General features: G+C 46.2%; 4 protein-coding genes and 1 non-coding gene across 5 annotated transcripts; 3 read left to right on the plus strand and 2 right to left on the minus strand.

Moving 5' to 3' along the window:
* The first annotated feature begins 10,629 nt into the window (after positions 1–10,629).
* On the plus strand, positions 10,630–12,175 carry LOC103180504 (claudin-4-like). The gene has a single exon (XM_007896399.2). The coding sequence runs from the start codon at positions 10,771–10,773 to the stop codon at positions 11,401–11,403; it is 633 nt and encodes a 210-aa protein (XP_007894590.1). The 5' UTR covers positions 10,630–10,770; the 3' UTR covers positions 11,404–12,175.
* Positions 12,176–15,482: 3,307 nt separating this feature from the next.
* On the minus strand, positions 15,483–23,972 carry LOC103180502 (claudin-4-like). The gene is made up of 2 exons (XM_007896397.2): positions 23,295–23,972; positions 15,483–17,200 (listed from the first exon to the last, which is right to left on the minus strand). The coding sequence occupies exons 1-2, from the start codon at positions 23,775–23,777 to the stop codon at positions 16,565–16,567; spliced, it is 1,119 nt and encodes a 372-aa protein (XP_007894588.2). The 5' UTR covers positions 23,778–23,972; the 3' UTR covers positions 15,483–16,564.
* A 6,275-nt stretch (positions 23,973–30,247) lies between these two features.
* On the plus strand, positions 30,248–30,321 carry trnae-uuc. The gene has a single exon. It is a non-coding gene; the product is annotated as a tRNA-Glu (tRNA).
* Positions 30,322–42,930: 12,609 nt separating this feature from the next.
* Positions 42,931–44,390, minus strand: LOC103180501. Its single transcript, XM_007896396.2, has 2 exons — positions 44,296–44,390; positions 42,931–43,528 (listed from the first exon to the last, which is right to left on the minus strand). The coding sequence occupies exons 1-2, from the start codon at positions 44,325–44,327 to the stop codon at positions 43,075–43,077; spliced, it is 486 nt and encodes a 161-aa protein (XP_007894587.1). The 5' UTR covers positions 44,328–44,390; the 3' UTR covers positions 42,931–43,074.
* A 3,325-nt stretch (positions 44,391–47,715) lies between these two features.
* Positions 47,716–49,475, plus strand: LOC103180500 (claudin-4-like). Its single transcript, NM_001293155.1, is given in 1 exon segment — positions 47,716–49,475. A coding segment is annotated over 1 exon segment (651 nt). The 5' UTR covers positions 47,716–47,835; the 3' UTR covers positions 48,487–49,475.
* The last annotated feature ends 15,455 nt before the right edge of the window (positions 49,476–64,930 follow it).

Raw genomic sequence — 64,930 nt, forward strand, 5'->3', positions numbered from 1 at the left:
TCTCAGAACTAGAGTGTTTACGGCATTGCTATATAAAGAGTTAACTCCTTTCATTAATGCACTGGAACCATCATAACCATCGAGGTCCAATATTCCTCTGCTGGCTGGCCTGTCATCAGCAGTGCCCTGGAATACTGCGGCCCTGCCTGGCTCAGAAACCAGACGACTGAGACTGACACAAGGAATTGATTCGATTCCGACATTCCATTGCCAAACACGTCACTTTGGAGGCATCTCAGCTGCCTAAAACAAGTAGGATCAAATTTTATAACTATTTAACAGCTCACACTGTTATCTGGGGAAGAATATTGGACTTCAATGTTTATGATGGTCCCAGTGCATTTATGAAAGGAATTAACTCTGGCCCCCACTCAAATTTCCCCTTCTCCAGGCCTCCTTCCCCCACGCTTCTCATTTAACTTGAGCCTTGATCTGAATTAGTCGTGTGAAGTAGTGTATGAGCAAAGAAGATAGCAATAGTAATTTATATTGAACAACAACAAATTACATTTGTATAGCGCCTTTTACGTCAGGAGGATGTCCCATATAGTCAGTGATCCGCACTTGAGCTGGTGGTTGGGATCTTGAAAAAGGGATGGGAGTGGCCGAGGGGAAGGGACTCTGGGATGGAGTTCCAAAGGTTGAGGGAAGGATAACTCTTCCAGAATGAGACCTATGCAATCAGTATCAAATCTATTCGAAGCAACAATTTCCATATAAGTGAATGGAGCTCGCATGAAACACACCTGTGGCCTGCATCATTGGAGGCACTCCAGTTACAGATGTAATATTGCCCACACAATTTCCCTCAACATAACTCTGAGTAGATCTCAATGGTTTTTAATTTTAAAAGCATTTATTTCTTGTAGAATGCTGCAACATAAATTAGTCCTGGTCTAGGACATTCCTTTACTATGCTATGGAAACTTTTACGATGATAACATTCCATCTAGATCGTCAACTCTCAATAGTGGACAGTGTTTTTTTCTCTATCTTGCAATACATTTTTCAGTTCTGTGAAATGTTTTCACAATAATATGCAAAGCCAATGTAGAGATTTAAATATTACCACATGTCCTGCAATGCATGCCATTAGCATCTGTTTGCCATCTGTCTGTAAAATGCAGAAAAAAGACATTCTTCCTCATTCATTCAAGCGTCACATATAAATAAAATATTATCATCCCTTGGGATGGAAAATCACCTGTAGTCACTGCCACTTCAAGAAAGTCACAGCTTAAGTGGCCAGCTGACCTTTCTGCACCTCATAGGTTGCATATTTGTGTTCTCTTTTATAGCAGTTAAGATCACCAGACATCATACACAGTGTCAGAGCACACCTCCAGTTCTGTGAGAGAAGATGGCCTGCCCAGATCCTTGAGGCAATGGCAGAGAAGAGCAATGAGGATGATCCCTGGTGGTAGAGAAGTAAGCTACGAGCAATAATTACACAAGCTCTTCTGCTTTGAGAGAAATGACAGAGTGGATCTTACAGAAGTCCCTCATCTGGGGCTGACACTCCAGTGCAGGACTGCAGCGAGGGCTGCATTTTCAAATGTGTTACTGTTTGGATGAAACATTAGTTAAATTGAGCTCCACTTGTTCTACAGGTTGGTGTTAAAGATCAGTGATATTATTCAAAAAGACAAGGGAGTCCTGGACAACAATCCTGCAGATCAATTAATCATTCACTTTTTGGCTGTTTATGAGTCTTGTTGTGCACACATTGGTTCCCACGTTTGACTACAAAAATACAAAGTCACCACAGTTGACAGCAGTTATATTTGTAACAATACTCCAGTGTTACATTTATAATTATGATAACAACATTGGAGTCATCAGCATCAAGGGCTTCTGCTTTTCCTAATTAGTAGAAATTTGATCCCAATAGTTCGTCCAATACTCAATTTGATACTCGCCTTTTTTTAATTAAGTTTTTCTCTTCATTTATATGTGGGACAATTTTTTCTCCTCTGATTTTCTTCTATCTCCTCCTCCTCTGCTGGAGGCATTTGACTTTGTTTTCTTCCACTGGGATGCTCACTCATGCAGCCACTGGGATCTCATCCAGATAAGCTTGTACAAGGCTGGACTAATAGTGTTGTCATGGAACAATGCAATTTCCTCAAGTATTTGAATGCTCTGATTGAGACACTAAAACTATCTTCATCTGATGAGATACTACAATTCTGGGTGCATCTCTCTCACTCACACACTGTGGTGCAATTCCGGCAATTTCTTGTTTGGTTTCTAATTTCCAGCATTTCCATATTCGTTCTGTATCTTTACTTGATTAAAAGCTTTCTTATCAAGCAATGGTATGAAGGTAAACAGCCAAAAGCAACCAAGTTAAGCTGAGGGTGACTGGTATTTGCTGGCTGGATGCTCTGCTGCTGCTCACCACTGCGTGTTATCATCATGTTGGGGGCATTTTCATGCAAGGAACCTTGACAGAGTTGGTTACTATTTACGTAATAAGCAGAGCAACGAATAAAGCAGAGTACCTTACTAAATTCAGCATGGGAAATATCCGTTTGGGACATTGACAGCATGTCTTCTGAAGTGGTGGTGGCTACTTAAGCTTGTGTCTTATTATCCAAAGTTTAATATACTCAGAAAGAATTGTTATGCCATTCAGCATGTGAAAACATTGAGAAAACCACTACTGCTTCAATCAATTATCCCAAATAGCATCTTTCTGTACAAGTAGACGGTGACCCACTGTGATGCAGATTGAAGAGGTTTGTAACATGAGGGCAAGGACAATGGATTAGTCAAACCAAACAGCTCTATGTATTTCGACATGTCTGAGTTGGTATCTTTCAACTGTGTTAATAAATTGCTAAACCAGGACCATGAAGACTCTTAAATAGCTATCAATAGATAAATGTACACATGATATGACACTAAGACCATATGGACCACAAAGCTCCAAGTCTGAGTCTGTGCTGATTTAGTTGATATTATGATTATTATTAATATTATTATCATCTCAGCTGTGCTGGCATCAGTTTTCCCAGGTTATGATAAAAATACTCTTCGTTTGATAATAATAATAACAATAGTTGTATTTGATATAACGCCCTATCATGTCATTGAGACGTCTCAAAGCACTTCTCAGAATATATTGTAAAGTGGATTGACTGTGTATTTTATTTACATGGGCATCACCCACTGCTGAGCGGTGATAATAAGAGAAGACATGGGAGACTTGGAGCATGGACTGACAATGTGACTTGGACAAGCCCAGGGCACCAACAGAACAATGAGACACAGTTGGTTGGGCAGGAGATGACACCTGACACTCTCAGCTTTGCTAACTCTATTTGGGCTGAGTTTGCTACCAATCCCGAGACAAAGGTAGGAGACCTGTGCACCTGGCTCGTACTTCACAAGAGCAAAGGCTCTACAGCTAAGGACTTGCTGCTCAGTTCTCAGCCCTCCACTTGGGGGATGGTCTGACCATCACTATTTCAACCTAACTCATACTTTGAGCACTGAACTCCCCTTCCGTAATGCAATGTAAAGACAGCACCTATTCCGCTCTCCCTCCCCCACATCATTGTGCAGCACAAAAGAAACCAGTCGCACAGGTCTGCCCGTCCCCACATTCCACCAGGAGCCACAGACAGAATTTACATTTAAATAGAGCCCTTCACATAAAGTCTCCCAGTTCTTTACAAAGGGGGAGGGGCGCGGGTGCAGAGCCAGAGGGGGAAGGAGGGCGAGGGGGGGGAAGGAGGGCAAGGGAGGGAGGAGGGCGAGCGAGGGTGGGATGGGGGCGGGGGGAGTACGGTGAGCGGACGGGGGGTTGGAGGTGACCTTAGGCACTGGCGAGGAGGAAGGTTTCAAGGTGAGATAAATAAAGAAGGGATGAGACAGAAGGACTGAGGGAGGGAATTCCAGATGATAGGGGCATAGAATGTCCCAAAGCATTTTACAACTATGGATTGGGAGCCTTAAACTGAGAGGGAGATGGAGTAGGAGGAAACTTGCCAAATGAGCAGTGCAAGAGCTGAGTCTTTAGTTGGGTTTTAAGAGCTGAAATGGAGTAGTGAGGCTGAAGAGAGTTCCAAAGGGTGGTTTGGACTCAGTGCTGCAACCCCAGTTGTTTAACACAAAAGCTGTTGAGCATGTTTCCCTTCTTTATAATTATTGGTTGAGAATTGGTTCAAACAAAAACTGATTTCAGGTACCCTGAGGCTGATACTTAGTAGGGCACAGGTGGCAATTTGCAATCATTCTAACCCCCACCCCCTTCCTGCGCACACCCGTAGTAATAGCACACAGCCCTGCGCACACACGCATCCATAAACAACTCCCCCCACAGTAACAATCACACTCCACACAGAAACAGTGCACAACTAACCTCAATAGTAAGCCCCCACCTCTACCCAGTAACCTTGCAGACACACAGTGAGAGAGTGTTCCATTGCAGTAACAGGTGTACAATTCACACACTCAATCCCTCACCCCCGAACACATCATACACACACAGTTCTTACATGTACAAAGTTCTCCCAAGTACTGTAACCCCCTTGTTTCGGTGCTATATCAAGTGCAAGGATTATTATTTAATTATTTTCTGTGTTTCAGGCAGCCAGGTGAGTTTGAAGGAGGCAAACAGCACATGGAAATAGGGAAATGGTTGAGCTGAGGGTGCCTGGGGACATCAAAGGCAATGTGGGGCCAAGTCACTGTGAAAGTCAAGTCAGCCTCTTGCACCACCATTGAGGAAAGGGAAGGCACCCAGCAAAATAAGCGGCTGATTGTTCCTCTCCACATTATTCTCGAATATGTGGATAATAATCCCTGAGGGTGAAGCCACAGTGACAGAGAGCTGCACACCCTATGAACTGCGCCAACAAAAGATTTAAATAAATACAGAATTACAACTCCGTGCGGATCTGTTACTACCTGAAGTTTACAGGGAGGTTAATGATTGACTATAACCATTCACTTCTCTCTTTCTGTGTTTCAAATGGCGACTGACCTGTTGCAGATTTCCAGCATTCCTGCTTTTATTACACATTTCTAATTTGTACAATCTCTTTTCTTTCTACTCAAAAACAAATTTGCCTCTTGTGTCCCCAACCCAGGTACTGGAGGGAGGATTGTGGACCGACGATGGGACGGGGGACGTAGGGGGGAAATGCTAAAATTACAGGTTAATATTAAGTCCTTACATTTGATACCATGACAATAATGTCTCAAAACACTTCAAAGCAATTGATGTCAATTGTAGTGATAACTACAACAACTTGCATTTATATAGCACCCTTCACACGGGGCAGTGTCTTGGAGCACTTCGCATCGGAGCCCAATGCTGAGCTGAGGGGAGGGAGGAGGTGACAGTAAGCACAATTAAAGAAGATCTTCAGTCATACAAGTATAATTCAGACTATATTGTAGGCAAGAAGTCTGTACGTGGCTTGAACCCACAATCTACTGACAAAAAGACGACTTGTTAAAAGACGACTGAGCCCTGGACAAGAAAAGGGAAGAAAATTGATGAAAAAATTGTAGGTGTTTGTTTCATGATATTACATTTTGTCAGATCCATCTTGTTGCTCAAGTAAGCCCCTGAACAGTTAAAAGCGACCTGGAGAGTTTGGGTCCTTTGTTTGCTGGTTGAAAGGCAGAAGGACTTGTACAGCCACATTCCTCGCTTTAAGTGATGCATGCTGCTGCCTAGTGAGTGAGTGTGAGTGAGTGAGTGAGTGTTCAATTAAGACATATGCTTTCATATTTTAAGAATGAATTTTTTATACATTCATTCTTTTTGCTTACATGTTTATTACCAATCTCTCACTTCACCCTTCAGTGATCCAGAGAGTCCAGTTTAATTTGTAACTTTAGTGAGTAAAATGTTTTGATCTTGCCTCCATTTTCTACCCTCTTCTCTGGAACAGAGTGGGAGCATTCTGCCTTTATTATAGCAAACAAAGGCCTCCTTCTCCTGCTGTACAGTTTGATGAAGGCCATGCCCTCTCTCTGGCAACTGGCCAGTTAAAAAAATGTCAAGTGTTTTTTGCAGTCAAGTACAGCAGCCATTTTGCACAAAGCAAGACAGAGCAAATTTTTCACATCTCATTCTTTGTTTTGATCAATCAGGTATATGATACCAGTGAAAACCCATCACCATCCAAGCTTCAAAGTATCCAGAGAAGATTGAGAGTTTCATTTACACATGTCAACTACTTTCCTTGGTTTCTTTGTGAAATTTCTTTGGTGGGAACGGAATGCGTAATCTCTCTCTGAAGGAACGAGTCCTGCTTACTTAATTCCAGAGAGCATCAGATGCAAGTTAGTGAGAGCAAAGGCTTGGGGACCCCAGTGTCTTCAAATGATGACATCTCCAATAATGTAGCATTCTCCCAGTACTGCACTGGAGTTTCAGCCTGGCCAGAGAACCAAGTTCAAGATTGTCATCCTCACCTTTAAAGCCCTCCAAGGTCTTGCTCCTCCCGACCTCTGTCACCTACTAAAACTTTATCAACCTGTCCGCTCCCTCCACTTGGCGAGCACTGGCCCCCGCCCCAGCTGCTCCACCAGCAGTTGAGCCTTCAGCCTTTCCCATTAAGGCTTTGGGTAACAGGAGCTGAGTCGGATGACTCCCTGCCCCCAGTGACTGGTCTGCCCTGCCAAGTTCTGCCAATGAGCCAGGCTGGCTGTGCTGCCACCAGCAGTGCCTGGAGTACTCTGGTCCTGCCTGGCTCAGGAACCGGACTAAAGACCATCATAGAGGGCTGGTTTGATTCCAATATTCCATAGGCAATCATGTCACCTTGGAGCCAGTTCAGTTCCAAGGAGACCCCACTTAAACCGGGTAGAGAGCAACATTGGTTGCAGATTGAGGTGAGGGCATAAGTCGGCATGTTCTTACTGGAACAAAAAGTGTGAATCGTGTCACCTTGGCTCATATCAGGACTTGAACTCACAAATATGAAGCTGACACTCCAATGCAGTCCTGGGGGGTGTTGCATTCTGGGAGATAAAGTCCTTTGGGTGAGACGTTAAACTGAGGTCCTGTCTGACTGTTCAGGTGGACATTACAGATCCCCTGGTACTGTTTGAAAAGAAGGGAGTTTCTCCTGGTGTCCTGGCCAACAATCCCCCCAATAAAATTGGTCACTTACTCCATGACTGTTGGTGAGACATTGCCGTGCACAATTATGCTGCCACGTTTACCTACAAATACACAGTCACTCCATTTCACAGCAAATCCTGTGAAGCGCATTGAGACATCCTTCTAAAGTGATAAGCTGTTATGCCAAATGCAAGGATTATAAAGTGGAAGCAGAAATGGAGTGGTATATACGTGGAAACTTACCATACAATGTGGATAATGTCACCAAGGGGGAAGCAAATAGACCAGAAAAAGGAGAGGATAAAGAATACAGAGCCCTATGTGATGCTACCCATCGTGAGGGGTGCTATATAAATGCAAGTTGTTGTTGTAGTTGTTGTGGCACCCCTCAGGTGATTGTGCAGGAAGGGGAATAGAAGCCATTTATGGAGCTATTGGGGAGTTGCTGGGACAGGTAAGAAAGGTAGAGGAGGGGACAGAGACAAGATCCAATATAATTTAGAATTCTCCTTCCCAAGGAATGTAAAGTCTGCACCTTGCTCAGGGTCCCCTTCCCCCACAAGTTCTGCAACACAAAAGAAACTAGTCACACAGGTTTGCCCTTCCCCACATTCCACCTACGGGAGCTACAGACAGAGATAAAAAGAACTGTGAATTCTGCACATCTGAACTGAAAACACAAGCTAACCTAAGAGGTAGAGCAGTTTTTAACGCCTAAATAAAAATGATTTTCGGGGAAAAAAAATTGTTTTGGGTTTTTGCCCTAAGAGATGGTACAGGTTCGACCCCCAATCATCCTTCCTCCCCCGCATCCAGTCCCTTACCAGCACCGCCTTTTTCCACCTCCGTCGCATCGCCCGTCTGTGCCAATAGCTCCCCCCAAAAGCCGCTGAAACTCTGGTCTATGCCTTTGTCACCGCTCGGCTGGACTACTCCAACGCCCTCCTCACCAGTCTTCCATCCACTACCATCCATAAAATCCAACTCATTCAGAACTCTGCCGCCCGCATTCTCACCCACACAAAACTCCGCTCCCCGATCACCCTAGTGCCTTCAGCCACTATGCCCCGAGGCTCTGGAACTGCCTTCCTCAATCCCTTCGCCTCTCTCCCTCCCTTCCCATTTTCAGGTCTCTGCTGGAGACCTTTCTTTTCGACCGCGCCTTTGGTCACCTTTCCCCCACCCCTTCCCCTCCCCCGGGCTCGGTCCAGGGATCCCAAACTGTAAAGCACTCAGAGACGCCGTCTGGCGTGGAGGGCGCTATATAAATCCAAGTTGTTGTTGTTGTTGTTACAGACTTAATAATAATAATAAACTATAATCCTGAGATTTGGTATAGCGCCTTTCACAAGTTTTGTAGGCAGGTGCGGCCACCAATTTGAGCACAGCAGTGTCCCACAAACCACCATGGAGTGAGTGACCAATTTGCTTTGGAGGATTGTTGGTTGAGACACCAGGAGAAACTCCCTTCTCTTTTTGAATAGCGCCGTGGGATCTTTAACGTCCACCTGAACAGGCCGACGAGGTCTCCGTTTAGAATTTCATCCAAATCACCTCCGTCAATCCAGCATACCTCCAGCACTGATTTGGAGCGTCACCATAGAATATATGAATTCCAAGACCCTTCACCTTACTTCCACATCTTCAGATCGCGTCTGAAGATCTTCCTTTCCTCATTGACCGTGCATACGGTCACCTCCCCCTCCCCCTGGCTCAGCGTCGTGCTCCATCACTATCAAGCGCTCTGGGACGCAACCCTGCGTAAAGGACGCTATATAAATGCAAATTGTTGTTGAACCCAGAACATTTTGGCTCAGAGGAACAAGTCCTACTGACTGAACCAAGCTGGCACATGGGCCCAATGGCCTCCTCCTGTACTGTAACATTCTGATTTTTATTTTAATTTACATTTTGCACAGTCCTGCCAGTTGACAGATTGCGTGCTCACAGATGACTTTGTGCTGGTGTGTTGACCTCAGCCCCGAGCTGTATGTACATAATGTGCTTTATAAAATGCATGTTATTGATGTAGTTAGTGTGTTTTCTTGGCACTCATGTTCATTAGTTGGTTCCAGGGTGATTCCAATTTGTTGCTGGTGATGTGAAAGTGAAGTAGCTGTTCAGAGTTGTGCTGTAAGAAATGTGCTGGGGTTTCTTTGACAATCTTTAACATGTTCCAAAATAAATCCAGATTTTTTTCAATGAATTTACACACATTCTTTGCATCAGATTCTTAACCCTCGATTTTCTTTGTTTGATACACAAAACGGATGCTGAAAGCCAGCCAGAAACACTTGGGGTTTTAGCTTGGTGACTTTAGTGGTCCTTTACTGATAAGGACATACAATTTCAAAGACAGTAGGAGACCACTCAACTAATTGTGCCTGTGCCAGTTCTCCGAAAGAGCAATCATCAAATGTGATAACTCAGATACTTTTTTATTTGTTCAGCCGGGTGCCTGACGCAAATGATAATTCATCATATGTTTAAGAGTATGGAAAGTGCTTAAGAACATAAGAATTGCTGGACTAAAGACCAAGGTTCATTCAGTTCACCTTCCGCCACCCTGCACTCACATGTCATGTCCCAAACTATATACTGTATCCCAAGATATTATTTCCTTATAAGAAATCTATTTAATTTGCTTTTGAAAGAATCAACACTTTCTGCTTCCAACGTCTCCCTCGGGAGCCATTAATACTCACTCATTGAAATAGTGTTTCCATAGATTTGTTTGAATTTACCCCCTTCAATCGCAGGCTGTGCCCTCTGGTTCTATTGTTCTGGATAAAGCAGCTTATCATAATCAATACTAGTGCTAAAATTCACAAGCACTGCACCAAACTAATGTGGATTCCATGTAGGTATGAAAATTTCCCTTTGGCTGAAATGCAGTGTGCACCCTATTCATCTAATTCTTGAAATTTTAGAAATAAGTCGGTAAAAGCTCGGGTTGACAGATCCCAAAGTGTGCATTGGAAATTATTGTTGGTAATTAACCAGATAAAACCACTCAGCTTCTCTGGCAAGACTTTGGCTTGTCGTGTTTACAGCACCTAAAGGAACGATACCTGTCCCCAGCAGCTAATGAGGCACTTTGAGACGTCTCAAAGTTGTGATAAGCCTCTGTATCAAATGCAAGGATTAGTTCTGACAAAGGGTCGTGGACCCCAAACTTTGACTCGCTTTCCTTTCTCCATAGATGCTGCCTGACCTGCTGAGGGCTCCCAGTGACTTCTGTTTTTGTTCCAGATTGCCAGCATCTGCAGTATTTTGCTGTTGTGCCATGATTATTATTATTGTAGCCCAATCTGCAGGGAATGCTCACACTTTCTGCATGTGGACAAAAAAAAAACTCTGCACTTTGCAAACTGAGAGACTTAAATTTCACACTGTCTCTCCCTTCAACGAATTAAACGGCCGATTCACAAAACACACGAAAAATTCCTATTGGGGAGTCCCTTCAGTCTGATCATCAGTGATAGAAAGAATCTGGACCAGCGGGTATTGCTGGCTTATTGCGGGCTTTAGTCAGATCAGGTGCTCAGCTCCCGCCCACATGTCGAGGGGCTATAAGTGCTGTTGTGTAGCCCCGTTGTCCTCAGATCGTTTGGGGGATTAGGAGACTTTATTTTTTTTAAAGGAAGAACTTGTTGACATTTGCAACGAGAGACAAAAACATGGCATCGATGGGGCTGCAGGTTTTGGGGGTGGTGTTGTGTGTGTTCGGATGGTTGGGAGCCCTCCTGACCTGTGTCCTCCCCATGTGGAGAGTCACCGCTTTCATCGGCAACAACATCGTGGTGGCTCAGATCATCTGGGAAGGTCTCTGGATGAACTGCATTGTGCAGAGCACAGGGCAGATGCAGTGTAAGGTGTACGACTCGTTGCTGGCTCTCTCTCAGGATCTCCAAGCCTCCAGAGCCCTGACCGTCATCTCGCTTGTGGTGGGCATCATTGGCCTCATCGTGTCCATCATGGGGGGCAAGTGCACCAACTGCATTGAGAACGAGGCCACCAAAGCCAAGGTGACCATCGTGGCTGGGATTGTCTTCATCCTGGCTGGAGTTTTGACCCTGATCCCGGTTTCCTGGTCAGCGAACACCATCATCAAGGATTTCTACAACCCCATCGTGACGGACGCCCAGAGGAGAGAGCTGGGGGCCTCCCTGTACATCGGTTGGGGAACCTCTGGTGTCCTGATTCTGGGAGGGGCTCTGCTCTGCTGCTCCTGCCCCCCCAGGAATCAGAGCGGATACACGGCCAAATATTCCGCTACAAGATCCACGGCCCCGAGCCAGAACTATGTGTAAACCAATGAGACGAGATCCAACCAAACTGGACTTTATTTCTCTTTTAAAATTGCTTCGCGTTTTTTTTACGCCAATTAAACTGCAATGTTCTCGTCTCTTTGGCCGGTAATTAAATTAGTTCTAGCATTTTTTTAAAGATATGGCTTGTTATAAGTGACTGTGTTTCTCATCGGGAATTGTGTGCGAGTTGTTGATGTCCCACCTGTTTCCAGACGCCTCTCAACACGTTGCACCTGACCATTGCCTGGTGCTGATCGGGAAGCCAAGCGCTTGGGGTGTTACAGATCAAGTTGAGGTTTATCCATCATTCCCCCCACCCCCAAAAAAATAGGTCAAATGGCAATGGAAGACCTGGATGTCGCCAATGAGCAACACAAGTGGCTTCTAACTTGCTTTGCAATCGCTCCTTTCCCACCTGCCGACAGTGAGAGAGCATTGGTTGAGTGTTGGTGTCATTACCAGCCAAGAGAAGAGTTGGTGTCTTTTTAGGCAGTGAGTACTTTTCAACTTACTAGTCCAGTCACTGTTGTCACTATCCAACCCGATTACTCCATGTTAATATCAATTTGATGAGGTTCCCCCCCACCCCCATCTGAAAGTTTGCTAGAATTTATTTCCATTGATCTCTTTTTTTAAAAAACGTTTTACTTCTCAGCCCTTTTCGTTGTTGCTGAGCTCTGTGTGTGTGTGTCCCACAATTACCAGACTGGCCTCCTGCTGAAATGTAATTTTTAGAAATGTTTCTTAATAAAAGTCATTCAAACGTGTTGCAGACCTGGTCTCTAGGTTGGAATTTGTCAGAAATGAACAGAAGAACTTTTGGGGGTTTGTTTAAGAGCTGTGGGACACTACCCTCTGTGAGGGGTGCAATCTGAATGTAAGTTGTTGTTCAAGGTGGACCTTGGGTGGGATCTAGTTGATGCCCTGAGGGACAACCAGGCAAGGCATCAGCTAACAGAACGGGTTGGGTTGTGACTGGGGCTGGTTCTGTTGGGCTTCACAGTTAATAATAATCCTTGTATTTGATATAGTGCCTTATGTCTTAGATGTCTCAAAGCGCTTCATCAAATATACTGTAAAGTGAACTGACTGTATATTTTGTGGATGGACTAAGGCAGCCAAATTGCACACAGCAGTGAATGTCCCACAAACAGTCGTGTATTTTTATTATTTGCTTGCTGCCTGGGCAGGGAATGTGGTTGGAATCTGCCCTGAGGTCAGCCCCTCAGTAAGGTGGGGTAGGAGCATTGACCTACATAATACCTGCCTCATGCAGCACTGTAATTGTTGTGGTTGTTTTCAGGCAGCCGGCTAGTACTTGCCCAGAGGGCAATCATCTGGGCACTGACCCTGGAGAGAATTTGATGGTTAGTGCTTTGATTTGAGAGCTACTTAGGTCATCAATGCCAAAGGGTTTTGATGAATTTCACTGAAATGTGTAGTGACTTGAATGCTTTGAAACAAATGCTCTGCAAGATTCCCATTTATATTTCTTGTTTTCCTTCAGGGGCAAAACAGAGCCACTGTGAGCCAGGGAGTTAGGTACAGTGTTTCTACAGCACCAATCCTGGAAGGGCTGATTTGTAACAATTGGAAAAGAGACTTGTCTGATTTATATCAAAAATAATAATCCTTGCATTTGATTATTGACAAGGGAACCTCACTCTTGTCTTCAAATCTTTCCACTCCTCTGCACCCCTCAACTTCTCTGACCTCTCCTCACAACAGTACCCATTGCCTTCGTTCCTCCGGGTCTGGCCTCCTCCTTGTCCCACGAGTCCTCTGCTCCACCCTCGGTGGCCGTACCTTCAGCCACTATGCCCTGAGGCTCTGGAACTGCCTTCTTCACTCCTTTTGTCTCGCTCTCTCCCTTCCCATTTTCAGGTCTCTGCTGAAGACTTTTTTGACCGCGCCTTTGGTCACCTTCCCCCCCCCCTCCGGCTCAGCCTCGGGATCCATTACTGTGAAGCGCTCTGAGACGCCGTCCGGATTGGGTGGGGGCTATATAAATCCAAGTTGTTGATATAGCACCTTGTCATGTCATTGAGACGTCTCAAAGTGCTTCAGAGTACTATAAAGTGAATCGACTTATTTTGTGGGTAAAATGCATTAGAGAAAAAAAACTGGGACTCCACTGAATCTTTCATTTCTGTCCTCGACTCCATGCAACAGTTGAGAGGCACAAAATAAAGGCATCTATTGTTGAGGTCTTACAGTGATATCCTCTGCACTTAGGGAAGGAACATATACTTTGCTGAGAATCACTAACAATGCCCTTTTGGTGTTCAAGAGTCATATTTCACAGATGAGGCATTACACATTCTACAACACTTGAGGCCTGTGAAGCTATGAAAAAGGGAGGGGGGAAAAAAGGCATAATTCTTACCACACATTGGTGAAAAAGGAACAAACTGCCTCTGTAGTCGGGCCTGAATCCTCTCTTTTCTTCCCTGCCCACCCCTCACCCCAATACTCATGGAAAAAAAAATCATATTGTGACCTGCTGCACAGAGGTGTTTGATGAATGGGAACTACAAGCCAATCCTCCTGTATTTTGTATTGAAAGAAAGCGGTCACCTTGGTGCAGACTGTTACAAACTGCAGTCCCACAGTTTGATGGGTGGGACAGAAAGAATGCACACAAACTGGTTAAAGAGAATAGTGAAGGAATTCCTGTGGAAAGTCCCTCTTTTAACAACAAGAAATCTAGAATAATTCTCATTTAGAATACAAGCTTTTTATTTGATGTTCTTCCTTCCTCTCCCGACAGTATCAGTTTGTTCAGATGGCAGTACTCTCCCCTCTCTGGCTCAGAAAGTCGTGGGTTCAAGACCCACATCAGGCTTATAGTAGAGGCTAATATTCTTAATGTTAATAGTAATCCTTGCATTTGATATAGTACCTTATCAACCCGCCTGCTCAGCCGGCTCTGGCTGCTCCACGTCCCCCAAACCACCCACCCCACCATTGGCGGGAGAGCCTTCAGCCACTCTGCCCCCAAACTCTGGAATTCCATCCCCCAATCACTCCGCCTCACCCCCTCCTTAGCCTTCTTCAAGTCCTGCCTCAAGACCCTCCTCTTCGACCATGCCATCGGCCACCCCCCTTCCCCTCCTCTCCCTTAGCCCCCCCAACCCCAGCTCAGGTGTGAAATGCTGTACACTGTCCAGAGCCTTGGGACATCCTCCCGACGTGAAAAGCGCTATACACATGTAATCTTGTTGTTATCAGGTCTTCGAGACATCTCAAAGCGCTTCACTGCATATACTGTAAAGTGAATTAACTGTATATTTTGAGAGTGAAACATGCACAGAGTAGTGTCCCACAAACATTTGTGGATTGAGTGACCAAATTATTATTTAAGGGATTTTTACCCTTGGAAAAGCAATCTGCCAAGCGACTAACAACCGAGTTCCTACTTACTGCTGGTAAACAGAGGTGTGTGGAGTAAGGAAACTTGCCCAACGTTTCTCTCTGCCCGGGAATCAAACCCAGGTCCTCTCGCTTGCAAGGCGAGTGCTCTAACCACTGAGCGACAGGACTCCACGTGGTTATCCTCTCAGACTATACCTAATGTTTAAATAATGGCACCAATTTGATCACGAAAGAACTAGAAATAATGTTTGCAACATTGTATGTGGATGCTTTACATTAGGTATTTGTAAATAAGAGGTTATTACCATTGCTTGGTTTGTAATGTTCACATTTCTATTTTTTGATTTATTACAATTTTTAAAAAAAAACTTGGTGTGAAACAACTGCAGATATGGAATATCTTCTGTTACAAAGCAAAGAATTAATCATAAGTGCACAATACTTGTAAAAATGAATAATAAACGAGGAGAGGGAAGTGACTAGTTATTGTATATAAATTCAGTTTACCGTTTCCCACATGGCTGGGAGCCAATGGTTACCGACTGGGGTAAATGCAGTGAAGCGCTTAGAGATGTCCTTTGCTATAGCAAATGCAAAGATAATTATCATTACAAGCTGTATTGATGGTATTGAGTAAATACAAATTAGTACAATAGATTCACTAATGACACAAACTAACTATTTAAGCTACACATGAGACCAGGGAACTTTAATACTACTTTAATGGATATAAATTGCACAAATCAACAGAACCGTGATTTGAAGTAAAGCGATTTACTCAATAAACAGGCACATTAAATGGTTTTACCAGCAAGCCCAGGTGGCAACATTAGCTCACACTGACTCAATCCCAACCAGAGAGCGAAACTAATTTTAAAATGATTTTATTCTGAAATTTCTAATTACATTTCAGCAAGTGCTCTCGATAGTTGAACACGTAACATGGCATGAAAGAAAGGACAGTATAAGCACTTCTTTTAAGAAATGAATTTAAGTTAGTGACTTTCCAACAAACTTTCAAATGATAAGGGGAAATAATTCAACGTGTATAAAACATCAAATAAACAGGTCAATTTGTGTAAAGCACTCTGCTGGAATGGAGCACACAATAGATAGGGGAAACGAAATCACACTCCTCTCTCCTCACTAACAAAAAAGATGCCAGCAACAATCACTGGGCCTCACAGTGACTCAGGTTAACATGTGTCCAGCACGACAGTGCATGTGTTGTAACCACTAAAACCAAATAACAACATCCATTCCTCTAACACTGCTGGTAACTACACACTGCCCAGACTCCAGCAGAGAGAATAGAGTGTGCGTGAGGGTTTGGAGCTACGATTTGCTGCTAAGTGGTGAACGAACCCCAGTTCTTTCTCTCTCCCTCCGCAGTGTGTCGGTTTCAATAAGCTCAATCATTTACCAACTCTCCACCAGTCAGACCAGCACTATGATGGTGGGGATGGTGCTGGTGGGGGAGGGGTATCTGGATGAGCATCAACCACAATGGGTTGACTACAGTCAACCTTGTCACTGGATTTCAGTCCCTCACACACCAACCCCCGCGCACGTTTCAATGGGGGTGAAGCAACTCAAACACTTTACAATTCACATCTTATGATAACTCTAGGGTTGGTTGATTACTGGCTTGTCCAAGAGATTAATGATATAATTCAATTTAATTGGTATATAAAAAAACACGTGAAGTGACGAGAAGAAAAAGAGTCCAATGTTTTGTCATGCCTCAAAAACCCCTTTCACCTCAAATTGAATGCTAGTTGAATGATTACACATAGTTTTTGCTTGGGGCTGTGGATCGAGCGGTGGAGTATTTAGCTGAATATCCGCTTTCATTCCTGGGGGGGCAGGTGCAGCAGAGCAGAGCCCCCCCAAGTATCAACAGCCCAGAGGCTCCCCAACCGATGTACAGGGAGGCCCCCAGCTCTCTCCTCTGGGCGTCCGTCACGATGGGGTTGTAAAAATCCTTGATGATGGTGTTCGCTGACCAAGAAACCGGGATCAGGGTCAAAACTCCAGCCAGGATGAAGATAATCCCAGCCACGATGGTCACCTTGGCTTTGGTGGCCTCGTTCCCAATGCAGTTGGTGCACTTGCCCCCCATGATGGACACGATCATACCAATGATGCCCACCACAATCGAGATGACGGTCAGGGCTCTGGAGGCTTGGAGATCCTGAGAGAGAGCCAGCAACGAGTCGTACACTTTGCACTGCATCTGCCCTGTGCTCTGCACGATGCAGTTCATCCAGATACCTTCCCAGATGATCTGAGCCACCACGATGTTGTTGCCAATGAAAGCAGTGACTCTCCACATGGGGAGGACACAGGTCAGGAGGGCTCCCAGCCACCCGAACACACACAGGACAATGCCTAGGATTTGGAGTCCCATCGATGCCATTTTCTCTATTGTAGTTAGTGAGGATCTTTCAGACAAAGAATCACCTCCTGGTCCGAAACGATCTGAGGACAACTGGCTAAACAAGTGCACTTTATAGCCCCCTGGACTTGTGGGCGGGAACTGAGCGCCTGATTTCAGTGAAGCCCGCTATAAACAAACAATACCTGTTGTCCCAGATTCCTTTGGTCTCAGTATCATTTTCAGGTATCATTTTGGCTGCTTTTGATCTCTCTCCTGAAAGGAAGAACATCTGACCTAGCAAAAAGAAGCCTTGTGTGTGTGATTTGGGGGAAATGTATTTACATTCCTTCCTCCCTCTTCCCCGAATAAATATTTTATTGTTAAATGGATAGATTATTTTGCCTGAATTAAATAATATTACATTGAAATGGTTGACAGTTTTACTCGTTTGTTAGCAAGGCCCTGTCACATACTCTGCTCTCTCTCTGCTTTCACTATTGCTGCTCACCACCCCAGGCCTTTTAACTAATATTTCAGCCACTCACTCCAAAAGTTGCATAGAACAGTTCAAAGGTCACTGTAATCGGGGAAAAAGAGTTTTGCAAACACTTTGTTAGAAATAAAGGGAAGCCTGCCATTAGTTGTATGAATTGTAGTAAATGCATGGGACAGGCTCCCTTGGGAACGGTGGAAGCAGAAAGTGTTGATTTTTTCAAGAACAAATTGGATAGATTTCTGTTATGAAATATCTCGGGATACAGCATATAGTTTGGGACAGGAAGTGCGCAAGCAACTGCCAGTATGGTGGAAGGCGAACTGGATGGACCTTGGTCTTCTTTCATCTGGTAACTCTTATATTCTTAAATCCCTTCAGGCCCCAGAAACCCTTAACCTCTCTGATTTTATCTTAACAGCACCCCCCCCCACCCTTCCCTGACACTGGTAAGTGCTCCGAGATACATGTCACAGATACATATATAAATGCAAAGAGTTGTTGTTAAAGTGTGGTGACTGTATTTGTAGGCGATTGCAGCAGACCATTGACGTACTGTATAGCATTACTCACAGAGAGTCATGAGCTGAAGATTGTGGACGTGCCTATGTCCCATGTTTTTGGTGATTGCTCAATACCAAAGTAAAGGTGTCAGAGATCTGGAACACCATCTGAGTATCAGTTGAGTTTGTGTGTGATCTTTCTTTCCTGGTTCTGCTACCTTATATAGACAGCAGTGATCAGCGAAAAAAGACTCAAATACCCAATGCAATTGCTAAACATACAAACTCCACCAAACCAGTTATGCCTGGGGCAAAACCGCATTGTTGTTTTTAATAATAAACCTTGCATTCAATATCTCACCTTTCACATCGCGAGGACATCTCAAAGTGCTTCACTGGATCTATATATATATATAGTGATATGTATTTTATAAGAGAAGCAGTAGTGAAGTTACACGCAGCAATGTCCCACAAACAGACATGAAGTCAGTAACCAATTTTATTAAGGAGATTGTCGGCCAGGATACTGGAAGAAACTCTATTTTTGAATGGAGCCGTGGAATTTTGAACATTCACCTGAGCAGGCAGATGGTACTTCAGATTAATGTCTCATCTAAAGGACGGCACCGCCAACAAAGCAGCGACACCTCCAGCAGTGCATCGGAGAATCAGTCTAGACTTATGAGTTCACAGTCCTGATGTGGGGCTTGGACAGCAGCCTTCTGATTCAGAGGCAAAATTGCTAACAACAAAACTTGCACTTATATAGCACCCTCCACACAGGGCAGAGTCTCAGAGCACTAATAATTGAGTCAGGCTTTTTTCTTTGTTGATCTCACCATCAATAAAAATAGTGATATCCTCGCTCTCACTAAAACCTGGATCACCCCCGGTGACACCTTACCCCTTACTGATGGTGGAGTCCTGTGGCTCAGTGGTTAGAGCACTTGCCTTGCAAGCGAGACACCGGGATTCAATTCCACGCAGAGGGCGAAACCTTGGGCAAGTTTCCTTACTCCACACTCCTAATGATAATCCCTCCAAAACAAAACAATAATAAATTGGTCATTTTCAATCCACGAGTGTTTGTGGGACATTGCTGTGCGCAATTGGCTGCCGCGTTTCACTCACAAATATACAGTCAATTCACTTTACAGTATATTCTGTGAAGTGCTTTGAGACGTCTAGAAGATGTGAAAAGTGCTATATCAAATGCAAGGATTATTATTATTATTACTGAGGCCACCCCACCTAGTTACACCTTCCATCATACCCCACAACCTAATTGTGGTGGTGGTGGTGTGGCTCTCATCTTCAGATCTCCACTCAATCTATCTCCTTTCTCTTCAGAAACCTTTCCCTCCTTTGAACACCTCATTCTATAACATCTTTCCATAAAAATTCTCCTGATCTAATCCCTTCAGCACTTTCCTCACTGACATCTCCACCCTTCTCCCCCACCGTGAGTGGGTTTTTTTTTGTTAAAGAAATCATTATTTGGGATGTCCTTCCAATGAGAAATTTTGTGTAGTATCACTAATTTTTTTCCAACAATCTAAAGTGAAAAAGTGTAAGTTAGCAGTAAAATGTGCCTCTCAAAATTTGTCAAATTTCACCTGCAATTTTTGGCAAATATTTCTGCAATTTTCTATTTATTGACCATGGTCATAATCCCTCATTCCATCTCCTTCCCCTCCACACACTACCTTAACAGCCAAGTATATTTTATGTGCAACCCAAAAGCTATATTGCAACACCAATCCCTCAAAATGTTATAAAACACCCACCCTACCCATGTGGACACCTCCCTTGGTTAACAACAACAACAAAATTACAGTTGTAAAGCCCTTTCACATCAGGAGGATGTCCCAAGGTGCTGAACAGTCGAGGTTCAGGATCCAAGTGTGAGGGGGGGGGACGCGCAGGGTTGGGGTGAGGGAGGACAGAGAAGTAGGAGGATGGCTGAAGGCACAGACAAAGAGGAGGATCTTAAGTTGTGCCTTAAAGGAGGCAAGAGAGGGAGGAAGGTGAAGGGATTCTGGGATGGAGTTCCAAAGGGTGGGGGCTGAGAGACTGAAAGTCCACACACTGCTGGTAGGGCTGGTCAGACGGGAGACATGGAGCAGGCCAGAGCCTGTGAGTGGAGGTCGCAGACAGGTTGATAGGGAGTCAGCAGGTCAGAGAGAGGGGTGACAGTAGGGATGAGGAAAGGCAGAGAGGTGGGTGGGCGACCAAAGGCATGGTTGAAGAGAAGGGACTAGAGAAGAAGGCAAGGGCGGAAGCGAGGCGAAGGGACTGTGGGATGGAGTTCCAGAGTGTGGGGGCAGAGGGGCTGAAAGCCCGGCCACTGCTTGTAGGGCGGTTCGGGCGGGAGACATCGAGCAGGCCGGATGGAGCCCACTGAACGTAGAGAGCGGGCAGGTTGGTAGGGAATCAGCAGGTCAGAGAGGTAGGAGGGGGCAAGGCCATGGATGGCCTTGAAAGCGAGGACAAATATCTTGAACTTGATCCTCTGGGGGATGGGGAGCGAGTGGAGTCGGGCGAGGATGGGAGTGATGGGGTTGGGAGAGGGTGGGGGTGATGGGTTCGGGCGAGGGTGATGGGGTCAGGCGAGGGTGGGGTTGATGGGGCCGGGCGAGGGTGGGGTTGATGGGGTTGGGCGAGGGTGGGAGTGATGGGGTCGCGGAGCCTGGAGTACACAAGCTGCAGAGCTTTGGATGATCTGCAGTGTGTGAAGCGAAGAGTTGGGAAGGCTGATGAGGAGGGAGTTCCAGTAATCGAGCCTTGTGTGACAAATGCATGGGTGAGGGTTTGGGAAGCCTGAGGGGTGAGGCAGTGGCGGAGTCTGGCAATGTTGCGGAGGTGGTGATAGATAGTGCCGGTCATGGGGCGGATGTGGGGGAGAAAGGACAGTTCAAGATCAAACAAGATACCCAGGTTCCTGACCGGCTTAATGAGGTTGAGTGTGCAGCTGTGGAGGCTGATGCTGCCAGCGGTAGAAAGTTGGATGTCATCTAGGCTTTGGATGTCAGACAGGACATCAGTTGTCCTAGAATCGAGTGCGGAGGCAGAGAGATAAGAGTTCAACGTCATCTACGTACTTGTGAAAGTTGACCCCTTGTCTGTGGATCATGTCACCAAGGGGGTGCATGTAGAGGTTGAAGAGAAGGGGACCGAGGACAGAGCCCTGAGGAACTCCACACGAGACTGTGCGGGGGCTGGAAAAGAAACCGTTGCCGGAGACAAATTGGAGATGGTGTAAGCGATAAGACCTGAACCATTCAAGGACAAAACCTTGAAGGCTGAGAAGAGGCGGTGGAGGAGGATGGAGAGTATATGCAGTTGACATGCCAACATCCACAAAATGTCACCACCCATCCACACGCAAAGAACTATGCTTAGCATCCCTACACCCTTCAACATTAGTCATTCATTTACCTCATTCATTCCCTCCACCGAAAGGAAGTGTTACACAACACACAGCCTGTGCCCCCCCCCCCCCCCCCTCTCACCCCATTCACACCTGTTAGGTTTCGGTTAAGCCTCAGACAATGGTTGGTTTCTGGTGGAGATTCTCCGAGTAAACATTAACTGCTGGAAACAATAGCATGAAAAACCCTGAGCTGAAACACACCCCAATGAACATTAAATCAGTTAAGCCTCGGCCCCTCCCGGCCACACGGTGGTGACCAGTCCCACCACTCCCGGGAGGCGCGTGGCGGCTCGAGAGGCGTCGAACAGAGACAGAGAGCGAAAACTCCGAGAAAACTGCTTATCACAGGTCTATAGCGAAAGGCGCGTTGTCTGTCGGCGATGTTGTATATGTGCAATTTATTTCACTTCTCTCTTGGCCGAGGATTTGTTGTTTTGGAGGCGGTTATATTGCATTAAGAGGCGAAGTCAAAGTGGCTTTAGTGGTGCATCTTAATTTATTTTATTTATTCTGGAGGCAATGCAATGCTCACATATACATATACAGGTCCCCCCCCCCCAGGCTGTAGGTTAAAAAACACACATCTCGGTACACAGAAAAAGCGGAGCGAAAGAAAAAACAATAAGGAAACAAAAATCAACTATTACTGATCTATCATTGGGCGGATCACAAAAAATAAACACTATATATGAAATGCGGTAATTAAAGCGATATTAATTCAGCACAGAGGACGGACAACAAAAGCTTCAGTTTGCCTCCGACTTCTGTAACCCAAAGGCGCGCAAATACCTCCGCAACCTCCAACATATCAGATAACAGGTGTCGTTCCCCCCTACACACACACACACACAGGTCTGTCATCCCGTCCCCCGTCCCCCCCACACACACACAGGTCCCCCCCCCACACACACAGGTCCCCCCACCCCCCACACACAGGTCCCCCCCACATACACACAGGTCCCGTCCCCCCCCCCCCCCACACACACACAGGTCCCCCCACACACACACACACAGGTCCCCCCACACACACACAGGCCCCCCCACACACACAGGCCTCCACACACACACAGGTCCCGTCCCCCCCCTCCCCACACACACACACACAGGTCCCCACACACAGGCCCCCCACCGCACACACACAGGTCTCCCCCCCCCCCCACACACACACACAAAGGTCCCCCCTCCCCATACACACACAGGTCCGAAGTATTTGGGGGTAGAAGTAAGATACACCATCAAAAAACGAGGTTTCAGCATTTTTCTCTGATTATTCACAAGATAATACAAAAAGTCCCCAATCTCACTTATATGAATTCAAAGACATTCTCCTCACTTGACCATTGACACACAAACTGAGCCATTGCACATTCATTCCAATTTATCCATTCATCCATTGCAAGTGACTACATCTCCTAATGTCCGCTCTGAGTGAAAAGTCCGCGACGAGAAGAGGATGGAGGAAGGTTGGGGTCTTCTCAAGTCAAGTCTCACCCCGGATTCCGACTGAAAACGCGCTTGAAAAGTCCCGAAAATCCCGTTTTCTTGGCGCCTCTTCCTTCCTTACACATAGTTCTTGCTGGGGACGGAGGAGCGAGCGGCGGAGTATTTGGCCGAGTAGTTGTCGTTCTTGGGGGGACAGGAGCAGCAGAGCAGAGCCCCTCCCAGCAGCAACAGCCCAGAGGTTCCCCAACCGATGTACAGGGAGGCCCCCAGCTCTCTCCTCTGGGCGTCCGTCACGATGGGGTTGTAGAAATCCTTGATGATGGTGTTGGCTGACCAGGAAACCGGGATCAGGACCATCAGCCCAGAGAGGATGAAGACAATCCCAGCCACGATGGTGACCTTGGCTTTGGTGACTTCGTTTTCGATGCAGTTGGTGCACTTGCCCCCCATGATGGACACGATGATACCCAGCACTCCCACCACGATGGCGATGACGGTCAGGGCTCTGGAGGCTTGGAGATCCTGAGAGAGAGCCAGCAACGAGTCGTACACCTTACACTGCATCTGCCCTGTGCTCTGCACGATGCAGTTCATCCAGAGACCTTCCCAGATGATCTGAGCCACCACGATGTTGTTGCCGATGAAAGCGGTGACCCTCCACATGGGGAGGATGCAGGTCACGATAGCCCCCAACCAGCCCAGCACACTCAGGGCGATGCCCAGGATCTGCAGTCCCATCGATGCCATGTTGTTTCTTGGCGAGGTGGATGGTTGTTGAGTTTCGTGGGTATTGGCGACGTGGAGTGTGGAGTAGAGAGACAGAGACAAAGACTGAAGTTGAGCAGCTGAGTTCTTGGTCGTTTGTGAGAGGTGTGCCACCAGAGAGACGCTAGTTATTGCCTCGGGATTGTGGGCGGGTAACTAAGCCTTAAGCCCCCTATCAACTGGGTCCTGCCCCCATCCACCCACTCGCTACACAGATACTCAAACTCATACGTTACAGTCACACAAAAAAAAACTGTCTCTCACATGATGTGGCGTCACCTGCTATCAGTCAATACACAATCATTATTAGAAACAAAAACAGAAGTCACTGGGAGCCCTCAGCAGGTTAGGCAGCATCTATGGAGAAAGGAAAGTGAGTCAACGTTTCGAGTCCATGACACTTCGTCAGAGCTGTCTAATCATCGTTATTAGGGCGTTCACTTGCTGGTTTCACTGGGGGTGTTTACATAATGTTATTCCCTCTCCCCCCAACGCACATTCATGTGACAAAGTACTTAATCAAACCAAATAAGCTCCCTCCGTCATGCATGTTCAAGCACATTTGCCTACAGTCTCCCTCTCTCTCTACCTGTGATAATCAGCTTCTTTGTGCTGTATTTCTGACTTGGAAATTATACCCTAGAGCGATGCACACACAGCTTTCTATGGAACCCTGTGTTAGAGTTTAAATAGACGTCTTTAGCAGCAAGGTAACTGGCAAGTCGGGCAGGTACAGAGTGTGTTAGCAAGGACAGGACAAGGTAATAAACAGCATTTCTGGAGCAAGCAGATAAAAGTAGATAAGCTTGTGTCATGAGAGCAGCCATGAATAAGGGAAAATTTCAAATAGGTGTCAGCGAGGCTCATTGGGTAGCATTCTCAGCTTTGGTTAGCAGGAAATGAATTTCAAGATCAGTATAATATGATAATAATGATTATAATATAATAACACTCTGGAACTCCATCCCACGGTCCCTTCGCCTCGCTTCCTCCCTTGCCTCCTTCAAGGTCCGTCGCAAGACCTTTTTCTTCGACCGTGCCTTTGGTCTCCCTCCCACCTCTCTGCCTTCCCTCACCCCTACACCCCCCCCCCCCCCCACCCCATGCCCCCATGCTCGGGCCCCGACGCCTGACTGTTCAGCGCTTTGGGACGTCCTCCCGATGTGAAAGGCACTCTATAAATGTAATTTTGTTGTTGTTATGATCCTTGCATTTTATATAGCAACTCAGTGAATTATGTTGAGCCATGAGAAATTGCTGTATCAAATGCAACTTTTATTATGAAAATAGCAACACTGGATATGACCTCCCCTGAGGCTGATGTTTGGGACTGTTGATACTGTAACATGTTAAATATGTACATGTAATCTGTCATATGCCAGAATTGCAAAAGACTCCCAGCATGTTCAACCCAAAGTAATATCCATCAATAACCAATATATCTAATGTTTTATCCAAATAACAGACATTTTGGAGGCAGTATAGGAAGAATGGAGGAAACGAGCAGAGCAAAAGGACTGGATCACATCCATGTGAATGGACATTGACTGAGGAGCAATTTGTAAAAATAATAATAATAATAATCCTTGCATTTGATACACCGCCTTATCACCTCCTTGAGGCATCTCAAAGTGCTTCACAGGATACTTCGCCCACAAATATACAGTCAATTCACTTTTACAGTCTATTTTGTGAAGCGTTTTGGGATGTCTAGAAGACGTGAAAAGCGTTATATCAAATGCAAGGATTATTATTATTATAATTATACCACAAAGTGGAGTGACTGTATTTTGTGGGCGAATGTGGCACACAACAATGTCTCACAAACAGCCATGAAGTGAATGACCAATTTTATTTGGGGGATAGAGAGAAATTCCCTTCTCTTTTGAAATACTGCCATGAGATCTTTAATGTCCACCTGAACAGGCAGACAGGACCTCGGTTTAACATTTGTTTTCTGAAGGATGTCAAAGAGTTTTATGTTAACATGGAAGACAGAAAGAACTCCAGGTGCCCTTTTGAACAATTTATGCTGTCTACAACAACAAGATTGCATTTATAGAGTGCCTTTCACGTCGGGAGGACATCCCGACTGATCTGGGAGGATGTCTACTTCAATGGTCTTCCGTGGTCGGCAAAGTACCTTATTAAATGATTGCTCAGCTGTTGGCTGTTTGTAGTATAATGCTGAGATGTTAAACTAAGGTCCCATCTGCCTGTTCAGGTGGATGTTAAAGATCCCGTGGCACTATGCGAAAAGGGAGGGAGTTTCTCTCTTCCGTTGTCTTGGCCAACAATCCCCCAAATAAAATGATTCTTTGTTTCATGGATGTTTGTAGGACATTGTGCAAATTGGCTGCCACATTTGCCTAGAAAGTACCTGGTCACTACAGTTTTCAGTAAATTCTGTGAAGCAAGTCGAGGTGTCCTTCAGACATGAAAAGTTAGATCAAATGCAAGGATTATTAATATTAATAATAGTTTGCTTTCATCTTTTATATACTTTAACAGTGGAGCCGATGTAAAAGCTGAGACTCTTTGTGCAACCTAGGAATGGAAAAAACACTTTTATTCTGGAAAATGCTACAGAGCACAGTAAGTTAAAGATAATAGTTAAAGATAATAGTGTGGGCAAAGAATGAGGTGTGAAGTGCACCACTGTGTTTTACATAACAGCATCCTTGTCTCCAGTGGGAACCAAGATAAAAGACAGGAGATGAGGAATGAAGTGGCTTCTTTCTGTTTCAGGCTTCTTTGATCTAACAATCCCCACCATTGCTATTGGCAGGAACTTTGCTCATTGGAAGGAGTTTCCTGATGAAGTGTGATTCACAAAGTATGTAGAGAGATGTGCAGACAATGCTTCAGAGGGACAGTCCCACACATTCACTCAATTCAGCCGTGGCTATGAGGTCTGCAGTGTTTCAGACACATCAGTCACTGCACCCCCTTTACTCATCATTACTCTTTGGGATGATTCCCTGCCCCCTAGTCACTGGGGCACGAAGTCCCCCTCCCCCCGCTCAGCTCCAGTTAATCCTGCAAGGCAAAGCCCTAACAGGTAGGGTGGTCCTAACTGGACAAACAGCAGGAAAGCTTGCCAGACAGCAATATCAATGGTAAGCAATGGGCAGGGCGGTCTCCAGCAGTTACCCCAACACACACTATGGGCTCCCCAAACCTTAGCTCTTGCCAACCTGCGCCTAATATTTTCCAGAATTAGATAGGCAAGAAGCTTCCCTCCAGGGAGAGAGTGTGTATTCCAACAATCTATCTCTGGAAGTTCCATGTGTAGGTGGGATGCATGGAATTCTCAGTTTGGTTTGGATACTCATTAGCATGGTGATGGGTTTCCACATGTGTTAGACACTCGACTGAAAAAAAATCATTACTCAGCAATTCACCCCTTCACTGACTATTACTCAGGGACTATTATTCCACTGACCACTACTCCGCCGCCTGCACTGTCTGTTACTTATTACCAGAGTGCAATGCTTTCTCAAGACTACAAGTTAATAATAATAATCCTAACATTTGGTATAGTGCATTTTCACATCAGGAGGGAGCCTCAAAGCGTTTTACAGGAGATACTGTAAAGTGCAGTGACTGTGTTTTGCGAGCTAACACGCAGACAGTTTTGCACATAGCAATGTCCCACAGACAACCATGGAGTGAATGACCAATTTTATTTAGGGAATTGTTGACCAAGACACGGGGAGAGAGAAAGAAACTCCCTTCTCTTTTTGAATAATCGTTAACGCCCACCTGAACAGGCAGATGGGGCCTTAGTTTAACATCTGAAACGAAGGATGGAAAAGTACAGAAGGGACATACTGAATACTGCAAATGAAGCATTTAATATCAGTGAGTCAGTCTCACAATGAGATGGGTGTTACTGTTGCAAACAGTGTTTATCCCTTGTGAGTCAATGTGCTTGGAGCATAAAGTGAAACATCTTGAGCGCAGGAGAATATTCAGCCCATTGAGACTGTGTCACTGCCTTTTTACCACTTTTAATTCATTTCACTTTCCAGCTCTCTCCCCATATCCTTTAATGAGTTTAACTCATGTTTGTTCTTTTTTGAATGTGTCCATTGATTCAGCCTCAATATTTACTTTAGATAAAATTCCAAACCTTCACAACACAAACAGCAAAGGAATTCATTTTGCTCTCTGCCGTGGTTGTTCTGTAGAATGTTGGGGGAGAGACAGGTGTTGTTTTAAGTAAGTTATCTTTTGTTGAGTTGGGGGAAAAAAAGAAATACAAATTCCATCAGTTATCCAAACAGCTCTTATCTGCTTCCCTCTGTTTACCTCCTTTCAAACATTGTGACCCAGGAGCTTTTTTGGTATTTTTGTTTTTGCCTGAGTAATTTTATAATATATATTTTCAAAGGAATATAACACCTTCTGCTACTAATCCTGAGACTATGCACCTTGTTACTGAATCCCCAACTAAAGGAAATTTTTTTTGTACTATTTAACTTCTCGTCTTCAGAATTTTAAACATCTCTGTCATAACTAACCTCCCCTATTCCTGTGAGAAAAGGTCCAATTCAGCCAGTATCTTCTCACATATATATTGCCTCATTTAGGTGTCAGCCTGGCTATAACTAGAAGAGGAAGTTTAGAAGGGTGTAGGAGGGATTAAGGAATGGGTGAGGATTTGTGTGGAGTATAAACACTGGCACAGACTGGTGGGGCTGAGTGACCTGTTCCATGCTGTACATTCTTTGTCAATCTTTCTTATGCTGTGAGGTTCAAGCCCCATGTCAGGACTTTGAGCTTCTAGACTGGGCCACAAATGCAGTGCAATGCTGGGGGAGCATTACAATGTCAGAGGCGCTGTCCTTCAGATGAGATGTCAAGTCAAGGTCTCGTCTGCCTGTTGAAAAGGACATTACAAATCCACTATTTTAAAAGAGAAGGCAATCCAGATTAATCCACCACCCACATGAGGGCATTCTATGTAAATGCAAGTTGCTGTTGTCATACACGGATGCTCAGTCTGGTTTGGACACTGTTCACCAAACTGATGGGTCTGGTTTCTGCATATGTCGAACACCTGGCTGACCAAAAAAATACAGGGACAACAACAACAACATTGCATTTATAGAGTGCCTTTCACGTCGGGAGGATGTCCCAAGGCGCTAGATAGTTGGGTCAGGACCCGAGAAAGGGGGAATGGTCAGGGTGAGGGGAGAGAAGGGAGGGGGTAGAGAGTCGAGAGGGGAGCTGAAGGCACGGTTGAAGAGGGAGGTAATCATTACAAAGACAGAATGGAAAAGGAATGAATAATCTGTCTCGTTCATCTCTCGCTTGCCTATCTCAGGAATGTGCAGGTCTGCACTGCCTCCTGGCCAGTCAGTTGCTCTGATTTACAGGTGAGATTTCATAACAAATTGTAACTGAAATATTTTACGTTGCAGTGAGGTTAGTGGTCAGGAATGCCTGTTACAAAACTTGAAATTAATATGTCAAAGCACAGATGTGAGTTTTCTCACAGATTTACAATAAGCCTTGTGTTTCTTTAGTGCCTCATTGCATCAAAATGTCTCAAAGCAGAACCCTTTGATATGTGTAATGATTATTTCTACAGGTAAACGCAATAGCCCTTTGGCTCACAGCAAGATCACACAGACACCCAGGAGATGGCTGATGAGCAGCCTCGCCATCAGATTTCATCCCGAGCTGTCTCTCCCCTTCCTTCTTTCCTTCCTTCCTTTCTTCCTCCCCCACACCCCCCCACATCTGGTCCCCGACCACGACCAGTTTCCTCCACCTCCACCACATCATTCACCTCTGACTGTACCTCACACCCAATGCAGATGAAATTCTCATTCACGCTTTTGTCACCTCTTTTCAACTTATGTCAGTTTCTTTAATGTCCAGCTAAACAGGCAGATGTTATCATGCGGAGCAAAACCTGCAGGAAAACCAGGGGGCACATATCATACTGATAAAGGAGGGGAGGAGATAAGCAAAGTGCATCCCAGCAACACACAGGGACAAGTTGCAAATGCCATTCCCTGCCTAGGGAATCCCTTTGTGCTTTCCTGTGTTAGTTTGTCCTGTGACTGGATATTACTCTTTCAGTTCGGCTTGGATCCTCATGGTGATGATGGGTTTCTGCATGTGTCAAACACTCGGCTGACCCCCAAAATTCTGTATGTTACTTTGCGTCTCTTCCTGTATTTCTATTTTCTCTTCGATTCTCTGTTTCTCCGCTACTCTGTTTCTCTTTATGACTATTCTTTTTATGGATCTGTTACTCTGAGTCTTTGTGTCTCTTTGTGTTTATGTTTCTCGCTCTCTCTTTGTGTCATTGTGTCTCTCTGCTTTTGTTCATCTCATTCTGTGCTACAGCAATTTGTGATTTAAATCCTTATTGATTTGTGTTAGTGCATTGTTCTATGTCTCAATGTATTTCAGTGTCTCAATGTGTCCTGTGGAGTCCTGTAGCGTAGTGGTTAGCGTGTTCGCCTTTCAAGCGAGAGGATCTGGGTTTGATTCCCGGGCAGGGCAAAACCTTAGGCGAGTTTCCTTAATTCACACACATCTGTTTATCAGCAGTAAGTAGGAACCTTGTTGCTAGTCGATTGGCGGATCGCATTTGGGGGTAATGATCCCTCAACAAAATGTGGTCACTCAATCCACGACTGTTTGTGGGACACTTTACAAATTGCACTGGGACTCTATCCTGCATGAGGGGCGCTATATAAATGCAAGTTGTTGTTGTTGTATATTCTGTGAAATGCTTTGAGATGTCTCAATGACGTGCTAAGACTCTATACCAAATGCAAGGATTATTATTTCTCTCTCTGCACTGTATAGCTCTTTCAACAACAACAACAAAATTACATTTGTCTACGAAACACAAAATACTGCAGATGCTGGGAATCTGAAACAAAAACAGAGAGAGCTGAGTCAAACGTTTGGGGTCCACGACGCTTCCTCAGTTGACTCACTTTCCTTTCTCCATGGATGTGAGAGGCATATGTGTACAAATGTAAGCAGAGAGGCCTGACCTGCGGAGTTTTCCCAGCTCTCTCTGTTTACATTTGTACACATATGCCTTTCACATGGAGAGGAGTGTATTAGTAGTTCAGGATTATTCTTAACTGGTTATATTTTTTAAGACGGTTGTGTTATGTGTGGTGTATAATTGAGTTATGCAAACACCTCAGTGAAACCAGTGAGCAGGTGGCGAGCAGGGGAATTGGTTTCAGGTTTCCTGCAGCTTTGCTCTGGAGTCTCTATTTATTCTCACCAGAGACGAGTGACTGATCTCCCTGTTTCACTCGTTCCCCACCTCGGGCTGTCAGATGCCGTCAATCCTTTCACGTCCCAGAAGTTTCACAACCAACAATGAACTGAAGAATTTCTGGTTCCTGCCAGAGGTTTGGCTATTTTCGGTTCCAATGTTGACTCATCCACTTTAATGGTAAGACATTCCACGGTGAGCAGCTCACTGAGCTATAGTGCCCACTGAGACAACAACTTAGGGGATGAAACTAGCGTTGAGCAAACTTGCCCGACCAGTCTGTGACTGGTGGGTGTGGCTCTAGCGAGCAAACATCTCATGATCCCAAATGCAAAGATCCCAAATGGTTGAGGGCTCAGTCCCATGACTTCAGTCTCAGTTCATGTCACACACTGTTTGAGCCCCAGTATTAGTTGATGGTGACATTTTCAGGTGAAGAAGATCTGAAAACGTACTGAGAAAGTTCTTTGCTATCTAGACTTTACAAAGGTAAGTAACAGAGCTGTGCTAACAGCTCACCTCCTTCCTTCTCGTTTGCTACTGGTTGCCATGGGCACAGGTGACTATTTAAAAAACATTTCAGGATCATCAAGGCACCGGAAAATATGAGACAGGCCATTGAGTTCAGCCAGTGACAAAACGACACCCACTAATGGTTAAATGATCAGGGCACCATGACTTTGAAGGGAATAATATTTTGAATAAGAGAAATAACTTGGGTTTTGAATATGAATAATGATGTTGAAATGTATCAAAGAGTATTACAGTAATTGCAGCAAAGAATCATAGAATTTTACTGCACAGAAGGAGGCCATTCAGCCCACTGTGCCAGCACTGGCTCTTTGAAAGAGCTACCAACTAGTCCCACTCCCCCGCTCTTACCCCACAGCCCTACACAATCTTCCATCTTACGTACCTGTCTAATTCCCTTTTGAAAAATATTATGGAATCTGCTTCCACAACTCTTTGAGGCTTATTCCAGATCATAACAACTTATTGCCAAGTGTAATGTCCACAGAAGCAGACAGACAAGACCTTGGTTTAATGTCTCCTCCAAAGGAGGGCACATCAGACAATATGGCACTCCTCCCAGGATGGCAGTAGAGCAAGCGTCAGCCCAGTTGGTGAGCTCATGTTCTAATCTGGGGCTTGAACCCACAACCTTCCAGCAGCGAGCGGGCTACCAACTGAGCTAGGCTGCCACCTGAATAATAATAATAATCCTTGCATTTAGTATAGAGCTTTATCATATCGACACGTCTCAAAGCACTTCACAAGCTATTCTCTAAAGTGGAGTGACTGTGTAACTTGTGGGCAAATAAGTGACCAATAGAGAGAGAGAGGGAGAGTGTAGTGAATACTGTGCTTTTCTACACATACTGACTGAGCTTTCCCACTGTTTTGTAAACATGTCTCACAGGTTTGGTAAATCACCTGATAAATGGCAAATATAGAATGTGATAACACAAAACAAAAACAGAAGCTTGTGAGTATGACTGGGTCCAGCTGTAAATGTGGTGAAAAGTGTGAGGAATAACTGCCAATGTCAACTGTCCCAAACCCCACAAAAGCAGTTGAATTTCATTGTATTTTAACTTCTCCCCACAGACCACAAGCCATCATTACACTGCGAGACTAGTCACCTGTTGGTCAGACATACACTGTTCCCTATTACCCAGCACCAGGTCCACAGGAGACATTTCCCACACCACACAACCCACCGGCTATATTTTATTTAGTATATAAAGCCTCCTGGCGTCAGTTGCATTCCTGATGGGTTTGCTCTGTATAACGCCTACTGTGGGGGGGGGGATTTCTCTTTAGCCTGAGAGCTGGAGCCATGAATCACTCTCATGGCACATGTGACTCACATCCCCACTCCTTCCTCTCTTTTAGATCATAATGGAAGACCTTCCTCTTCGACCGTGCTTACAGTCACCTCCTCCCCCCAGCTCAGCGTCATGCTCCACCATTGTTAAGTGCTCGGATATGCTGCCCTCGTGAAGGATGCTATATAAATGTAAGTTGTTGTTATTTTGAAGGGAGAGAGAGAGAGGGTGTTAGACGGAGGGATTTCAGGAGAGAGTTGTAGTTGTGGTTGCTGTTTTTGAACCGCTGCCCCCATCCTCCTGATCACAACTGACCTCATACTGTAACCCGTCACTCGTGACCCTGGAATGAACAGCTTATCTGACAAACCCACAGACAATGGATCCTCTCCCTACCCTCCCCTGCCTGGAGTCACAACCATTTCCCCCCTGCGACCTGGGGACAGACTTTCTCAACTGCCCCTGAACCCACATCGTACCACGGTGCAGCCCCTCCTCTTGGGCTGAGTGGGCAAAAGTGCAGCATCAGCTACAGACCTGTGGGTCCCAGGTTGTTGAGGGATGTAGGGTAAGGGAGGGTGGGGGGGGATATGTGAAGTTGAGGTATGATCAGTGATGATCTAATTGAATGGCGGTACAGGCTTGAGTAGCTGAATAGCCTATTGCTGGTCCCAGTCAATCTTGATTGAGCTGATCTCAGTTGGGTCAACAGATGGGGTGACAAACCCATGGGAGAGGCAAATCAGCGAGGATTCCCTCTGCTCCCCCTGCTGGCAGTATCCATGTGTGGCGATCAGGCGAGGACAGTGTAAAGCTCAGTCATGATGCTTCCAACAGTTGATGGCACTACCCACACTTGCTGTCTGGCTCTTCGACATTGAGGATGGCCACAGATAAGGTATCAGAAGGACCAATGACAGCAAAGAGCCAGAAGAGAAAGGTGGTAATAACAGGTGGAAATGGAGACTCCACACTGAAACAATAATGGAAGCCCCAGCGTGAGAGGGTGAGCCAGGGTGAGAGGGTATCTGTGAGCCAGGGTGAGAGGGTATCTGTGAGCCAGGGTGAGAGGGTATCTGTGAGCCAGGGTGAGAGGGTATCTGTGAGCCAGATTGAGGTGGGAGGGGCCTTTACTTTGAGTTTCTGTAGTGTAAGACGTTGCTGCACACAGACAGAGCAGTGACGAGAGTCTGATTCCTGGTATTTCCACTGATACTCAGTTTCAAACGTAACAAAATGGGCCACATTCCAACCACACGGGGCGAGGCAGTGCAGCAGAAACCCTCAATTCTCATCTCTGTTATTCCTATAAACAAGATTTGTAAACTGGTGGTGACCAGGCTGAGAGTGGCGCGGGGGACGGGGGTGATCACAGAGTGGCAGGAACAGGAAGTAACCTTGGAGTGACCGGGATCAGAGTGACCCAGTGGGAGTGGGTGACCACAGAGTGATCAGGCTTTGAGAGAGACTGGTTCAATTTAGTTTGTTCAGTGCTACTGCCTAATTCACGTCAGAGGAGTGATGCGTGATGAGGCTGGATTGTTATTGTGACACCGGTTTCCACAGAAATCTCATGCAAATTCCCATATCGGAAATGTGTAGTTATTGCCCAGTGTCAGTGTCGCAATCTCAATGTCCACATTAGAGGCAGTGTCGGGAGCTCAGAGCATGGATCAGAGCGAGAGGAGTCAGTGCCTGGGCTGGTGAGGAGTCCAAGCCTGGTGTATCGATCTGTTTGGTGATAGGGAGCCAGTAGAGCTTGGCTAAAACTGGTGCAATAGTGATACGGAGTTTAGTGCAGGAGTTTAGTAGTTTAGCACTTATACTTTCACAGAAAATTCTAAGATGGTCCCTTTCTTTTGGAGCCCTCTATCAGAAGGGGAGCATCATTTGCTATCTAGCTTGTCAATTCCCTTTATTATTTTAAACACCTCAATCAGGTCACTCCTTAAGTTCTAAAGAATATAGCGCAGGTCTAGGCAGCTTCTCATCAGAGCTCTCACAGAACAACAACAACTATCACCTGCGTACAGCGCCTTTCACGTGTGGAGGACGTCCCAAGGCGCTGGACAATCGGGGATTGAGACCCGAGCTGGGGGTTGGGATCAGGAGGTATGGAGGGCAGGGAGGGTGGGGAGCAGGAAGGTGGGGGAAGTGCCCCAGGCACCTTTGTTCATTAGGATAAAGAGAGAAGAAATCTGACCATGAGAAATAATCACTGGAGCTAATTCAAATAGACGGATGTGTCAACACATCTGAGCTCCTGCAGATAGCTGAGCTCAGCCCAGGTGGTCAGAGCGGGATCACAGCATGAGGGCAAAGTCCTGTTTGAGAACCTATTAGATGGGATCTGTGTGGTTACGCACCCTGTGGCTGCTAAACCTAAGAAGGGGCCCCCTCATACAGCGAGACAACAGGGCATCATGTTGGCACATCAACTCCTTTTGGAGGCAATTACTATTGCAATTGCTTAACATTGAGGTCAGTGGGAGATTCTGCAACAGTCTCCTAGACAGTGTTATCTCTCTCACAGAATTATCAGGACAGCTGCATTGTTGTCAGGTGAGTAAAGATCTATTTGCTGCCTCAGAGTAGCCCAGGCTGGCTATATTTGAACCCAGATGGTGATTTTTTAGCTGTTGGGGAATTGAGTCTGGATTTGACGCATCGTTACAGAAAGGGCATCAAAGCCATGGAAACATGCTGGCACTTGGAAGGAGGCACCGAGTGAATGAACTCACAATCCCTGTAGCCCATCCATCAACCCCATTCTCGCCAGCTTCCATAGGCTCCCTGTCACCCAGTATCCTCATTCTCTCCTTCATTTCCCTCACAATGTTGCCCCATCCTAACTTTACAATCTACTCCAGCCCCCCCACCCCTCTCTGCAAACCAGGTCAACTGCATGTATCCCCTCCCTTTCCCCCTTCACCCCACTATTGACGAGTGAGCTTTCAGCTGCTATAGTCTCTTGAACTCTCCTAAAATCCCTGCATCTGACACCCTCTCTCTCTTTTTCTGCCATCAAAACGTCAAAACACGATAAACTGACCTTTTCAGCCAAGCCTTCAGTGAACTCCCTTCTATACCCGATTTCCCAGCCTGTTGGGGTCTGCACTCCCTCCCTGTAAACTGCTTTGACGTGAAAGACATTGTGTAAGTGTCAAATGATACAATTTACAATAAGGCAACACTGAAATCAGGCAGAGATCAGTCGGGTTTGTTAGCGCAGCTACACTTACATGTAAACAAATCACCAAGTGATTAAAAACATCCTCAATTCCAATAGCACTGAGAACAAAGCTTTAAATTGGAGCAGAGTGTTACGTCATCTTGGATCCTCTCTTCAGCAACAGATAGAGCTGTTTGTTGCCAAAGGTTCTTTGATCTCTCACAACTTTGCATTTCTAAAAGGTAATCAAGAGAAATTGTTCAGCTGCCACCTCCTCTTTCTTTCACACCACTTTTCTCCTCTCCTGAAGATGTTTGACTTTCTGTTGTCTACTGGAGTGCGGCTCTTCAGACACCAGGTACCTTCCCTCAAGGGTTCATTAATCATATGAGATTCTGGACACTGAATGTCCTCACCTGAGTCTGTCCTGACTTAAAGCACTTCAAACCTGGGTGGGGCGGAGATCACTGGATCAGCATCATGAATGGGAAACATGCCTTCTTTTTTGTCACTCCAAGATGTTAATTCGAAGTTAAGGGAACTATATAAATGCAAGTTGTTGTTGTTATTGGGATCAGTTGGGTACAAGCTGTCAGATGCCAGCCAAAAACGTGTCCAGTTATGTGGAGTCCTCCTCAGTGACGCATGATGTGTTACCAGCAAGAGTCGTGGTGATTCCTAAAAATGGAAGTGAAACCTGGTGGAATAATCCTCTCACTTCAACAGCACCAACAGCATGAATTGTGGAGTCCTGTAGCTCAGTGGTTAGAGCACTCGTCTTGTAAGCGAGACACCTGGGTTCAATTCCAGGCAGAGGGCGAAACCTTGGGCAAGTTTCCTTACTCCACACAGAGCCTAATAATAATCCCTCCAAAACAAAACAGTAATAAATTGGTCATTTTCAATCCACGACTGTTTGTGGGACATTGCTGTGTGCAATTGGCTGCCGCGTTCGCCCACAAATATACAGTCAATTCACTTTACAGTATATTCTGTGAAGCGCTTTTAGACGTCTAGAAAACGTAAAAAGCGCAATATCAAATGCAAGGATTATTATTATTTCATTATAACTGCTCCACTGACCATCCCGGGAGTGAGCTCCTAGCTGATAGCCAGCCTGAATTGAGGTTTGGGAGTGGGCTGATTTATTGGTGACATTTTCTACATGGTGTGACATTTTAGGTCGACTGTTCAAGTCCTGCCTCAAGACCCTCCTCTTCGACTATACCATTGGCCACCCCCCCTCCCCTCCCTTCTCCCCCCCCGACCCCATCTCGGGTCTGAAATGCTGTACACTGTCCAGCACCTTGGGACGTCCCCCCGACGTGAAAGGCGCTATACAAATGTAACCTTGTTGTTGTTAGCTCAGTGTCTATGGTGGCGAGTGCTCCTGGGTCAATAATTAATTCCTGCAACCCAGTGACCTGATTTACAAGCTCCATGTACCTCTACAGTTCCTCATCTTACACACTCTCCTGCTCCTTATCCTCCCTCCGCCATTGGCTTGGTCAGCTCACAGACATAGCATGTCATTTGTTAAGAATTCCAATACTGTCTCTGTTAAAGAGACAGACAAAGCCCGGATTATACTACTGCTAATAATAATCCTTTATTTGATATAGCGCTTGATCACATCTTTGAGACCACTCAAAGCCCTTCACAGGATGTACTGCAAAGTGAATTGACTGTATATTTTGTGGGTGAAACGCAGCAGCCAATTGCAAACAATTAATTTATTTTTTAAAGACTTACTTCTCAGTTAGCACCACTGAGCTGCTGCAGTGCTTCAGAATGTGTGACAAGCTCCTCTGCTAGCCCAGTGACAACACATTACACAGAGACCGTGCACAACCCTGGTCTGTGCTGACTTAGCTGATTGGGCCACAGCTGGCGTTACAATTAAGTATCAGTGCGCCAGGGTTCCTATTCCTTAGCCTCGAAATTACCTGCAAAATCCACAGTCACTACACTTTACAGTAAAAATCCTGTGACAGGCTCTGATGTGAAAGGCGCTAAATCAAATGCAAGGTGCAGTTACAGGCGGATCTTGTACCCACCACTTTATGGGGAGTGCAGGCAGGTTAACAAACACACAGGACGTGCACATATTGTGGGGATGATGTTGCTGTGTGTAATTGACTATATGGTGCTGCTGCTCAAGGTGGAGCCTGTCACTGACTCGGGTTTTTATTAATGAGGGCTGAAAGACGACACTGGGCTTCTGTGAGATAAAAGAGGGAGGGAAAGACCCACAAAGGATGTAATTTAATCCCCTCTCAGATGAGGTCAGCACCTGTGAGAGCCCGTGCTTGTCACCATTCCCAGCACCCGTTACCTGATGAAAGATACTCAGCACAATTCGTTTTGCAAATGCGCACATCTGTTACGGTAACATTGGAGGGTGCGGACTGTGAGGGGTGGGGGACAGGGCTCTTTATTTACCTCTTTGTGTGTGTGTGTATGTGGGTGGTGGGGATGAGAGGCTGATGGTGGGATCTTTACTGTGGATTTAACAACAATAGCAACTGTATTTTACATTGCTCCTTTCACATCGGACGGATGTGTCAACGCCCCAAACAGAAAGATCTTAAGGTGGATTTTAAAGGTGGGGACGGAGGCCATGAGGTGGAGGGATTCCCAGATGGGGGCAGAATGGCTAGAAGCTTGGCCACTGATGGTAGGGCAGATTGGGTGGGGATATGCAGTGAGCAGGAGGTCAAACGAGGTTGGCCAGGTAAGGTAGGGTGAGGTTGTGAGGATCAGTCACTCAGCACAGACTGGGGATTGAATCTTAATTGGTGGAGTCCTGTAGCTCAGTGGTTGGAGCACTCGCTTTGCAAGCGAGAGACCTGAGTTCAATTCCAGGCAGAGGGCGAAACCTTGGGCAAGTTTTCTTACTCCACAAAGAGCCTAATAATAATCCCTCCAAAACCAAAAAAAAATTGTTCATTTTCAATCTACGATTGTTTGTGGGACATTGCTGTGCGCAATTGGCTGCCGCGTTCGCCCACAAATATACAGTCAATTAACTTTACAGTGTGTTCTGTGAAGCGCTTTGGGTTGTCCTCCCGACGTGAAAAGCGTTATATCAAATGCAAGAATTATTATTATTATATCAGTCACTCAGCACAGACTGGGGATTGAATCCTGTATCTCTCAAGTGTGTAGGGTTCAGTTCCATGTCACACAATATATTTACTCTTGAGTTTTTGTGAGCTAGGAGGCAGCAGATTGAAGCTGGTGTGTGGACACATGTGATGGTGCCTGAGGGAGACTGTATTGTCATTGTGGTTCCCACGCTTGTCAACAGTGGTTCCTAAAGCAGGGGAAGGAGTTTGAGAGTTTAACTAAAAGCATGGCAAAGACATATAGAAGTGTTCTGAAGGCAGGCAAAGAAAGCAAGGGGATTTGGGGGCAAATTTTCCAGAGAGTATGGTAATAATGATGAAAACTTGGCCACCAATGGTGGAAAGAACTTTCAGTCATCTTTCCCTACACCTCAGCTCCCACCCTTAGGTCAGGTGCTCAGACCGAATTGTCAAGCACTTTGTGACATCCTGTTGATATCAAAGGCGCTATGTAAGTGTAAATTGTATTGTAAGCACTGCACCTCAGGGTTAGCTTTCCTGTACACATTCCAAGCTATTCTCTCATGTTTCTTTCCCTCCCTTCTCCCTCCGTGACCCCAGCTAGGGTCTGAAATGCTGTCACTGACCAGTGCCTTGGGACGTCCTCCCGACGTGAAAGGTGCTATACAAATGTAATCTTGTTGTTGTTTCCCCTGTTTATCTCTCTGTCTCTTTAATCTGATCCAAACATCTTTCTCTCTCCTTCTCTGGCCTCATTCCGAGCCGTCCGTTTTGCAGTGTGCTTGCATCTCACACACTGCCATCCCATGACACGCAGCGAGACACAACATGACCCCATTGATGATCAGAAGTGTTTAATTCATGGAAAACTCCTGTTGAAATACTTGCGTCCATTCATGAGGTGATCAAGTGCTGGTTGGGAGAGAGCCCTGTTATCAACGCAACATAAATATTGGTGAGCAAGAGATGACAACACAAGCTAAGACCTTTCATGTTTTGATCTTTTGATTTCCGGGAGCCTGGGTGTCACGCCTGGACCGACCAGATGAAAGTCGTTCACTGTTGGCTGTAAGAGTTTGAAGTGAAATTTATCTCAGTGTAGGTCAGAATCACAAGAGTTACAGGTTCACAGCACAAACACACTCATAAGTTATACATTATTGAGCTAAATTGGCAATCTCAGTCAGAGAGACCAAAGCAATGGCTCCCTCTCAAAGGGACAATCTGCTCTGATTTAGGTTAAGGCACATTTAGGGCAGGATGAAAGACACGTTCTCGGAGTTCTCAAGACATACCACCCCCATCTAATAACTAACGTAAATGCTAAGTGACACTTCCTCAGTGGATCTACATGTCTCCCTGCAGGAGCACATTACTGTACTGCTGCTCAAGAGATGAAACCCCGATGATGAATTCACAGTCCTTCGTTGTTAATTCCAAGGCTGTGTATTTCACTGCTTGACCTTAACATACAACATTCAGTTCCACACATTGTGAAATTAGCCAAACGGAACATTTGTTTCCACTCTTAAATCAAAATGCAGATGTAAATGTTGTCATTTTGACTTTTTTTGTTGGTGACTTTGAAGTTTAGGGCTTTCTCAGTGTGCTGTGTTGCTGAAAAGCTATTGCTACAATTCAACTAGAGAAACTTGTCATTGAATTACAGTGACAGTCATTGAATGTGCCTTCTTGTCATGCTAATAATATTCACCTTTTAGTTTCTCATTTGAGCAACAAATATTTTTAAGCAATATTGTTGTAAACAAGGGTAACTAACACAACAACAACAACAACTTGGACGTAAATAGCGCCCTCTTCGCCGGACGGCGTCTCAGAGCGCTTTACAGTTTAGGATCCCGGGGCCGAGCCGGGGGGAGGGGGGGGAAGGTGACCAAAGGCCCGGTTGAAAAGAAAGGTCTTCAGCAGAGACCTGAAAATGGGAAGGGAGGGAGCGAGATGAAGGGAGTGAGGAAGGCAGTTCCAGAGCCTCGGGGCATAATGGCTGAAGGCACAGCCACCGAGGGTGGAGCGGAGGACTCGGGGGACGAGGAGGAGGCCAGACCCGGAGGAACAAAGGCAACAGATACTGTGCTGAGGAGAGAGGAGGTCAGAGAGGTCGGGGGTGCAGAGGAGTGGAGGGACTTGAATACAAGGGTGAAGATCTTGAAGTCGATCCTCTCTGGGAAAGGCAGCCGGTGCAGTCTGGCCAGGACTGGGGAGATCGGGGAGCAGAGTTTAGTGTGGGTGAGAATGCGGGCGGCAGAGTTCTGAATGAGTTAGATTTTATGGATGGTAGTGGATGGGAGACCGGCGAGGAAGGCATTTAAATAGTCCAGCTGAGAGGTGACAAATGCATGGATCAGAGTTTCAGCGGCTTTTGCGGAGAGGTATTTGCGGAGACGGGCAATGCGTCGGAGGTGGAAGAAGGTGGTGCTGGTGAGGAACCGGATATGGGGGAGGAAGGATAATTGGGGGTCGAACCTGACGCCTAAGTTGCGTACGGATTCCGAGAGTTTTAGGGGGAGGTCGGGTAGGTGGAGGAGGTGAGAACCGTGAGAATTTAGACGTTGATGAGAGCTGAAGAGTATGGCTTCCATCTTGTCAACGTTCAGCTGAAGGAAGTTTGCGCTCATCCAGCTCCTGAGGTCTGACAGGCAGCTGATAGAACATCAGGGGACTGGGGGTCGCAAAGAGAGGTGGAAAAGTAGAGTTGGGTGTCATCTGCATACATGTGGAAATGTACCCCATGTTTGCGGATGACATCCCCATGAGGGAGCATGTCGATCAAGAAGAGGAGGGGCCAAGGATGGATCCTTGGGTACCCCACAGGTAACCGGGTGAGACCGGGAGGAGAAGCCGTTTATGCAGATGTACTGCTGGCGGTTTGTGAGGTAGGACTCAAACCCGGCGAGTGTGGTCCCACTGAGGTGGATGATGGAGGAGAGGTGGTGGAGGAGGATGGCGTGATCGACTGTCGAACGTGGCGGAGAGGTCCAGGAGGACAAGGAGGCAGAGGGAGCCCTGGTCACAGATAGAGAGGATGTCGTTTGTGACTTGAGGGGTTCGAAGAGGGAGTGGGAGGAGAGGTGTGCGCGGAGTTGGTTGGCAACAACGTGTTCTAGAACTTTTGAGAGGAAGGGCAGGTTAGAAATAGGGCGGTAATGGCTGGGGTTTGAGGGATCTAGGGAGGGTTTTTTCAGGAGGGGGGTGATGACAGCAGTTTTGAGGGGGGCAGGGACTGATCCAGAGGAGAGGGACTGGTTGATAATGTCAGCCAGTAGTGGGCAGAGGAGGGGGAGCTGTGTGACCAGTAAGTTGGTGGGGAGGGGGTCGAGGCAGCAGGTGGTGGGTTTCATGGAGGTGATGGTGGGTGAGAGGGAGGAGGGAGAGATGGGGAGGAAAGAGTGCAGAAAGGGGGTGGTGGTAGGAGCAGATGATGAGGAAGGTGAGGGGGACAGAGAGGGCGTGGTGGTGGGTGACAAGGGGCAGGTGGATGAGGCTGCCTGGCGGATGTTCAGTATTTTAGTTGAAAAGAAGTCCATGACCTCCTCGCACTTGGCATTTGATATGAAGATTGAGGAGGCCTGAGGGGGGGCACGGAGGAGGTAGTGGGTGGTGGAAAAAAGGATTTTGGAGTTGTTTAGCCTCCAAGATGATGTTGGAGTAGAAGGCCGTTTTTGCGCATGTCACGTTTGGCCGACGAGTTAAAGATATAGTTCAGAGACAACACTGCGTTATTAAAGTTCCAAATCTTGACACAACAGCAAGTAACTCCAGTTTTTAACAGTTTTTTTTATTTAATATCATTAATCAATGGTAATAATATCCACAATAGTATCGTTAGGGCCAGACGGCCAGATATTCTAACACTATTCGTAATACAAGCTGATCAGGGACACAATGGGTTTTATTTTTTCTGCTTTTACAATGAATTCCATTTCCTCAACGCAATATTGCCAAGTCTAAAGAATGTTCTCATTTTTGTGGTTAAGTTCAGACATTGTTTGTGATGGATGGGATTTACCAGTGCAAACCTCTGCTGCCACTTGGAAAGATAGATGACCTCCTGAGGTTCAGGTCGTGACACCAGACGGTATCCTTGGTTTGACACAGCTTCTAGCGCTTGCTTTACGATTTCTCTTCTGTATCCTTCGATGATCTCAAACGATTTCTCTGTTGTTAGGAAATCAACTGAAAGTTCAGTGTGTTCACTGACCACTATTACGTCTTGTTCGATCCCGTGGGGCAAATCGTATGAGAGTTTCTTTAAGGCGTCAATGATGGTTGTGTTTTGACAGGATGCTTCAAAGACCATTTTGTGCTTTGTACCCATATGTGTAACTGTGAATGTGATGAAGGTACTAATGTACCAGTTGCTGAAACAGAACAGAGGTTTTGAAAATGCAGTAAATACAAATATACAATGCCATGCCATTATATGGAATATGCAATTATCCAAAGTTCATTTCACTTCAGGTCTTGCACCTCATATAGTCTAAACTGCCATTCCAGTGCAGTGCTGGGAATGTACTGCTTTGTTGGAGGTGCCGTCCTTCAGATGAGCAGTTAAACCGAGGCCCCATCTGCTTGTTCGAGTGGATGTTAAATATTCCAAGGCACTATCCTAATAGCGAAGGGAATTTCTCCCAGTGTCCCTGGATAACAATCCTCCAGATAAAATTAATCATTCATTCCATGGCTGTTTGTTGTACATTACTGGGTGCAAATTGGCAGCCACGTTTTCCTCTAAATCACACAGTAACTACACTTAATATTAAATCCTGTGAAACATTTTGAGACATCCTCCTGACATGAAAGGCGCTATACCAAAGACAAGGACTATAATAAATAGTGGTATTTTCCCCACAAAACACATCCCGTCTTGCCCCTATCCGTCCCGGAGCTGTTTGTAGTTTATACCTGAGGGAAATCAGCACACCCTGCAAGCGATCGAGAGGAACTATCTTGGGGGCAGTTAACAGTGGTAATCCGTTCAGATGGAGACAGGTAGGGAGGGCATTCAACATTGCATCAAATTATGTCAATAAGACTAGCTTCTGAGATTTCTGCCACACCCTCCCCATACCCAGTACGCACACACAGCTGGAGTAAAACAATTGTATTTGAAAAACAGATGTCTTACCATAGTATTACTTGGATGATGATAGGTATCATTTTGTCCCAACAGTGAAGAGGCACAAGTGCTTTAGATTGTGAGTGCTCTTGCACTTGATCTTTTATATAAACGTCAGGTCAGGGAAAGTCCCATTGCATCAGCAATTTTATTTCATTTATCACAAAACGAAAGGAAAACTTAATATAAACTGATGTGTTGCAAAGATTTCTCACAGGGCTCCAAGACATTTACTGTAAAGTGTGGTTAGTCTATCTTTCATAGTTTTCATAGGCAAATGCTGCAGCCAGTTTGCACTCAGCAATATCGCAGAAACAGCTATGAAGTAAATGATCATGTTTATCTTGGGATGGTTGGCCAGGATACCAGGTGAAACTCTTGGCTGAAGACCTTTTTGACCGCACCTTTGGTCACCTGCCTCCCCCTCCCCCTGTTTCGGCCCTGGAATTTGTTACTGTGAAGCGCTCTGAGACGCTGTCTGGCGTGGAGGGCGCTATATAAATCCAAGTTGTTGTTTTTGTCGTTCCTTTTCAATTCGTGCCATTGGATCTTTTACATCAACCGGCACCTCCCTCCACAAGCTGCAGGTCATTCAGAACTCTGCAGCTCGTGTACTGTCCCGCACCAGGCTTCGGGACCACATCACTCCCACCCTCGCTCGCCTCCACTGGCTCCCCATCCCCCAGAGGATCGAATTCAAGATCCTCACCCTCACCTACAAGGCCATTCACGGCCTCGCTCCCCCCTACCTCTCCAACCTACTATCCCCCTACCTACCCGCCCGTACCCTCCGTTCCTCTGGCTCCGGTCTGCTCCACATCCCCCGCCCCAACCGCCCTACTATCGGTGGCCGGGCCTTCAGCCCCGAGGCTCTGGAACTCTATCCCCCAGTGCCTTCGCCGCCTCCTCCCTTTCCTCCTTCAAGACCGGTCTCAAGACCTTTCTCTTTGACCGTGCCTTCAGCTCCCCTCTCGACTCTCTACCCCCTCCTCGCTCCCTCCCTTCCCTCCCCTCACCCTGACCATTTCCCCCTTGCTCGGGTCCTGACCCAACTGTACAGCGCCTTGGGACGTCCTCCCGACGTGAAAGGCGCTCAATAAATGGAATCTTGTTGTTGAACAGCAGCTTGGTTTAAGGCAATCTGAGCTCAATGACAACTGAACTCATTAACTAAGCACTGGACTGTATTTTAAACCTGCAAACATTAATGATGAAGCCGTGACACCTAAAACATTAGCCTATCTTTTCTCTTTCAGATGTTGATTCAAATGTCTTTGCTCAGAGGATTGTTTGGGTTTCATCACCTCAAGCAGCTTTTGAAGCTGGATCAATAGAATTGTTCAAAAGGGCGGATAAACATCTGATCAGATGTTAAGGAAGGGTGGAGTGTGATTAATAATAACAAGGCAATTTAGAAAAAAAAACGGGCAAAAGAGGCCAAGACAAGATGAACTGAGGACCTCCTTCTGTGCTGAAATGTTCGGAAGTTTTGTCATCAGAAACGGGCCACATAATTCAAGGCAACCAACTGTATGTGAACTTTGACTGAGAACGGTAGAATAAATGGGGAGTTTGTGCCACATCTTGCCAATTCTGGCTTCAGTAATATTCAGTGTTTGTTGAGCAAATACGATTTTACCACAGTTAATATTTCTAGCCCGCCAGCTCAACAGGAGCTAAAGAGATTTGACTTTCAATATGTTTAGCGCAGAAACTTGCACGTTGTTATGCTCATTTCAATAATCCTTGCATTTGATATAACTCTTTACATATGGAAATTCCTCAAAGGGGTTTTTTCTCTGTTTGGTTCAGGGACTGTAGATTTATAGGTGAACACAACAGTCAATTTGCACATACCATTGGTTTGACGTCTTTCACGTTGAGAGAATGTCTCAGAGGGCTTTGTGTGCATTTTGTGGGCAAACTCAGAAACCAACCTGTGTTATGGTAACAGCTGGAGTTTAACCAGCTAAATCCTCATGGCTTGCCGACGTAAAAGGTGCTCTATAAATGTAATTTTGTTTGTTGTTGTTGCTATTGAGTGGCTCTCTGGCAAGCTTTCCACTGCTTGTTCAACGATGGCATCCTGCCTATTAAGGCTTTGGCTTGTGGGGAGCCGAATGGGAAATATTCCTGCCCACAGTGACAAGCTCACTGCTCCCCCATTCCCTCTCTCTCCTCTCTGCACCAGGGCTGGTGTTGCCTGGCTGCTGGTGTGAAACCGAGTTACTATTGCCGTTCATACTAACACTGTTATTAAGTCGGATAGCAAAGCTCCAGCCTACACCAATCTTTTATATAATAATAATCCTGGCATTCATTTGATACAGCGCCTTATCATGTCTGCAAGACGTCTCAAAAGGCTTCACAGGATATACTATAAAGTGAATTGATTGTATATTTTGTGGGTGAAACGTACATTTGTGACTCTTCAGTCACTGGTGTCACATTGTAAACATTTAATCAGAATAAAAAAAAGTATAGTTTTGTCACCTGACTTTATAGATAATCGTTTTTTTCTAAAGAGCTGCCTGGTAAAATGTGCTTTATTTGTGTGTGATCACACTATTGGAATATACAATTTACATGGATAAAAGCCCCTTTTCTGCGTTGGGAGAACGTCCCAAAGAGCTGACCGTGGAAGAGACATGCCATTGCTTGTGTGCTGGAGCCAGACCCCACACAAAAAACGTTTGCCAAACATTTAATCTTGAGGGTAGTGCACCTTTAATATGAAAGTACAGCATTGGCAGAATAAATATAGTGTTATTTCCCCCTCCTCCCCACCTTCAGATACTGTCTGAAGACGTCTCTCTTCGACCGCCACAATGATCACCTCTCCCTCCCCCCGTCTCGGGGTCGTGCTCCGTCACTGTGAAGCGCTCTGGGGCGCTACCCTGGATGAGGGGCGCTGCGTAAATGCAAGTAGTTGTTGTTTTACTCACTTCTGCAGGAAAGACAATAGACTGCCAACCAAACAGACCTCTAAAAAAAACCTTTAAACTATATCACTATCTCACTCATTGCCCCCACAGCGAGAATGGTAGAATCTAACCTGTGTATGAGAGATAATTAATGGGAATGAGTGAATGATCTCCAGTTCGGGAGCTCTTCAAACTGATGGGATTGAAATAACAATACAGTACATTAGGTGGGGGTCAGGGAGATACTAGAATCCACTGTACACTCGGTCAGTGCACGAAGTTCATTATAATTCATTTGGTTATTAGTGAGTCTGGGGGGGTGGGGGGGAACAGGTGTGTAGGTTTCCTGGGTGACAGTTAGTGGAAAGTTAGACAGAGAGAGGGAGCAGTTTGGGAATTAACTCACTGAGCCGTTCAGTTCCACCTCTGCACCTGCTGACTCCGCCTGGGGAGGGCTTTTATTGTGTGTGTGTTGCTGAGTCTCTCTCACACTGTGCTGCTCAGTCATTGTGAGTGGTGTGTGTGTGTGTGTGTGTTTGGTCCACTGAGCCGGAGCCCAGAGAGCTTTACCGAGAGAGAGGACCGTAGATACATTGGGACTGGAAGCCAGGGTGAGCAACAAGCCATGGCTAACAGTGGGCTGGAGATCCTGGGCATCGCCCTGAGTGTGCTGGGATGGCTGGGATCCCTCATCTCCTGCATCCTCCCCATGTGGAAAGTCACCGCTTTCATCGGCAACAACATCGTGGTGGCTCAGATCATCTGGGAAGGTCTCTGGATGAACTGCGTGGTGCAGAGCACAGGGCAGATGCAGTGTAAGGTGTACGACTCGTTGCTGGCTCTCTCTCAGGATCTCCAAGCCTCCAGAGCCCTGACCGTCATCGCCATCGTGGTGGGAGTGCTGGGTATCCTGATCTCCATCGTGGGCGCCAAATGCACCAACTGCATCGATGATGAAGTAGCCAAAGCCAAGGTGATGATCGTAGCCGGGATCCTCTTCCTCCTGGCCGGCCTGATGACCCTGATCCCCGTGAGCTGGACAGCCAACACCATCATCAAGGATTTCTACAACCCATTGGTGACGGACGCCCAGAGGAGAGAGCTGGGGGCCTCCCTGTACATCGGTTGGGGAACCTCTGGGCTGTTGCTGCTGGGAGGGGCTCTGCTCTGCTGCTCCTGTCCCCCCAAGAACGACAAATACCGGGGCCCCAGAGTGGCTTACTCGGCTGCCAGGTCCACAGCTCCCAGTGGCTATGACAAGAAGGATTATGTGTGACTTGCCTTGTGCCTGGGCTGTCTCTGCCTCCCCTCTCCCCTTCCCCAGGAGGGTCTCTCTGCCTATTGGAGATGTGATGTCCACTGAATGTTTGGACGCCACCTGATCTGTTTTTTATTGCTGTGTCATTTGATACAGTGCTTCATCTCATCATGTGTCTAGCTTTTAAACTAGTATGTTGCTTTTTTATATATATATATATATATATATAATGTATATGTTAAAAAGAGATGAATTTCAAACCATTAGAAAAAAGGTTTTAAATGCACCTGTAACTCCGACTCCCCCCACCCCTTGTTGCTGGTTGGGAATGAAGGGAAGTCAATCGATGGCACCCTGTTTGCTTTGTCTGTAACTGTGTGCACAGTATTGGCAGTAGCTTCATGCCCTGGCACCTCGCTACCTCTCCCACCTGTTTGCTCCCCAACCCACTACCCGCTGCCTCCCCTCGATTGGCTCCGACCTCCGGTATGTTCCTCGGGCCCTGCGTTTCACCATCGGAGGCCGCGCCTTCAGCCATTACGCCCCGAAACTCTGGAACACACTTCCTCTATCCCTCCGCCTTTTCCCTTCATTCCCCATCTTCAGGTGACACCAGAAGACCTTCCTTTTCAACCGTGCCTACAGTTACCTTCCCCTGGCTCAGCATCATGCTCTGCCACTGTCAAGCACTCTGGGACGCTGACCTGTGTGAGGGCCTCTGTGTAAATGCGAGTTGTTGTTGTTGTAGCTGTGTACAGTATTGACTGTGGTGGTGTACACAGTATTGGTATTGGCTGTAGGTGTGTACAGTATTGACAAGCTGTGTGCTGTAACAGTGACTACCCTGGTGTGAGCTCGGTTTCCCTTACTTGTGTAACTGACACTGAGTCCTTGCCTAACATCTGTTTGCAGGAAGCTTTTGCAAATGTGCCTGCTGGGCTGTGGAACAATGCAGAGCGACTTTTTTTTAGCTTAAACTGAATAAAACCTTGTTGCGATGTACACGTAAGCACTTTTGTCATCCATTCTCTGCCACGCGTTGGGTTGGATTTGCAAAATATGGTGAGTCAATGGGGGAGGGTAGTGGACTGGACCGTCCAACAATAACAATAATAAATTACATTTGTATAATGCCTTTCATGTCAAGAGTGCACGGTAACAAAAGGCAATAGTTTATAACTCTGGTTTGACACAGAAACTTATTTTAAGAGTCTCCGTTTCTCTGACCTCCACCCTTCCAATTCTGACTCTCTCGGTCCTATCAACCCATCTTGTATGTCAGTAGCCTAATAATAATAATCCTCGCATTTGATACAGTGCTTCATCTCATCATTGAGATGTCTCAAAGTGCTTCACAGGATACACTGTAAAGTGAATTGACTATGTATTTTGTGGGCGAAACACGGTAGCCAATTGCACACAGCAGCGTCCCACAAACAGTCATGGATTGAGTGACCAAATTATTAATTTTTTAATGGATTATTACCCCCAGAAAAGCAATCCAGCAATCGACTAACGACCGAGTTCCTACTTACTGCTCGGTAAACAGAGGGGGGTGTGTGGAGTAAGGAAACTTGGTTAACGTTTTGTCCTGCTCAGGAATCTAACCCTTTGTTCGTCTCTGGCTTCCCCACGCCTTCTCCCCCCCCCCCCCCCCACTCCCACCTCCACCCCCCCATTCTGCTATTTATACCTGCTTCTCAGAGCTGGCAGACACTGAGTCTCAGGGGTGCCACAGGACTCCACATCCAGCACCCGTCACAAACACAAGCTGTTCTCTGACTCTGGCTCAACTTTTCTTTGTTCCCTCACTCTCTCTCTTTGACTTTCTGACTTCTCTTCCCTCTGTTTCTTCCCACAGAATGGGCACAAAATACACAGTCAATTCACTTTACAGTATATCCTGTGAAACACTTTGAGACGTCTCAACAAATTGATCAGGCACTATATCAAATGCAAGGATTATTATATTTGAAGATTTTCGGGGGGCAATTGTGCATGCCAAAATTCTGTGCATCACTCTGCCTTCTCTCCCTCCCAGTTTTGGCCTCTGTGTGCCTTGTTGGGTGTGTATGTCTGTGTCTCGCTCTGTGAGAGTCGTTTCATCCTCCTCTCCCATGTTTACAATGGCTGTGGAATGCAATGTTGACCCAACCACTGAGCTGAGCCACTGTACATTCTGTTCTGCTATTATTCATCCAAGTTACTTCTTGATCTGGTATTTACGTGAAGGCAGTGATGCCTGTTGACTTTCGAGGCACAGACTGGCTCCTGAGCCACCCAGCCCTGTTGTGGGACCCGCTCCTCACTAAGCACTTTGTTTCACCGCATTCCCAACATTTCTAAAATATCTGAATTGTAACACACACATTTCGTACTAAATCATGTGAGAATGTTCAGTGCCCAAAGACTGACTGTTCCGGAAACTACTCACAACCCAGATACCAATAGTTGTGTTACTTCAGGCTATGACTTTTTCATCGGCAACTGGGAACTTTGTAGTCTTATCTAACCAGAACTGTCATTATGAGGAGACCAATTTACAATGAGTGATTGACAGAGGCTCATGCTAGTTTGACGATAGATTCAATCCGAGCCTTAAGTGGTGGATGAGGCAGGTAAAGCAGAGGGAATAGTGTTGTGACACACCTGATTGATAGATCACCTCATTCATACAAGCACCATTGAGAGCAATACAGTACACCATAGCAAATACACAGCCTGTTGATTCTCTCTTGGTGTCAGATGCACTCAGTTTAGTTTAAATGTGTAATTTATTTTGATTATTGATTAATGAATGAGCCTGGCATAGTGGTAGCACTCTCGCCTCTGAGTCAGAAGGTTGTAGATTCAAGCTGCATGTCAGCACTTGGAATCACATAGTCTAAGCTGATGCTCCAATGCAGTGCTTGAGGATGTTGCATTGTCAGAGGTGCTGTCCTTCAGATCAGATGTTAAATTGAGGTCCGGTCTGTCTGTTCAGGTGGACATTAAAGATCTCATGGCACTATTCAAAAAGAGAAGGGAGTTTCTCTCACCTGGTGTCCTGGCCAACAATCCCCCATATAAAATTGGTCATTCACTCAATGGCTGTTTGTGGGCTATTGCTGTGCACAATTGGCTACTGTTTTTCACCCACAAAATACAGTCAATCCATTTTTCAGTGTATGCTGTGAAGCGCATTAAGACGTCTCAAAGACATGACAAGCCACTATACCTGATGCAAGGGTTATTATTATAATTAATATAATTGTTCAGCCAAGCTTTCAGGTGGACTGCGTTCTAGGGTAGCCCTGGCATTCACGTTAGTACTGTTGGAATTGTGGGCTACAGCCAGAGTAACATTATTATTTATTATTAGAACACATCCACACGAAGACTTGTGTAGAAATACGCTTCCAGTGGTCACTGAACCCCTCTCTTACAATGTGTAACTGTTTATCCAATGTGACTATTTGGCCAGAGCCACTTGCCCCATTGCCAGGAAGCACTGTAGGGTGGAGTCTGACTTCTGGTCTCCATGCCAGAGACACCTGGGGCGAGGACAACTAGCTGTGCCATTGGCTGGCGCTTACATTATTAGGTCAGAGAATCAAGGGATACACGGCAAAGGGGGGTAAGTGGAGTTGAGGTACAGTTCAGCCACAATCTTATAGAATGGCGGAACAGGCTCGAGGGGCTGAATGGCCTCCTCCTGATCCTATGTTCCTGGTGGGATGCAAACCTCCAGTAAATTGTCAGTCATCTTGCTAGAGATAAATAGCATGACATGTTTTGGATTCCTTGATCTCCGAAGGTCGCCCTTGGTGGCAGGGTTACAGCCAGCACACAGGGCTACAGGGGAGAGGTCCTGTTTGACCACTAATGTTTGTTCTGGTCTTGCAGTCGTTACTGACATGTGATCAGTGAGTCCCCTTTCCTGACCTGTCCTCGCCCACACGCTGAGGTTGCTGTTTGTCCTAAGCATTGGAAGATCAGCAGTGTTGTCTGCAATTCAATCACATCAGTTGCAGGTGAGGTTTTTCTTTTAAGACTCTCGACAGTTGTTTGCAGTGAGCCAGTGATTGGATTGGCCTGTGTAGAGTTAATCTCACAGAAGCTGGGAAATTCTCAAGCCAATACCCAGTGGCGTGACTCCACGGTGCAGAACTGTGCTTGTCTCCACTGTTTGGCACAGGTTGGCAGCCGGCCTCACACGGGCTGTAATAATGAACAACTTGAGGCGGAGCAGAGAATTCACACAGGTGCAGCAGAACTTAACATCAAGGCAGATTCCTAGGAGCTTTGCCTCTGACCTTGCTGTGCCTTACCTGGAAGTGCTTGATGTTGACACTGGATTTTGACACAGAAATTGTGTGCAATTGGCTGCCGCGTTTCACCCACAAAATAAACAGCCGTACCACATTACAATATATTTTGTGAAACACTTTGAGACATCGCAATGATATGATAACTTGCTATATCAAATGCAAAGATTATTATTAATTATCCATTCTCCAGAACAGCTGCGTCAATCACCCTCATGAGTATAAGTAAACCTTGAACCACACAACCTCCATTTTAAGAGCTTTTGCTGATTATAATCTCTGCAGTCTGGGTTCTCATTAACCCCCAACCCTCTCCCCAATCCTCACTATTACTCACTATCCACCTTACCCGGACAATCTTCTGTGAGCTGTAGCTTCTGATTCAAGCTCATTGTTCCCTCTTCCCCATTCCCTTCACTCCACCTTGAGGCTCAAGGCTGTGTCCTCTGGAACTTTTCCAAAGAGAACCCTTAGCTGTTCCCACTCAAAAGCTTCCTAAAAACACACCACCTTGACTGTGCCTTCAGTCAACAGCTTTGCACCTCTTGTTTTCCTTGCTCACTGCTCACCATTGCTTTTCTCAAATACTTTGTCACTCACTTTTATGGGAAGACACTTTATAAACACTGAGAAAGATTTTCCTGTATATATTTCCTCAGAGTGAGAGAGTTTCTGGCTTGTGAGATTCATGGTAAGATTTGTAACGTGAATCTTGCAGGGTCCCTGTCTTGAGGTCACCTCCCCACCACCACCCCTGCCCCATGCAGAATATCCTGGGTTCTGGATCTGACCAGTTCCTGGTTCTACCCAATTAATAATTCTTGTCAAATGTTTATAGGTCTCTTAACTAAACATGATAGACATAGAAGAGCTTAAACATTAATAGTGAGAGCTGGCCACTGGCTCAGTTGGTAAAGTCACCATAAAGGGTCAAATATAAAATAGTCAGAAACCTGTGGTGGAGGTGGCCCACAGGTGCTAATGCCTTGGTTCCCTGTTGGTTAGCTGTCACCTTTTGCATTTTACCTCTTCCTGTCCCCAATTTCCTTTTCAAATTCTGTTTCAACATTGTTGTTTGCTGTTTTAGTTTTACCAGCCCTTGTGACAAAGTGTGAAACTCATAGCGTAGGCTGACATGGCAGTGTGGTGTTGTGTGAGGGGGGAGCGTTGGGGAGGAGTGTTGGGGGGGGAGAGGGGGATGGGGGAGACTGGAGGAGGGGGCTGTACTTTATTGTCGGAGGTGCCGTCCTTCAGATGAGATGTTAATCGGAGGTCTGCCTGCCTGTTCAGGTGGACATTAAAGATTTCAATGGAACTATTGTCCTGGTCAACAATTCCCCCAGAGAGAAAGAAAGGCATCTCTCATTGACTACTGTATATTGCTGTTTGTGGGATAACTGGTTGCCACATTCACCTAGAAATACATCACTGCACCTTACAGAAATGTGAAGCTCTTTGAGATGGTTTGAGGTGTTATAAGGCATAATCAAATACAAGGATTATTTAACTTTCTGCATGAATAAGTTTCTTCCAACCTCTTCACCTCCTCCACTGATAATCCTGAATTTCCAAAATGTTTTATTCATGTTTTTCTTTGTTTTCTTCCCCTTCCCATTTGAAATGACATTACTGTTACATCATAATAATCCTTACATTTGGTAGAACACATTTCACATCAGGAGGACATTTCAAACTCTTCACGGGATATATTGTCAAGTGTAAAGGACTGTGTATATTGTGGACAAACATGAGTTACACATAATGCAGGACTTCAGACTAGGCTCAGTGCTGCTAAAAGGTGTCATTGTCACTGGTTCCAAGTCAAAAACAAAACCGCAGTCACCTCAACGTGATCTCTTACAGCAGATCAGCTTCCAAACCTGAGTGCAACTGAAACTACCCTGAGCTGAGCTCAAAGGCCTCAAAGCAAAGTGGTGCAACTGTGTTAGTGCGTTACAGGCAGTACACTACATGCTTCACTGTGTCCCTTCCTCCGAATCAGAATGTTGAGGTTGTCTATTACATTCCTCGTTTAACTTCCTTTGTTCTGGTACAAACTGTTCTGAGTTTTCAAGCCTGTCCTCGTAACCATAACTTTTCATTTCTGCTATTGCCTGTGTGATGTTAAAATGGCTTTGTGTTCTCTCTGTAAGAGATACACAGAACTGCATCGCAGCCTGACCGACGTCACCTTCAATGTGCAATGTTGACAATCTCTCATTTCAAGAAAATCAAGAAATGCTGACACTCAGGCCGTGAGAATCCTCATTATCTTTCGTCTCACAGACTTGCTCTTTAAGAACAGCCAGTAAGTGAGGAAGCGGAGGGGTTGTGTGTGTGAGTCGGGGTAGGGGTGGGGGGTGGCGGTGGCTTCAGTCCACATCAACACCTGAGAGAGGAGAGAAGAACATTAGTTGGAATAGAAAATAGAAACATTGTATAATAACAATAATTATAGTATTATTATTAATAATAATAATGTGACTTAATTTCTGCTGCTGATCTAATACAGGAACCCCCTCTCCCCCCCTTACCCTCCAGATGTTTATTTCAATGTAATTGGTACTTGTGCTTCCAACTGGAGTGAGGCAACAACTGATCGTCGCTAACTTCCTGTGGTGCTTCATTCATCAGGTGCTGTGGCCAGCTTCACGCTCTGTGGTCCTAACAGGGAAATAAAGTCACATTTAATAAGGAAAAGTTCTGGGTTGTATTGAGAGTGAGAGGACAGCTAAGGCTTAGAAATGACTACTATGTTTTAATGAGCAATCCTATGGTGAAATCTGTGATGGTTCCATAACACGTCCCTTGGGATATTTGTCACGAAGAACGAGTGTGAGTCATTGGTATAATAATATAATAATAATATTAATCCTTGCATTTGACACAGCGCCTTATCACATCGTTGTGACGTCTCAAAGCGCTTCACAGGATATACTGTAAAGTGACTTGCCTGAGTATATAATTTAAAACGTGTCTCGAAGCACACACGTCTTGTGAGGGAAGGTGTGAGTGTCACTGAGACTCACAGACCAGGAGCTGGAGGTTTGAATCCTGCTCTATGCAGACTGTGGAGAGCACTATATAAACAACAACAAAATTACATTTATAGAGTGCCTTTCACGTCGGGAGGATGTCCCAAAGCGCTGAACATCGCTAGCACAAGAACACAGAGTGAACCACCTTCGTCACAGCAGGAAACTGGCAAGAGAAAAATGTTTTAAAACAACTCAATAACTGAACTGTTTAAGAGATAGTATGTGTGTGTGTAAGAGAGAGAGAGAGAGAGACTGTGAGCATGAATGTGTGAGACTGAGTGTGTATGTATGTGTGAGAGAATTGAGCATTTTTGTGAGTGAATGTATGTGAGAATGTGTGACAAAAACTAAACATACAAGTGTGTGCCAGAAAGAATGTGAATGGGTTGTGTGTCTTTGACTGTAATTGTGTGAATTTCTGAATCTGTGAATGAATGTGTGTGTATTGTTAGTATATTTGAGTGTGTAAATGAGTTTAAGTGTGTGTTTGTGTGAGCGTGTGTGTGTGAACGTGATTGATTGCGTAAGTGATTGCATGTGTGGGAATTAGTTCTTATATTGTTTCTAAATACTCCACACAATATATTTGATCTGCAAAGCGTGACAGAACAGACAAGAGTCACATCAACCACAGCAAGTCTCCTTCTCCCCTGCCCCCAATCCCTGCCCAGTATGGCACTGAATCACATTGAACCAGGAGGTCACAGGGCCAGGCTCGAGTCTAAGCTGATCTCAGTTTGGCTTTGGGTTTGGGCTAATTTGGCTTTAGTTTGAGACCTGCTGTGCGTTTTCACTCACAAAATATACAGTCAATTCACTTTACAGTCTATCCTGTGAAGCGCTTTGAGATGTCTCAACAACGTGATAAGGCACTATATCAAATGCAAGGATTATTATTATTAGTCCCCTTGAGTTAGGGAGGGGAAATCAAGCAGAGTTCCTGTGTCACTGACTTGCTGAGAAGGGTGCATATCGGCTTTGCTCGTCTGTGATGTCTTCAGTGACTGGACATTGAGGTAGAGTGAGGCCACAAGCAGCAGTGTCCTTGCCCTGGGCTGACACTGACAAATGACCGAAAGCAAATTTGGATTCAGATGAAAATCTGCGAGTCACATTGGCAATGCCAAGCCTCACCATGATGTGGAGTATCTGGTGACTCAGCTCACAAAGCAAGATTGTGTAAGATATTTAAACCGAAATTCACTGCAAATAGGTTCCTTTTTTTTAAAATAGGTTTTGGTTTATGGTACGGATGTGGAAAAGGGAATTGGTAGGAGAGGGAGAAATATTAACGACTGTTCGATAAACAAAACTGTAAAGCAGAACATTCAACAGAAAGCTGATGGAACAGAAAGCCAGGACCATGGCTATCATTGCCCAGTGTGGAGTCAGATCATAGGTCAGATATTGGGAAAGTTTTAATTTGTCCTTAAAAGCAGCAGGTATTCCAAGGGATCATTCCAGACCTATAGCGTAGTAGCACTCGTCTCGCAAACGAGAAGACCTGGATTCTATTCCTGGGCAGGGCGAAATGTTGGGACAAGTTTCCTTACTCCACACGCCTCTATTTACCAGCAGTAAGTAGGAACCCGATTGTTGGTCAATTGGCGGATCACTTTTCTGGGGATAATGATCCCTTCAAGAAAATAATAATAATTTGGTTATTAATCCATGATTGTTTGTGGAACGCTGCTGTGCACAATTGGCTGCCAAGTTTCGCCCACACAATGTACAGTCAATTCACTTTACAGTATATTCTATGAAGCGCTTTGGGACGTCTTGAAGACGTGATAAAGCACCATCTCAAATGCGAGGATTATTATTATTCTGGAGTATGGGATGGGAGCCCTGTGGTCCTGCGAGAGTTAAAGGGAGTGCGGCCAGTATCGTGCAGTGTTTGCTAAGCTCTGACCACAGATCTCTAGATGAGGGGGTCTGTGTGTGGAGAGCGTGTGTCACGTTACGTTAGTCTTCAATTTACCAGATGGTTTTAATAAAAATCTGTAACATCGCAAGCCTGTTAAAAAAGAACATTTAAATCTCTTTCCATCCGCGTGAGTACAGCAACCCTGGCAATGTGGGGATGGTGTGTGGTGGAGTGGAGCCCCCCCTGCCTGCTGTGTGTGTGTGTGTGTGTGTGTGGTGAAGGCAGTGTATGTTGGGGCTATCAGATTGCAGCCCTATCTCTCACTCTGGTCTCTTGAGTTTCGGTCACGTGGCTGCCAGTTTCAGGCCAGGAGGTGACTCTGAGCTTGTGAAGATTGTGCAGTGGACAGAAACCTGAGAGGAGGGGGGAGGCGGAGAGAGGAGAGGGCAAGGAGGAGAAAGGAGAAGAGAGGGGGAGGAGAGGGCAAGGAGGAAAAAGGAGAAGAGAGGGGGAGGAGAGGGCAAGGAGGAGAAAGGAGAAGAGAGGGGGAGGAGAGGGCAAGAAGGAGAAAGGAGAAGAGAGGGGGAGGAGGAGAGGAGAGCAGGGCCACTAGCCAAGCCACTGTTTCCCTTACACCAGCAGCAACAAAGTAAAGCACAACGGGTGGGGGTTGGGGGGGGTAGTGAATCTGATAAACAAATCAGCCTCTCATTGTAATTCCCTTCTGAAGTTCTGTTATTCTCAGTGACTTGGCGAGTGTTGACCGAGGCTGCAGGAGGCAGTTTAGTCTCTCATCCATCTCTGCCCCAGACCCCACCGGGATTACATACCTGAGACGTTAGTCTTCCTGTAGCCAGGCTTCCTACTGTCATGACAATTGTCCTCAACACAAGAGCCTCCATCATCCAATTCCCATGTATACAGGGTTTCTTTCTCTCTGTATCGGTGTGTCTCTCTCTTTGTACCTCTCCTCTCTCTGTATCTGTGTCTCTGTCTGTCTCCTTTGGCCACATGTGTGTCATCCTGGCTCAGGGGTAGCACTCTCTCTCGCCTCTGGGCCAGAAGTTTGTGGGTTCAAGCCCCCATGTCAGTACACGGAATCAGATAGTCTAAGCTGATTCCAGTGTAGTACTGGGGGTTTACTGCATTGCCAGAGGTGCTGTCCTTTGGATGAGACATTAAACCGAGGTCCTTCTCCCTGTTCAAAGTGGATGGTAAAACATTCCATGGCATTATTCGACAAGAGAAGGGAGGTTCCCCCTGTGTCCCAGGCAGCAATCACCCAAAGTAAAATTGGTCACTCACTCCATGGGACACTGCTGTCCGCAATTGGCTACTGCGTTTTCCCCACAAAATACACAGAGGAGGCAAGTCAGAGGAATGAGGTGGGAGGGGGGGGGGTATCACACAGTTTCAGGGCATAGTGGCTGAAAGCACGGCTGCCGATGGGGGAGTGGAAGTGATGAGGGATGTGCACAAGACCAGAGCCTGTTTCTCTGCCTCTCAGGTGTTGTAGCTCCTGATGAAGCAGCTTCTGTCGCTGAAGAAACACAGATATTAGCTACAAAAAAACAGCAGCTAATATGCAAATCCCACCCGTCAACAAATATACAAAACAAATATCACACATCCTGGCCGGCTCAATGGCAGCATTTTCACTTCCTGAGTCAGGAAAGCTGTATGTTCAAGTCCCCCATTGGCTCTTGTCCTCACAAAGTCTAGGCTGACACCTCAGTGTAGTACTGAGAATGGCCTCCTTTGTGTAGGATTCTAGGATTCTACGAACTGCTCTATCTTGCAGCTTCCCTCTCTGCTTTCAAAACCTTTTGAAAATCCTGTCTCTTTGACTGTGCCTTCCGCTATCTTCTCTCTGCCCCCCAAATATGGCCTCCCACTCCATCTCTGTAAAGTGCTTTCAGATCATTTCAACCACGTGAACGCTACTGTATTCCTGTGACTGGTTGTTAATGGCCATTCTTCACAGTGAGGACTGGCACAGCCCATTCTCGCCCTCACACACATCCACGTACACTGAAGGCAGCTGGATAGCAATGGGTGAGTTTCTCTATTGTAATCGAGGGGTGTCCCAGTTGCTGTCTGAGCTGAGATCAGCACAGCTGGAGGTTTGAGCCTGGCCCGATCCTGCTCTGTGCTGCCCAGTGCTATACTAATGTACAGTCTCAGCCTGGGCCTAGGTTGAGATCAACTTGACGCAAGGAAAGCATTTAGGTGGAAGATTGAAACCTGAAAGCTTTTCACGTGTTGACTGACTGACTGATTAACTGCACATGTGCATGTCAAGGGGATTTTTCCAATAGGGCTTCACCCACATTCTGCTCTTGTGTAAAAATATGTAGGGAGTTTGTCTCTCTCGGTGTCCTGGCCAACTAAAATCAGTCACTCATGCCATTGCAATCTGTGGAATATTTGACTGACTGCTCCATTCACTCACCCACAAAATAGACACAGTCACATCACTTTACATTAGATCCTGTGAAGTGCTTCTGGGAGGCTCAACAACATGGTAAAAGTGTTACATCAAATACACAGTCACTTAACTTGTCAGCTATTTCTTGTGTGAAGCACTTTTTGATAATACAAGCGCTGTATCGAATGCAAAGATTATGTTTTCAGATTAACTTTTAATGTTCCTGAACTAAGTATGTTTCTGATCCCTTGAAGTGTGGTCCAGTGACAGGAAAGAGCGACCTGGAGGGGGCAGAGATTCTGTGGAAAATCACCTCTGAAAACTTCCCTCTTTACATTTTTGCAACCACAAGCTCACTGTGAATGGCCCAGGTTTGTGGTGAGGCATTCGTTCCCTCCCTGGGGATGTACAGCTCCAGTGGGTTGTGAAATTGAGATACATTTCCACCGAGAAAAGGTGATGCATTTTACTGCTCGTAAACTCTCAATTTTGACTGACCCGACTTGGGCTGGGACGGGAATGGAATAAAATGCCTCTGCAGTTCAATTATTTTTACATTCCAAAAATACTGTGTCAAGATAACTTCGATCAAAGGCAAAACAAGAGGAGATCACGTTCCCACAGCAACAGGTTTTAAGAGCCGCGGAGGTTGTGAGGTCCTGGTTTGCTCAGGGCATTAACAGGCCTTGGCTTTAACTAGTCAGTGACTGTTTAACCCGGCCAGGAGATTGAGCTTCTCCTGCTCTCCACCTCACTGCCGATAACAACAGTAAACAAACATTGATTAAAGTCTGTGACAAACAGGCATAAAATCTCCTTTAAATGCTCTCAGAGGGTCAAGTATTTGAGGCTCTAGGTACAGCCTGCAAGGTCACAGGTTGAATTCTTGGCTGATCGCTTTCTGTGGGTAATAATTTCTTCAATAATAATAATTCAGGGAGAGCAGAGCCCTCTCCAGCCACCACATCCCATCAGACACAATTGTTTTGGAGGTAGAGGAGGGAAGAGGGTGGGGGAAGGGGGGCTAAGCCCCTCTAATACTAACCACCTGCCACCTGCCTGTGTTCTGGGTGCTGACTGAGAATCTACTGAGCCCCTAATAGATTTGAGGACATTTGCTAATCAGCTCAGCTCTACAGATATTTTGTTTTCCGGAATTTTCCGGGATTGACTGACAGCCGTTCCGTGAATCTCACTAAGTTATAATAATACAAAATAATAATAACCCTCGCATTTGGCACAATGCCTTCTCACATGGCTGAGGTGGCTCAAAGCTCTTCACAGGATTTCACTGGGAAGTGTAGTGAAGGCTTAGTGAAGCGTAGTGACTGTGTATTTTGTAGGCAAAATGCAGCAGTCAATTTGCACACAGCAGTCTTCCACTAACAGGCACAAAGTGAATGAGTAATATTTTATTATTTGGGAGATTTGTGGCCAAGATTAAATCCAGCGTCGCAGCCCTGTGCTGGGTGAAAACATCAGTGAACTGCAGCCCTTTGAGGGGTGGGGACTGTGAGGCTGGGGTGAGCACTGGGATCTTTCATTTTCTTGAGAACCTAATCACAACACTGGCAACACCCTGTGACTGAGAGCCTCAGGGCAAGGAGGGGACCTTGTTACACATTCATAATCCCATGGGAATCAACTCCGCAGCCAAACAAAAGGCGCAGAGTATTTTTGTAGCTAAACGCTTACAAAATCATATTGCAGAGCAGTCTCAAGCTCACACATACGTCCTGTGACTCTCGTTTCACCTCACACACCAGCTTGATTGTATGTTACATTCATGATGGAAACATCATAGGAAGTTTCTGATCTATCCAGAGTCATGAGAACCCCTGGGTGTAAGCTTAGCCAGAGGCCTGACCTGCTCTCTCTCTCTCTCTCTCTCTGTACACACCTGTCTTTCTTTCTGTCACTTTCCTTCTGTCTCTCACCTCCCACCACTACCCTCCCGCCCTGAGGCCAACAGTTACCAGTGACTGTCTGGGATGATATCAGGACACTGACAGAGTCAAGTTTTAACTTCCAAGTCTTTTGCAGCCCCGAACACGGTGACAGGCCACAGTGACATTGCCTGTAACCCTGGGCACAGTGTAATTAACCAGAGTTTACAAGCAGCATTGTTACTGTCTCTGGTGTCCGGTGTGCGGCTCTGCGTGAGGTCTGACTGTAAATACCAGCCCTTTATGAGCTGCCAGTAAAGTTATATAGGTGCTGTGAAGGGGAAAGGGTTATGGTGCATGGAGGAGGGAGTGTGGAAGGAGCAGGTCTCAGGGCAATAACACAGGAGCCTGAGAAACACATATAGGGAGTTCCAGCAAGAGACAAACAAGGGGTCTTAGAGAGTGAAAGAGAGAGAGGGAGGCACAAAATAGTAATAACTTATGATATTCTTGCTGTGGGATGTGTATCAGGGACAGACATTGCTCTGTGTGAGAGGCGCTGTATAAATGTGAGTTGTTGTTAGAATCATAGAATAATGCAGCACAGGAGGCCAGTTAGCGCATTGTGTCTGCCTTGTTGTTGTTGTGAAGAGAGCTGTACAAGTGCGAGTGCGAGTGGCTGTGATACTGGGCTCTCGCCAAGATTTCGCCAAGGTTTCCACATGAGTAATGGCTGCACGGGGTGAGGTTCTGGCTCTGATCCCCACGAGAGGGAAAACAAATGTTTTCAGGAGACGAGTGGGTGGAGAGAGATGGGGAGTAAGAGGCCGACAGCTAACACTAAACGCCGTATGAGAGAGACCCTGCTTGTGAATGGCAATGTCTGAGCCCAGTGTATGTTTTTACATACATTTTACATTTGCTCCTGCAAATAGCAGCTCCAGCAAAGCAAAGGGAAGGATTTCTTTCGGGGGCAAGCCACATGTTAGGAGCCTTGTAGCGCACTCGCCTCACAAGTGAGAGACCTGGGTTCAATTCCCGGCAGAGGGCGAAACCTTGGGCAGGTTTCCTTACTCCACACAGAGCCTAATAATAATCCCTCAGGAAAAAAACAATAATAACTTGGTCACTTCAATCCACGACTGTTTGCGGGGACGCTGCTGTGCGTAATTGACTGCCGCATTTCACCCACAAATATGCAGTCAATTCACTTTACAGGATACTCTTGTGAAGCGCTTTGAGACGTCTCGCAGACGGGATGAGGCTCGGTATCAAATGCCAGAATTATTATTATTATTATTATGTGTTGGTCTCCAACCTGTGGTGCTGGAGCAGATCTGCTGCCGTCTGGTGGCCGAGCCCAAGGGTGACAGCGTCTGTCACTGAGCCTGAATTTGTAACTCAAACCTGAAGTCCATCTCTGTCCTCTCTCCCTTTCCCTCTCTCCCTCTCTCCCTTTCCCTCTCTCCCTCTCTCCCTCCTCCCTGTGATTGGTTATTTCCTCTGGTCGCAGCTGTGGGACTTTCAAACCAACACAAAGCTTGGTTTGTCCACTGGCTGAGAGGAGAGAAGGTGGAACCAGACTGACCGGTTTGTCAAGGGAACGCAGGAAACAGTAAAAGAGAGTGTTTTTGTTGGTGTTTTTTTTTAGCAACTTATCAAATTTCAAAGCGCTTCACAGATAAGTGCAGACGGCAAACAGCCATTTTGTAACAGCAAAATCCCACGAACAGACTGGAGGCTAAATTACCCACAGCCGCTTTGTGTGTCGGGGACTTTTATCTGATTGACAGCTGCCGTTTCCAAGAGATGCAGTAAATCAGAGAAAGTTTTATCACGCGAAAGGTAAAAGTATTCCACTTGCTGACGTGATAACTGCTCAGACCAATTCATTAGCAACATGTGTCCTGCTGCCAGAGACACCAGGCACCACAGTGCCGATGGGGGCTGAGCCGTGTTATATCCACTGTATAGCTGTAAATTCCTGGTAGCCCGACCCTGGCTTCACTTCCCACCACTGAAAATATCCTATATTTATCCATATGCCCAACACGTCACTCTGGATAACTCGTCACTGATTGAGCCCTTTTCCCTCGGACTGACGAGTTATCAGGAGTTTACTGCCACATTTCTCCCACAAAATACACAGTCACTGCCCTTTACAGTTTACACTTTGCACTTGGTCTGAAACCCTGACTGTCAACAACAACAACAGTTACATTTGTATCGTGCCCTTCACGTCGGGAGGACGTCCCAAGGCGCTGGGCAGAGTTTTGGACCTGAGCTGGGGGTCGGGGTCGGGGAGGGGGGGAGTGGTGGGAAACAGAGAGATCGAAAGCGCGTTCGAATTGGAGGATCTTGAGACGGATCTTGAAGGTGGCGAGGGAGGGGGCGAGGGAGGGGGCGAGGGAGGGGGCGAGGGAGGGGCGAGGGAGGGGGCGAGGGAGGGGGCGAGGGAGGGGGGAGGGCGAGGGAGGGGCGAGGGAGGGGCGAGGGAGGGGCGAGGGAGGGGCGAGGGAGGGGCGGGAGGGAGGGGCGAGGGAGGGGGCGAGGGAGGGGCGAGGGGGGCGAGGGAGGGCGAGGGAGGGGCGAGGGAGGGGCGAGGGAGGGGCGAGGGCGAGGGGGGGCGAGGGAGGGGGCGAGGGAGGGGGCGAGGGAGGGGCGAGGGGCGAGGGAGGGGGCGAGGGAGGGGGGAGGAGGGGGCGAGGGAGGGGCGAGGGAGGGGCGAGGGAGGGGGGCGAGGGAGGGGGCGAGGGAGGGGCGAGGGAGGGGGCGAGGGAGGGCGAGGGGGGCGAGGGGGGGGGGGGGAGGGGCGAGGGAGGGGGCGAGGGAGGGGCGCGGGAGGGGGCGAGGGACGGGGGGAGGGAGGGGGGGAGGGAGGGGGGGAGGAGGGGGGAGGGAGGGGCGAGGGAGGGGGGGAGGGAGGGGGCGAGGGA

This window comes from Callorhinchus milii, unplaced genomic scaffold, assembly GCF_018977255.1.
Source record: "Callorhinchus milii isolate IMCB2004 unplaced genomic scaffold, IMCB_Cmil_1.0 Scaffold10, whole genome shotgun sequence".
In the NCBI taxonomy this organism is placed as follows: domain Eukaryota; kingdom Metazoa; phylum Chordata; class Chondrichthyes; order Chimaeriformes; family Callorhinchidae; genus Callorhinchus; species Callorhinchus milii.

What these genes read in the sequence shown, in the direction of transcription:
- LOC103180504 (XM_007896399.2), top strand. Translation starts at nt 10,771, where the DNA reads ATGGCATCGATGGGGCTGCAGGTTTTGGGGGTGGTGTTGTGTGTGTTC.
- LOC103180502 (XM_007896397.2), bottom strand. Translation starts at nt 23,777, where the DNA reads ATGGCATCGATGGGACTGCAGATCCTGGGCATCGCCCTGAGTGTGCTG. An exon ending in CCCAGAGGAGAGAGCTGGGG is followed by an intron (nt 17,201 to 23,294) that starts GCCTCCCTGTAC and finishes ACTACAATAGAG; the next exon opens with AAAATGGCATCGATGGGACT.
- LOC103180501 (XM_007896396.2), bottom strand. Translation starts at nt 44,327, where the DNA reads ATGATACCTATCATCATCCAAGTAATACTATG. An exon ending in ATCATCCAAGTAATACTATG is followed by an intron (nt 43,529 to 44,295) that starts GTAAGACATCTG and finishes GTTCTGTTTCAG; the next exon opens with CAACTGGTACATTAGTACCT.